The sequence below is a fragment of the Pinus tabuliformis genome, chromosome 5_2 (assembly GCF_031772625.1).
Source record: "Pinus tabuliformis cultivar Carrire ecotype Pingquan chromosome 5_2, CPIR1, whole genome shotgun sequence".
NCBI lineage: Eukaryota > Viridiplantae > Streptophyta > Pinopsida > Pinales > Pinaceae > Pinus > Pinus tabuliformis.
The window spans coordinates 281,574,560-281,646,648 of record NC_142306.1 but is presented as its reverse complement, the minus strand read 5'-3'; positions in this window follow the sequence as shown (position 1 = coordinate 281,646,648).

The following is a 72,089-nucleotide window of genomic DNA, read 5'->3' as shown; positions in this document are numbered from 1 at the left end:
GGTGCAAGTGGGACCTAAATGATGGAATTTTAGTTGTATGAATATTTTTCTCAGTGGATGCAGTGTTTGGATGTTTACTGCAGGCAGTGACTATTCATTATAGGCTTCAAAATCAGGATTTTGAGCATCAACATTGTTGGGTTCATTTCATGGACATTGTAGTTGATTTTTATGAATAGTTTTATGAATGAAGATATGGATCATTGTAATATATTTCGTTTAATCATTCAATGACAATCTAATAAGAAGAATAATTTGAAAGGGTTTTCGCCATAGTGGGTTTTTCCCTGGTCTCTAACCAATCTTGGTGTCTCTATGTGTGAATTCTTCTCTTATAATGTTCCTTTATGTTCTGATGCATTGATGATTAAGATATTTTTATTTCTATATAATTTCATTTTCTTCTAAATAATTATCTAAAACTAGATAATGTTATAATTTTATGGGTTGAATGTAATGTGTTAATGAAGAAATGCAATTATCAAAGCAAAGAACAATATATCCCTAAGAAAAATTAACATGGTATTAGAGTTGAGCTGAAGAAAAATCACGTATATCACCCTTATTATGACACCATTGTAGGATGCAAGAAAGGATGGGGGAGACCTAAAATAATTCTAGGGTTTTAAGGAAACCATAGGCAATTTGGTTATTTGGGTTTGATGGCTATTATGAGGTTAGGGTTTGAGAGAAAACCTGGTTTATGGAAAATATTTGAGATATGCAATCTAGAAACACTAGCATGGTCAAAGTGAACATGTTCAAGCACTTCTATCAAATTTCATGAAACCCTAGATGGGATAGTCTCTATTAGGCCTGGTTGCTAAAAGAGTTGGTTGAAATATTGAAGGAAACATTGTTATATGGACAATGGATAGTGATGGCTCTTGAAGGATGGTTCAAGTGGGAGAGGATCATCTCTCATTGAAGATAAGTACTTTTAGATTTATGATGCTTCTTTATGTCTTTACTTTTTCCTAGAATTATGGATTTGATTATTTTTTTTATTATTAGTTATGCTTCCTACATATATATTTTATTATTTGGATGTCTCTAAATTATTGATGAGATATGATAATTGGATCCTCCTTTAGGATCACGTCTAGTTCAAGAAGAGGCATTTGATGAAAATGTGACAAAGTGCTACAAGCTTCCTATGTAAAATAAGGTGAAGATGTATTTGAATACTACAAGGTATGCATGATATATTGTTTCAAAGTTATGTTTCAGTTAAAATATTTATGGCAAGATAAGTCCTAAGGTATGATGAGAATGTCTCCTTCTCAAATGGCTTATGAATGCATACAAAAGTGATTTGGATTCATGTTTCTATGATGAAATTATGCACTTCGTAGTATGAAATTATTTTATCCTTTAGACTTGATGAACTTATTGACTCTATGAATTTACTTAATATTGATCATTGATATATTGGTATACTTGATGTTTGCCTAAATCCTATCATTTTGGATATCTTGATCGCATGAAGAAGGCTAGCACCTTGATTCTAATAAATGGTAAATTGCTACCATTGATATTGTTTGTGAAAAGCATGATGATAGAAGTATGATAATGAGATTGATATTGACCATGGTTATGATTTTATGTTCTTAGTAATCATGGCATACGGTAAATTTAATTCCATAACTTGACAGATTGAGTTACGTGACAAAGAAGTAATGTTGTGATCATGATTCTTGAAGTTTACTTCTATTATCCATTTGGCACTAACCCTTGATGACATATTGATATCATGATGAATTAACCGATGATAACATGATATAACCATGATGAATATGTGTTACAATCTAGCTTTATGATCTAACAAATTTGTTGTTGCATGGTAGTATTATAGATAAGTTGGCCACTTGAATAAATATCACTGGAGTGGCTTCCCATTTAGAGGGAGAATCTATCCATAATACCCTTACTCATATTATCATTGGAATTATATGTATATTATATACTGTTGAAATAATATTTATGGAAATGAATAGAAAAAAATCTGACATCAAGTTGATCTACAACAAAGTTATGGTTTGAGAAGAGAAAATTTTCCATTAATTTAAGCCTCAGTCGCACAGAAGCAAGCCTACAGGTGTGACTGTAGCATCTCAATCACATGGAAGTAAGGTCAATCGTGCAATTGTAGTCTCCCAAACACACAGAAGAAGGCCTATGGATGTGGTTATGTATGTAGGAGACAAAAATTAAGTTTTGTGGATGAAATCAGATGTTGACTTGAAGGGTGTCAGTCCTACAAACATGAAGCAAAAAACTAAATGTTCTATGAGAAGGTAAGTTTGAATGTTTACTATAATATAAATGTGTATACTAAACTTATGTTTTCAGGTGACTGGGATATGCATATAGTATGCCATTATGATTTAACCATTGAAGTTTGTGCTGCAGGAGTTTAACTATATTTGGCTAACTGATATAGATAAATAATGTTTGGAGTTTTCATATGATAATAAATTAGAGCTTTGAATTGATGATTGAGATATTTTTTGGGCTATAGATCTCACTATGATAGAAAAATTGGCATTTGACCTAATGACTAATGATTTTATTTGATGCCTCATTATTTTCCTTGATAATAACGCTATATGGGCATAGTGACTATCAGTGACTAATATTAGTATTCAATAATGGTTTTGTATTGGCATCCTTGTCCTTATCATAATGGTTGAAGTATTAAAAGTTGTGATTCGGTGTGAACTAATCTCACTATAAATGGATGGGACCTATTCTTAGTATATGCATTTGCATCTAGTGACTTATATTATGATCATGAGGATGACTTGGTGAAGATCGATTTGATAAGTAAATGACAATTTTTTGGCATGATAATAGATCAAGTCATGAATTGATGAAAGCTCTACCTATCACGTGGTCTAAAGAATCTGATACTATGGTATTGATGATTTCGATATTAGTTCTGATCTAGCATCTAAATTGCGATAGGTTGACTTAGTTGATTTGATTGTACAATATTGATTTTTGTAAGACTAGACATATTGGTTTGGTAAAGTGTTATGTTTATAGAGAGCATTGTATGAAGCAAGCTCCTAGATCTTGATGTGTCTGCATTGACATTTCCAAACCTCTACTTCAGAAGTATTCCAAGGTATGATTTTAATTTTGGTTTTGGTATTATATGATAACGGTATACTATTGACAGGTAATGAGCCTCTAATGATCTAAGTAAGAGGGGGATGGATTTTGAAGCTTCAAATAATGAATCATGAAATGATGAATCAATTTATGAATTGTGGAAAAGAAAATTTGTATTGAGAATCTATTGAAGATGTGTTGGAAAGTGGAAATGCAAATCCTTGGAAAGTTCGATTGAATTTCAAGAAGTTGTGCATAGATATTGTTGAAATCAACTTGGCAACCGAAAGTTGATTGAAGCGTTGATGTTCTAATTGGACACCCATACATATAGATATATTTTGTACATAGAACCTTAGTCTATTCATGATTGAGCTTCTTCATACTCATATAGTTTCCACTGAGCACCTTTCAAGATATTTGCATGGAATGAACAATTTTTGGACTAAGACATTCTTCCTATGATATGTGACTGCATGGATGTACTGATGAGCATATATGGGTGTTACCTTAGCATGATATATTCCATGATATGAAAGCTCCATAGCTTTAAGCATGACCGAGGTTGAGTACGAGGTTGCTAGCATGACTAGCTATAAGGCAAGATGAAGAAGCCTTTCGGAGAGATGTTTGGAAAATTTATTGATATGGCATGGATACATTGCAATGAAAAAGAGTGGGATTCGATTGGAAAATAATCCCATATATAGTTGGGACTAAAATACCTTCATATATTTAGACAGTGCCGATGTATGAGACAAGCTTAGGCTTGTGGTTGGCACCTCCTTGAGAGGGAGGGTGACTATGGTATCATTTTTTTGATATATATATTTTTGTTCTAATACGATATTTGATTTAATGTATTGTATGGAAAAGAAACAACTTCTTTTGATATATTATGACTATTAGATATGAACATGACAATATGTTGCTTATCTACAAAGATCATCGTTGATTGAGAACACTAAACCAACTCTTCTCCCTTGTCTGAGATCCCAGGGTGGGGAATTGAGATAGAGGGATCCAGGGGTTGAGGTATCTCTAAAGAATAGGGTCATAGATGTTTCTCACCTATCTGCTACCCATAAGGTCCCCTATCTTAGTCTTGTAGAGTATACCCCAATTGGCATAGTACTCATAATTTGGCCTTATTGGGAATACTACTCCCCATCTAGACAATGGGTTGAAAATGTACTTGGGGGTGTACAAATCAAGATGATAATGATGTAGGTTTTCTACCACATGAATATGTAGGTTCATTATTGGGAAGATCAGTAGGCAATAGGATGGATTGAGTAGTAGCTCCCCTATATCAACTATTGCTCGATATGGGGTCGTAGATGTTTAGCTCCCCCCTAAGATTATGGGTTGAGATATGCTCCGCAATGTGGTTCTAGTTTGATATGTGATCCTCAATGTTGTTCTCTATGATGATGATGCAGGTCATAGATTTAGCACCCCACTAATGATTCCTAGGTGGTAGCATTAGGGTCCCCACTAGACAAAATTATGAGTGGTTGCAGTGGCTCACCAATGGATATCGGATGGTAAATTGAGCTCCCTTCCGATGTGATATTATTCTTCTTTTAGATTCAATAATATTCAAACTATGAGCAGGGATAATCAAGAGAAAATTAGGAACAGGAAAGAGATGAATTGAGATTATTAGTGAAAATACACGACGATGAGATACTTGAGATTGGATATGATTGGATGTTAGGATACACATGACATGATGTAGGTGATATTATCCCTAGTTAAGAGGGAGTGTTAAAATATGCAACTATAGTCAAATTCCACCTTAGATATATCATTTTATGGAGATAATTATTTCATTGAATTCCTTTTTCTGAGAGGAACAAAATCGACCTAAAGATCACTCAAATCAGATAAGGGAAAGTGTACTTATGAAGAAAATCCCACGTGTTCATATTTGATAAGGTCAACCCTAAAGCAAAGTGGACACCCTTAGAAGGCTATCAATACAAGTGACCTCTACTTCATTTGGACATCAACACGAGACACTCTTCTATCTTGTTTTCTAATTTTCACAGGTCTGAGGCTTGTCTATAGAGGAATAGGTTCGCTTGAAGATGAAATTATAGAGTCTGAAGCTCGCATTTATGTTTTAGGGTTGTGGGCCTTAATCGCAGGCATAGAAAAAAGAGATATCAACTGTAGTCTCTCGCTACCAGGCTCATCCATGAAACTGAAGAATTCTAGTCACACACACAGCACATCCTCCATGCGAATGACATCGAGGGTTTAAGAATCTCAATTGCACACTGCAGTCACTCGCTTGTAGACTCTAGAGAGCAACTAAAAACTTCCCAGTCACACACATGACTCCTCCTCTATGTAAAAGGGACATAAATGATGGAATTTCATTTTTTTGAATATTTTGCTCAGTGAATGCAATGTTCATCACTTGACCACGGACATGGACAATTCATTATAGGCTTCAGAATCAAGATTTTGAGTATAATCATTGTTGGGTTCATTTCATGGATGTTGTAGTTGATTTTGATGAATAATTATATGAATGAATATATGGATCATTGTAATTGTTATGAAACCAGCTCAAGAAAAGATAGAAAAGATAGATCAATGCCTTAGAATTCAGCCTCTTCGAGGGGGAAACCTCCTTTACATTACATAAATGAACAATTCTTGGATGATACAAATGACAAAACCTCCTTTCTATATATAGGAGTCTAAGGAGTCACAATATAATCCAGCCGACCTAACAATAATAATATAAAGCCACAAAAATAACAATAGAGGGATTCTATGGGGCACAGAAATAACAATATGGGGGTAATAGGGGCACAACAATATAAATAAGGGGTATAACTACAATAGTAATGGGGTAATCACTAGTATTATAGGGACCCAACATGCCCCTCTCCTTTAAAAAAGTGTTGTCCTCAACGCTTGAGTAGTTCTGGATACTTCTGCATAAAATTCTCATCCTCCCATGTGGAATCTTCAGTGGATAAGTTCTTCCACTTGATAAGATACTCTGAAATTGATCGATTTCGTAGCTGTCGAGTTCTTGTTTCTGTGACTGCTTCCGGTTCCAATATAATTTTTCCTTCCTCGTCAAGTCTGGCAATATTGTTTGAATTGGGAGCTTGTCACCTATAACCTTCTTTAAACATGAAACATGGAAAACTGGGTGCAATCGAGAAGCTGCAGGAAGCTCCAATTTGTATGCCATAGTACCAATCTTTTGCAACACCTTGTACGGACCATAATACTTTGGTGATAATTTATTATCCTTCTTAGCTTGCTTTAGGGACATTTTCTTATATGGTTGTAGCCGTAGGAATACCCAATCACCTACATCAAAACTTCTTTCACTGCGATGTTGATCTGCCTGTTGTTTCATTCTATTTTGTGCCAACACGAGGTTATCCTTTAAGAGTTGGAGGACTTGTTGTTGATGTTCGATGTGATGTTCCACTGCCTGAACCTTAGAATTTTCTCTTAAATATGATGTGATGGATGGTGGTTGATACCCATAAAGTGCCATAAATGGGGTCATTTTTGTTGCTGTATGGAAGGAAGTGTTATACCACCATTCAGCCAGAGGCAACCATTTGACCCATTGTGTCTGTTTATCAGATACAAAGCAACGAAGATATCCTTCCAAACATTTGTTTACTATCTCAGTTTGCCCATCAGATTGAGGATGATAAGATGAGCTATGAGCTAACTGAGTACCAAGACAAGAAAATAATTCTGTCCAAAAATTTCCAGTGAAAATGGGATCTCTGTCACTTACAATAATCTTTGGGTTTCCATGTAGCTTTTGAACTGTTTCCATAAATGCAGTAGAAACTGTACTGGCTTTAAATGGATGTGATAATGCACAAAAGTGTGCATACTTGGTAAGTCTGTCAACTACCACCATGATGACACTCTTTCCCTCAGACTTGGGTAAACCTGTGATAAAATCCATTGAAACCTCCTCCCAACGTTGGCTTGGAATGGATAAAGGTTGTAATAGACCCGGTGTCTTAATTGTTTCAACTTTATTTTGCTGGCAAACCAAACATTCCGCCACAAACTTTTGAATATCTGATTTAAGGCCATCCCAAAAAAATTCCTTCTTAACCCTGTGGTAAGTTTTTAAAAATCCTGAGTGCCCTCCTAAGGGAGAAGTGTGCAATTCCATAAGAATCTTTTGTTTTAGCTGGGAATTCTTACAGAGGTATAAGCGATCTTTGTACCATAACGAATCATTTTTCCAGCTAAATGTATCAGAAGTACTGGAATCTTGTTGTAGCTTTCGAATAAGTGCCCACACTTCTTCGTCATTCTTCCATTCCTCCCTTGCTTCGTTTATCCAATCTGGTTGGATAATAGAAATGGCACACAACAATGCTTCCACATCCTCATCCTTTCTTGAGAGTGCATCTGCCACCACATTTTGCTTCCCTTTTTTGTAGATGATTTCAAAGTCATAACCCAACATCTTTGTGACCCACTTTTGTTGCTCTTCAGAGGATAATCTTTGTTCTAAAAAGTATTTAAGGCTATCATGATCCGTTTTTACCTTGAAGTGTCTTCCCATTAGGTAGGGTCGCCATTTCTTAAGTGCATGGAGTATTGCCAACATTTCCTTCTCATAAATAGCTTTGCTTAAAAACTTTCCCTTGATTGGACGACTTTCAAAAGCAATGGGTCTTTCATCTTGCATTAGAACAGCACCAATTCCATTTCCTGAAGCATCACATTCCACAATAAAGGTTTTTGTGAAGTCCGGTGTAGCTAAGACCGGTGCTTGGCACATTGCCTCTTTAAGATGTTCAAAGGCCTTTGTTGCTTCCGGAGTCCATGAAAATGAATCTTTCTTCAATAATGTTGTTAGAGGTGCTGCTATTCTCCCATAATTCTTAACAAACTTGCGATAATACCCTGTCAACCCAAGAAATCCTCGCAGATGCTTTATGGATGTGGGGATTTTCCATTCCTTAATGGCTTTAATTTTGCTAGGGTCTACCTTAACTCCTTCATGAGATACAATATGACCCAAATATTCCACCTCCTGGACTCCAAAGAAACATTTGGATCTTTTTGCATATAATTGTTTCTCCTCCAATAGTTGTAGCACCCTGTCAACATGTTCAACATGATCCTTCCAAGACTTGTTGTAGATTAGTATATCATCAAAAAATACTAACACAAATTTTCTAAGGAATGGTTTGAAAATTGAATTCATCAAACCTTGAAATGTTGAAGGTGCATTGGTAAGGCCAAAAGGCATGACCAAAAATTCATAATGACCCTCATGAGTTCTAAATGCCGTTTTCGGAATGTCTTCAATCTTCATTCTGATTTGATGATATCCCGAACGAAGATCCAACTTGGTGAAGTAAATTGATCCATGCAATTCATCCAGTAATTCATCAATAACAGGAATGGGGAACTTATCTTTAATAGTGAGCTTGTTGAGCTCCCTATAATCCGGACACATGCGCCATGATCCATCCTTCTTGTGCACCAATACTACTGGAGCTGAGAAAGAACTTTGACTCGGTTGAATTATACCAGCCTCTAGCATTTCTGCAACCATACGTTCAATTTCACTTTTTTGGACATAGGGATATCTGTACGGCCTGATGTTTGGAGGAACACTTCCTGGAATCAGATGAATAGCATGATCATGATCACGCATAGGTGGGAGACCCTTGGGAGTCTCAAATACCTTGGAATGATTGTCCAGGACTTTTTGGAGATCTGGAGAAATAGATGATTCCAATGTGGAAACATCTAGCGAACATAATTGTGCAATTACACCTCTTTGCTCCTTTTTTAGAAGCTTTGTCATACCATTAGAGCTGATTATCTTTCCTGGTTTCCCTGCAATACCCCTTAATTCAACTTCCTTTCCTTCCGTAGAAAATTTGATGAAAAGTTCTTGAAAATTAAAAGCTATTGTACCCAAGGATTGTAGCCATTGGACTCCTAGTACAACATCAGCACCTCCCATTGGAATGGAAAGCATTGGGCTAGTCAATACATATTCTCCCATGGATAGCTTGATATTATGGCACTTTCCAGAGCAATTTATTGTTCCTCCATTTGCAATCATCACTTGACACTCTGGTGCTGGATATAGGAAGCAATTCAATTCTTTTGCTACCCTACAATGAATAAAATTGTGGGTGCTTCCTGAATCAATCAACACTATTACCTTTTTCTTCTTGATTTGTCCTTCTATCTTGATGGTTTGAGGAGTGGTAATTCCCGCCAATGCATTACAAGATATGGTCGGATTTATTTTTTCTTCATCTAGGCTTTGTTCCTGAAGTATATCTTCTTCTTTTGACCTTTCTTGCTCCTTTTCTTCTTCCTCTTCACAATCTATGTAGAATAATTTCTTCTCAGCACACTTATGACCTTTTGTGTATTTGCTATCACAACTGTAACAAAGCCCTTTTGCTCTTTTTTCTTCCAATTGTTGTGGTGTCAACCTTATAGGTTGTGGAAGACTAGGGGCAACAACACTTCCGTCTTTATAGTTGTGAGTGGTATGCTTCCTGGTTGCCATAATTTTGCTTTCCATTTTTCTTGCTAACCTGAATGCCTTCTCTAATGAATCAGGTTCCCAAAGGCGAACATCATGTTGGATATTATCCTTTAAAGACCCTATGAACACATCAATCCTATGCTCCTCTGGAATATCTTTTACCCTTATGTTCAATTTTTGGAACTCCTCAATGTGCTCCATTATTGAACCCTTTTGTTTGAGACTTATCAATTGGCTAAAAAAAGTGTTGCTTTTTGTATCTTCATAATGTGCTATCAATTCTTCCGTAAAAATTGCCCAAGTGATAAATTGTTTACGAGAGCAAAGCCATTGATACCATACAAACTGATTTGGTTCCAAATAAACAGTTGCCATACGTACCTTTTGTGCGTTTTGCACATTATTGAGATCGAAGAATTGCTCCATCTGTAATATCCATGTGGCGGGATCCTTGCCATCAAACTTCCTCATATCGATTTTTGGAATATGGTGATTCTTCGATCCAACATTAGCGTCTATGGAATCATGATTAACATTTCTTTTGTTCTCATCATGAGTTTCCTTTACTACCTTTTCACCATTAGTGACCCTTTCTTGTAGCAACTTCTTCAATTCTTCCATGTCTGTCTTCATATCTATCTTCAAATCTTCCATGTCTCTCTTCAAATCTATCTTCGAATCATCCATATTAGCTTCCATTCCCTTTATCTTAGATTCCATTCCATTTATCTTAGATTCCACGCCATTTATCTTAGATTCCATGCCACTTATCTTAGCTTCTGTTAGCTTTTGTGAGCGTGACATTTGTTGCACTTGTTCTTGTAATTTTGATATATCATGTAGCATTTCTTCCTCTTCTTCATGGGTCATGCTAGAGCTTTCAGGTTCCTTACTAGGTGTTTGCATTTTCTTTCCTCGGGGCATCAGTTACCGATAATAATGCTTTACTATGCCCTTTGAATTACGTTAAACCAAGCTTACACAAAAATTTTAAAAAAACTACACACCTTTTTTCACTTTATAGAAGCCTGATATTGAATCTGATGTATCTCTGCAATTTCGGATCATCCAATTCTAACATTGACATCTGTAGTAGCCTTCTGTGTCCTCTTTCCAATGCCACAAGTCTGAGCCAAATTGGATTCTCCAAGGAAGAGTTATGTGAAATCTCCCACAGTGACTTGTTTTTAGACTGGTTCAGTAGAGCGAACTTGTACGACATGCCACGAGTCACTGTTTCAACCTTTGAATCTGAAACACACACAAAAAAAACTGCAGTCCGTCCTCTTTCTGTACCTTCTTACGAAATTTCAATCCGATCCCCAAAGAGAAAGTTATGACGATTTTCCCTAGGTCACCTGTTTTGAATGTAATTCAGGAGTCTGCAAAAATGCCAACTTCCTCAGATCATATCTCCACAAATATCGCGCGAAAAGCTCTGAAATTTGGAACCAAGGTTCAGCACGATTTCTTCTCAAATGGGTTTTTTTTTGCGATTTCTGAAACGTCACAGAAAAAAAGTTATAGCGAAAATTCCACGATGACCTGTTTGGAGCAGCGAAACCCTAGAATCCAAAGCTCTGATACCAAATGTTATGAAACCAGCTCAAGAAAAGATAGAAAAGATAGATCAACGCCTTAGAATTCAGCCTCTTCGAGGGGGAAACCTCCCTTACATTACATAAATGAACAATTCTTAGATGATACAAATGACAAAACCTCCTTTCTATATATAGGAGTCTAGGGAGTCACAATATAATCGAGCCGACCTAACAATAATAATATAAAGCCACAAAAATAACAATAGGGGGATTCTATGGGGCACAGAAATAACAATATGGGGGTAATAGGGGCACAACAATACAAATAAGGGGTATAACTACAATAGTAATGGGGTAATCACTAGTATTATAGGAACCCAACAGTAATCCTTTTTTCTAAATCATTCAATGAAAATCTAATATGAAGAATAATTTTAAAAGATTTTCCCCATAGTGGGTTTTTCCCTAGTCTCCCACCAATCCTGGTGTCTCTATGTGTGAATATTTTTCTTCTATTGTTCCTTTATGTTCTACTACGTTGATGATGATGATATTGTTCTTTCTATATAATTTCATATGTTGTTGGATAATCATGTAAATCATAATAATTTTATGACTGTATGGGGTGAATGTAATGTGTTAATGAAGAAATGCAATTATCAAAGCAAAAAATAATATAGCCCTAACAAAAATTAACAATTCCAATAATATATATCTAAAATTTTCATCTCTTTCAACTCTGACATTACTAAATTTAATAGCTTTATGTCCAAAGACATGACACTTATAGAAATGACCATAAAACAATTTTGGGTATCCCCTATTTGAGAATTGGAAAGAATTGAGTTGATTGCAGGCATCTTTGTCATTTTGTAGACTGATCTACATCTCTCTAGAGTGAGTTAATCATGAAGTTTGCATCATTGTTCCAGTGTTGAGTGATCCTCTGGCTGAAATGTTTCTTATCTTTATTAATTCTTCCTTGAAGCAATTTTCCATAGCTATGGGGTTTTTCAAATCATGTGGACCTAAAGATTGTCTTTTCAATAGAAGGCTTTTTGGGTTCTATGTAACCAAAACATATTTTTTTCTCTAGAGACCTTTGATTGCTCAGAATATGGTTTAGTTTTTCTATCCCTTCAACAAACCTTATGTCCATATCATTCTCCTTCTTTCAACTCTCAATATTTTTTCTCAAGGAGATGATTTCTGCCTATAAACTATGATAATTCCCTTCTCATTTCAGAATAAAATCATTTATAACTCCTTCCTTCTTTTTGTATTCCTCTAACTTGAATTTTAGGGACAACATATCGCCTTTACATGTTTCTAAGATCGTCTCCTCCTTTTTCGTGATCAACTCCTACTTTAGGAGTCTCTTGTAGTTTTTCACATGCCTTTTGTTTTTCTTCTAATTGAAGAGATAGGATGTATTTGATTTTAATGGTTTCTTCAAGATTTTATCTTTGATAAGAAAACACCTCATTATTTGATTTGTACATACCTTCTTCTAGTCACATTAATTTTTCTATTAGTTGTTTGTTCTTCCTCCTAGCCTTCTTCAACTCATCAATAACACTGATGAGTTCTCCTTCTAGATCCAATAGTCCTAAGCCTCTTTCTTCATCGGATTTTGAGACATTTTTTCATTTGGAGTCAGCTTAAAGTTCCATAAGAAAGCATTCATTGAGCTCACTTTTTGAAGAGTCCTCGCTCTCAAATTATGTTGTAGAATTGTCCTCTTTGGAGTAGAGTCCCTTATTCTTGAAGGAGTTTTTAATTTGATATTTCTAAGCTTCATCTTTGGAATTTTTATATTTTTTCCTCTTCTAAATTTTCATTTTAGGGGAAGTTCGATGCAAAATCTCCAACTCTTTCACAGTCAAAACATTTGAAGGGAAAATTGCCTTTACACTTTCTTGAACCTCGCTTTAGTTTTTTGGAAAAATGAGCCAGCTCCTGATCAGATTCATAGATGGAACATTCTTTGCGATCCTTGTTCTCCTTGCCCTTCTTAGATATACTAAAATTTTCCGCCTTTGGTTCAACCTTCTCTTTTCCTTCCCTCATCTCATTGGCTATGAGAGTAATGAGCATCTAGTCCATTATGATATTTTTAAAGTCTATCATTTCCTTGATGGTTGAGATCTTGGCACTGAATATCATTGGAATATATCTTAAAACCTTCTAAACAATTACTTCTTCTTTGATATCTTCAATAAGTCTTCTAATCATATTGGTTTCTTCATCAAATATGAGGAAATGCTCTGCTATACTTTCTTCTTCACTCATTCTTAAGCTCTCAAACTTCATTTTGAAGGTTTAAATTTTGGCTTGCTTAACTTTCTCATCTCCTTCATGACTTTGATTAATCTTATCCCACACTTCCTTGGATGTGTTATAGTTCATAACACTTACAAGTTTAGATTGATTAATACCAAAGAGAATTGAATTCTTAGCCTTTGCATTATTTCCATACACCTTTTTACCTTGTGTATCTGTAGGAGGGATTGTTGGTACAACTTAATCCACTAACACAGAGCTCCAAACATCTACCCCTAGTACATGTGATAGGCTTCCATCCTAACTTTCTAAAAGGCATATTTTGTCCCATCAAAGACTGGTATTTTTCATGAGTGAGAATCCTGGCTCTCTTGTCTAGACATCGCAACAAAACAAGTTTTGATGTAGGTGGCTAAGTATTCCTACGGATACGACCATATAAAAAATTTCCCTCAAGAAAGCTATGATGGATAATAAAGTATCACCAAAGTATTATGGTCTGTACAATGTGTTGCAAAAGATTGGTACTATGGAATACAAATTGGAGCTTCATGCAGCTTCCCGAGTGCACCCAGTTCTCCATGTTTCATGCTTAAATAAGGTTATAGGTGACAAACTCCCAGTTCAAACAATATTGTCAAAACTTTATGAGGAAGAAAAAATCATATTGGAACCTGAAGCGGTCATAGAAAAAAGAACTCGATAGCTACGAAATCGATCAATTTCGGAGTGTCTCATCAAGTGGAAGAACTTACCCACTGAATATTCCACATGGAAGGGTGAGAATATTATACATAAGCATCCAGAACTACTCAAGAATTGAGGACAACAATTTTTTGAAGAAGAGGGGAATGTTAGGTCCCTATAATACTAGTGATTCCCCCACTACTATTGTCATTGTATCCCTTATTGTTATTGTGGTGCCCCTATTGTCCCCATATTGTTATTATTGTGCCCCATAGAAGCCCACTATTGTTATTGTTTTGCCCTTATTTTATTATTGTTATGTCGACATTGATTATATTGTGACCCCTTAGACTCCTATATATAGAAATGAGTTTTTGTCATTTTATCATCCAATAATTGTTCATTTGTGTAATGTAAAGGAGGTTTCCCCCTCAAAGAGGCTGATTTTGAAGTCGTTGATCTATATTTTCTTCTATTTTGTGAGCTGGTTACATAACACTACCCCTAGAGTCTTTTTCCATATGCATATCATGTTTTTGTTTTTGTTGTTTGTTTTTTTTTTATCCAAAAGAAATAAGGACTTATATTTACACCTCCCTAGCAACGACGCCAAAATGTTTGTCAATCTAACTATGTTAAATTGATCACATAAATTATCAGCAGGAGTTGATAAACTTATGAAGTACAAGTGCACAATATATGCTAGAATCCTTTTTATTAAGTTGGATTTATTAATTGATTGAGTTATTGGAAATGTGTTTTAAGTTTTGTAGTCCTATTTCAAAATGAAATTAACATTGCTATCTAATAAAAACAAAATGATTGTGAATTTTAAAGCTATATTTCTTACTTGAAAAATGAAACCATAAAGAACTCACACTTTCAAAGAAATAAACTGAAACTTGCAAAATGAAAACTATATTAACTCACACTTGCTGAATGAAAACTAAATTGACTCTAACTTTCTGAATGGAAACTATATTAACTCACTCTTGCTTCAAAATTGAAAGTTCAAGAAAGTAACTGTGAAAGAACCACTTTTCTTATAAAATTAAACTAAGAAAACTTTTGAATATAAATGCTCTGAAAATAAAGCTAAAAGAAATCTATGTACCCAAATTTATAAAGCTGAAGTTGAATTTTTGTTTGATGAAATTCCAAAGAAATCACAAGGAACCCACTGGTATTTTTATGAGTCGAATCCACTGTATAAACTATAAAAGAGAATTGTAAAACTACCATAAGAAGATCAAAATTATAAATGGCTAGGATTAATATTTCTATTTGATGATCCAAAAACAACTAACAAATAAATTCTCTACTGCTTTTCTAATCAAAAGAAATATCATTGCTACTATCCAATCTAAAATCAAACTAAGAATTATGAAATGAACATATGCGAAAATACTACATCAAATAATAATAGAAAGGAAAATCTAAAAGTTAAAAACCCTCACTGTTTGTAGGGGCCCTTCATAAATAAGTAGTCTCAAGCTTCAACAAACAGTTAACTGTGCATCAAGTCTTCGAAGGTGCTTCCATTATATAAAAACGCAAATTTCAAAATGATTACAATCACAAAATATTCATTCATGTTGTCCGCTGTTTTGTCCTACCTTATAGTATTTATAAAACCCATTTAATAAATTCTTGAGGCTTTCATGCCTACTTTCGGCTAACACAGTTCTAATTCAACTGTTAAACTGATAAATAGATAACGATTCACTCACGGTTTTCTATTCGGTAAAGAAAATCGTGAAGAATTTTCATCTTAGACTCTCACTAACTTGCTCCATCTACATGTTGACTTTTTTCCTTTTACCACGTGATTCAGGCTTTCTTCTAACAATTTGGTGCAAATGAATAGTTGGAGATCATTGAGGGGATCAACATCTTTCTACCCATATCTCTCTTTCCTTGAATGGTGCCCCGACCCATGTTCAACAATGGAGTTGGCTGCAGAAATGGTTGTTAGCTGCAAAATTGCACGAATCTAGTAGCCAATGAAAAATTTAACTTAATAATAAGGAACATTTTCAAAATATGAAAAATATGATAATTAGTACCTTACCTATGTCAAAAACCTATAATTTGTTGCATATCAAGTCAAAAGTAATGGTCAAGGAGAAGGAAAATGAGTGAAGAAGAGTGTCAAGATGAAGCATTCATGCAGCTCTACATTCCCCCACATGGAGGTCATTCCATGTCCTCATGCAAAAATGAAAAAATTAGTGCCCTTGTCAACTACTGCATCACCTTTGAAACTCCAGCTAGCAAATCTAAATTTGTCTTTCTCACCATTTTCCTTGCCACTTCCATCCTTGGCTTCTTCATCAGAATTTTGTATTTCAGATTTGTCACTTTTCTTTTAAGGACCTTATTCTTTTGTTTCAACTCCTTATTTTTCTTATACCACAGGCCCAAATGTAAGAGAGAATTTTAGTTTTGGTTTCTGAGGATTTCATTCTACATCTTCAAGGCTTCATGTTCCTTTTGTATGTGTCTATTTAGCATCTTGAGCTCAAATATTTCTTGTTTTAAAATATTTATGACTGGAGGTTCTTGTGGGATACTAGACTGATCTTCCTTTTCATGCACTATTGAACCAAATGTGTTTTCTGTAACTTTATTTTCTAGAGATTCGATATAATCGTATATCTCTTGTTGTACCAGATCTATCTTTGTTGTTCCTTGGCCTGGGCTTTGAATGGGTGAAATGACAATAGGTGAGGGAGTCTTCTGCTTCTCTGTTTCCTCATATTCCATGAATTTTAGAGATGGTTCCTATAGTGCTTGATTAAGCCTAAATTTTTTTCTAACATTTGATGGAGGAGGGTTTTTTTATTTGAATTATTTTCTTCTCTTTGACCTCCTCTATCTCCTTGGATGTTTTTTATTCTTCTTTGTTGACTTTCTTTCTTCTAACAGTTTTCTTTTTGATGATTCCTAATTTTTTTGCAATAGGAATTTCACCCTCTGATTGTTACTGGGACTGTTGTTGAGGAAACTTTTGAATGGGACTTTCAAATACTCTTTTTTCTCCCTCTTTTTCCCTTACTACTAGTAGCATGTTTTTCTTATTCATCCTTAAAATGGTTTTTATGTAAGAAGTTTTCCCAATCATCTCCTAAACCCTTAAGGTGTAATTCAATAAGAATTTTGATAAGGCCATGATGATACATTTTAGTTTCTATAAAGAATCTTTTTATGTACATTTATTAACATTTTTCTTAAGCTATTCAACAAAAAGCATGGGATATTGATCTCATTTCCTTCTAAAAAATGCATCATTGGGCGAATGTGATAAAAGAATATGCAGCCAAACCTTCCTTCACAAGAGATAAATTTTTGAATAACTAGTAACAAATTTCTCCATTTACTTCGAAGTGCAGTGCTCGAGATTCCTTTCTTAAAAATGGATATGTCCATACCTAGATTCTTTAAGAAACTTCTTCATTCTTCATTTTATATGCCTCTATTTTTAAACCATTGTTCTCCTCCTCTGCATAGGCTGGTAGCTTCAGTAACAAGGGACTTTTTCACTGTGGATTTGATATCTCCAATATCAACTTTTACTCCATCAAAAGATTTTGCGAAGGATTTGGTCACAACATCTCTTTCACTTGTGGGTAACCTTCCATTAACTTTCATCAATTTGGCTCATACCTCACAATGATCCCCATGATCAGAAATTTTTACCTCTAACTTGCTTCTTGACAGAAAATGGATCAGGGTTTCAGAATGAGGGGCTTGGGCAAGGGTATAAACTAAAATGAGGACGAGAGAGGAATGAGTGAAATGATTGTTCTATAGTATTTAGTGAATGTGAATTGACGATTTCGGTGATCTCTTCAATGAATTCAAATTTGACTTGGGAGTGTTCTGAAATAATTGGATGAATTTGGTGCTGTTATGGTGATATGACCAAAATATCTTTCAACCTTATGTAATGATGGTTTTAACTGGCGATACAATCATCATAAAATTCATATACTTAATGTTTTTATCCTTATTACTAAATTAAATGTTTGCATACCTTTGCATACCCTTTGATATTTTTGCTCCTTTCTTCATTGTCTTCAGGTGCTTCCAAGAATGAATTGATCACTGCTTCAATTGGTCCAATTGGTGGTTCCTGTCGAACATCAACTGCAAATGGGTTTAGAACATGTATAAGGAAAATTTAAGGTGTCAAAAATTGATTTTCACTTTAGATTTTCTGTATAGACATGCCAACCATTGTTGGCTTTCAAGTTTATACATTTATTATTATTATTATTTTATTTGTATTTTTTTATTTCTTTTAAGAAAGAAAAAGACTTTTAGAGATCAAGTTGGTGAAGAAGGAAAATCCTGCTTCACCAACTTTAAATCATTATTATCTTGCAAATATTTGATAAATTCTTCTTTTGTCAATGGCTTATGATAAATTCTCAGTCGATGACCATTCACAAGAAAAGTGGTCCATTTTTCATGAATAGTTATGATTCTAACTACACCATTATCAAAGACGGTTTCAATCTCATAGGGCCCAAGCCAATGAGTTTGAAATTTCCCTTGGAAATATTTGAACTTTGAATCAAACAGTAATGCCCAATCTCCTAACTAGAACTTTCTCTCTTTGATATATTTGTGATGCCATCTAGATCTTTGTTGTTGAACTAGATTGGTTCTTTGGATTGCATCTTGTCTTATCTCATCAAGTTCATTTAGTTACTCTATTATTTTTGTTTGTGCCTCTGAAATATCAAGACCCAATTTGACTATTGTCTTGAAATTTTTGACTTGAAACTCAATAGGAAACATGAATTTCTTCCCATAAACAAGCTCATAAGGAGTATGCCCTGTAGTATTTCTCCATGTGGTATAGTATGCCCATAAAGCTTCTGGAAGCTTTTTTGCCCAGTCTCTTTTATCCAGATGCATAGTTTTGGTGAGAATTTCCTCAATGACTTTATTAGTGGACTCCACTTATCCATTTACTTGTGTATGGTATGGAGTGGACTTCCGATGTTTGATTTTTTACTCCTCCATTATCTTCTATACTGACTTGGATGTGAATTGAGTACCTTGATCTATTACAATTTCTCTTGGGATACAAAAATGAGTAAAGATATCCTCAAAAAGAAATGAAAATACAACATTTTCAGTAGAGAAAGGAAGTGCTTTAGCTTCTACCCCTTTTATAACATAATCAATGCTTTAGCTTCTACCCATGTTATGCTAAAAAATCCTTCTCTGTGACAATATAATTTAACTATGCAACAGCCAAATTTTTATTGGTGTAATAAATCGCATATGGAGTTAAGTCTTTTTTTCCTAATAGAACTCCGAAAGCTGTGTTTGAAGCATCAGTTGAAATGTGAAAAGGTAATTTCCAATTTCATCCTCTAAGAATGGGTGCTTCAGATATTTTCTCTTTTAATGTCTGAAAGGCCTTTTGGCAATTAGAATTCTAATTGAATTCATTGTCTTTTGTGAGCAGTTTGAAAAGTTGAGATGCAATTTTTGTAAAGTTTTCTATGAATCTTCTATAATAACCAGTGAAACCAAGAAAAATTCTAACATCTCGTTGACAAATTGGAATTGATAACTTAGAAATAAATTCTACTTTACATATGTCCACTCCAATTCCATCTCATAAAATGTGGTGTCCTAAAACAATCCCTTCATTAAACATCATAAAACATTTTTCATGACTTAATGAGAATTTTTTCTCTTTACATCTAATGAGAATTTTTTCCAAATTTTTAAGAACTTCAAAATAATTTCCATAAATTGTAAAATTGTCCATATACACTTCCACACAATCATGAATTAGATTAGAAAAAATGCCTAATACTGCTCTTTGGAATGTTGCATGTGCATTACATAATCAAAAAGGAAGTAATTGGTAAGAATAAGTTCCCCATAGGCAGGTAAAGGTAGTTTTATCTTGGTCTTTTGGAGCTACATGGATTTGATTATACCCACTAAAACCATATAAGAATGAAAAATCTTTATTTCGTGCCAATGTATCTAAAACCTGATCTATTAAAGGAAGTGGAAAGTGATACTTTAAAGTGGATTTATTCAATTCCCTATTTTCAATGCATAATATCCATTTTCCATTCTTCTTAGGAACAATTACTAAGGGTGAAACCCACTGACTATCTGATATTGGATAGATGAAATTGACATTCAACAGTTTTTGTAGTTCTTCCTTAACAATTTCCCTTAGATTTGAATTCATTCTTCTTTGAGGTCGTTGAATTGGTTTGGTATTTTATTCAATGGAGATATGATGTATACAAGTATTAGGATAAATTCACTTCATGTCAGTATATTCCCATGCATAAGAAGAGGAATGTTCTTGTAACATCTTTATTAATTCTTTCTTTTGAAATTCTTCCAAATTATTGTTGATATTAAAAGTTTTTCCTTGAAATATTACATTGTAGAATTGCCAAATTTTTCAATAGAATGCAAGGATAGTTGACAGGATGATAAATATTCAATACTACATTGTTCTTGAAAGCTTTGACTAGATTCACAATATGATGGAGATTCATTATTTTCCATTAAATCCAAAATTTGATCTTCCTCATCTATTTGTGAAGTAGCAAAGATTGGTCTTATATCAATTTCATCATCTATCCATTCTTCATTTTCAAACTCTATTGTTGTTTTTGCAGGTGGATACAATGTAAATTTCTTTGTTGAGCTCCCATAAAAAATGAACATATCACTAGATCTACAATTTATAAAGGCGCCAGTTGTCGCTAGCCACCATCTTCCTAGAATCAATGGATGTCCTCCTGAGTTATTCTTGGGTGTTAAAATCATAAAATTGACATGGTATTCCCAAGAATCTAAGGATACATATATATCCTCTAATACACCATCAAGTTTGATTACTAATCTATCTCCCAATTATAACAATGTAGGTGTATATTGAAGATTAGAAAGTTTTAATTGATTCATAGTTTGTTTACTCATGATGTTTATAGCTTCTCCTAGATCAATCAATGTATTTGGGATCTCTACACCATTGATAAGTGCTTTCACAATGGGACTTCCTGGATCAATATATTTATGAATTGTTGTCTTACCCATCATGATCTTTGCCATTTTTCCAACTTGTTGGATTCTTTTGATTTCTTTTCTTTTTATTCTTGGTGTTTTTATGCTCGATTCCCTAATTGTCTTTGTGAAAATTGGTATTTCGTTAATGGCTTGTAGCAAAGGAATCTTTATGCAAACATTCTTTAGTTCATCTAACATGCCATAATCAGGCAATAAAATATTTTTTCTACCCCTTCATCAATTTTTAATCTCTCTCGAGAAGGTGGTTTTGAAACAAATACTAAAGGTTGTTCCATAATAGGAGTTGAGTTATTTGAATGTGTTGGAGTAACTTGTTTTTGAGTTTTTTTATTTTTCATTACAAGACATTTCTTCTTCAGAGATATCTTATTTTTCACTTTCTTGAATAACAACTGATGGGGACTTACTTTCTAATATTATACTAGATATAAGTTGAATATTGTTTAGATCTAGTGGAGTTATCATGTAAGTTTGATAATTTTGTCCTTCCATATTGTAAAAAGGTTGTGAATTTTTATTATTTTTCGGATTTTGGAGTGGTTGGGTAGGCATTTGATTTGGTATTTTAGGAAATGGTAATGAAGGTTATGGATTCAAATTGTGAGGTTGAGTTTGTTGAAAGGGCTAAGGATAATATTGTGGAGGAAAAGTAGAATATGATTGTTGAAATTGTGGAAATTGAGGATATTGAGGGTACTTTCCATAGGGATTTTTCCATCCTTGTGACCAAGGTTGTGGCCAAGATTGCCAAGGAATTGGGGCAATCCAATTACTTTGTGATGATTGTGCAAATGGTTGAGTGTTAAAGCCTTGAGCTATATTTGGCTATGGATTTTGTTGAGGTCTTTTAGCAATAAAGTAAAGAGGATCTACCTGATTTGGTACTCCTTCTTCTTGATAGACATCTTTAAGACCTGGTATTGAGGGACATGTATCATGATTTTCCACACATATAACACAAGTTTCTACACTATTTAAATCAAGAGGAAATTCTCTCAAGGCATGTTTATTTCTGCACTTAGGGAAACAAATGGACAATGCAGCATTTTTAGCTCTCTGTTTTTTTTGTGTTTTAAGGGTGTCAATTTTTTCACTAAGACTTGCTAAAATATCTATTTTAAAATTATCAAGAAAATTTCCTAATTATACTCTACTTATTGTCCCAATTGCAGATTTATTAATCCTTGATAAAAGAGGGTCTCTTTGATTTTTTCCAGTTCTTTCTTTTCCTCTTGAAATATGTATGTACAACTCACAAATTTCTCCTAATGAAAACTGAGAAATGTCTCCCTTACCCATTATATTGAGAAGATAAATCCACTCATCTCTAATGGATTTCAATAAGAGAGCTTTCAAAGTTTCCTCATCTAGATTATTCATCATTTTTGTTTTAACATTATAAGCAAATATTTCAATGAAGTCTTCAAGATTTTCATCTTCTTTCTGTACCATATTAAAGACTTCATCCTTAATATTATAGGGCATGCAATAGTCCTTATATTTCTCTAAGAATGTAGTTTTCATTTGTTCCCATTTTCTTATGGAGTTTATTCCTAAACTCATAAACCATTTTAATGCTACATATTTAAAGGTTGCAGGGAATAATTTCAACTTTTGAGCATCATGAAGCTAATCACATGATCTACATAAGACTGCAAATTCAAAGAGAAATGTTTCAGGATCTTTAATCCTTAGTCCATGAAAGTTTGGAAGGATAGAGGGCGAGATATTTTTCATTTTCACAATTGTATCTTCATCGAGGATAGGAAATCCAAAGGGTTCTAGATTTATATCTTGTAATCTTCCTCTTCCTCTTCCTCCACCTCTTCCACCTCCTCTTCCACCTCCTCTTCCTCCTCCAATCCTAGGTTGTTCACCATTCAAATTATGTACCTCTCCTTCCCCTTTTCTAGCCATTGGAGATTCTTCAGAACTAATATAGGGTTTTGCTTCCAAGATTAAGTTTTCAACTTCCTCTAGTTCTTCTGGTTTTTTTATCAATGTTTTAAAATACGCTTCTTCTTCCTCTTCTTCAGTAGGAACCTGCAGCTCTTGAGCTAGAATTTGTTCTCCAGTTGAAGATAGGAAAATTACTCGTATTGTTTGGTATATGGGATCTTCTTCTATTATGGCTCATGTTGATCAAGTTGGTGAATCTATAGGTTGGATTTTGAATCTTAATACCTCAGGGATTTTGTATTTTCCTACTATGGATGGAATTCTAGCTTGTGTGGGTGGTGTGCGAGTACGAGGTCGTGGTGGGGTAAGTGATGTTGTTGGAATTAAACTCTTTCCTCTACCTACAAATCTACCTATTAGGTCGCTATAATACTAGTGATTCCCACATTACTATTGTCATTATAGCCCTATTGTTATTGTTGTGCCCCTATTGTCCCCATATTGTTATTATTGTGCCCCAAAGAAGCCAACTATTATTATTTTTGTTCCTTTATATTATTATTGTTATGTTGGCTTTGATGATATTGTGACCACTTAGACTCCTATATATAGAAAGGAGGTTTTTTCATTTACATCATCCAGGAATTGCTCATTTGTGTAATATAAAGGAGGTTTCCCCCTCGGAGAGGCTGTTTTTGAAGTCGTTGATCTATCTTTTCTTCTATTTTGTGTGCTGGTTACATAACATTTGGTATCAAAAGCTTTGGATTCTAGGGTTTTACTACTCCAAACAAGCCGTCGTGTAATTTCGCTATAACGTTTTTTCTACAACGTTGTAGAAGCTGAAACTAAAACCCATTTTAGTCGAAATCGTGATGAACCATGGATCCGAATTTCAGATATTTTTTCGAAATATTTTCAAAGATAGGATCCAAATAAGTTAGGGTCTTTGCAGGCTCCCGAATTATATCCCAAACATGTGACCTAGGGAAAAGAGTCATAACATTTTATCTGAGCATCAAATTGTAATTTCATAAAATGCTACAGAAATATGACGACATGTATTTTTCTATGTATCAGTTTCAGGTCCTAAGATTGAAATAGTGACACGTGGAACTACGTACAAATTCGCTCTACTAGACCATTCTATTATCAAGTCATCGTGGGAGATTTGGCATAACTCTTCCTTGGAGAATCCAATCTTGATCAGACTTGCATGGTTGGGAAGAGGACTCAGATGGATACTGTGGGACATAATTTTAGATCTTGGAGATCCGAAATTATAGAGATACAATATATTCAATATCGAGTTCCTACAAAGTGAAAAAAGATGTGTATTTTTTTTTTTAATTTTACATAAGTTGGTTTAAAAAATTAGTTTGAAGGAATTGAAAGGGCATAGTGAAGCATTGTTACCATTAATTGATTCCTTGAATAAAGAAAATGGAAACACCTATTAAGAAACCTAATATATCTAGCATGACTCATGAAGAAGATGAAGAAATGCAACATGACATATCAAAATTATGAGACCAAGTGCAACAAAATTCACTCTCACAAAAAGTAAGAGAAGCTAAGATGGATAGTTTAAGAAAGGCATGGAAGCTAAGATGGATGATTTGAAGAAAGGCATGGAATCTAAGATGGATGGTTTAAATAAAGGCGTGGAAGCTAAGATGGATGGTATAGAAGAAAAACTTAAAGGAAACATGGAAGATTTGAAGACATATTTGACAAATTTTCCACAAGAAATGCTTACTAATGGTGAAAGGATAGTAAAGGAAACTCATGATGAGAACAAAAGAAATTTTAATCATGATTTCATATAATCTAATGTTGGATTGAAGACCCACCATGTTCGAAAGATCGATATGAGGAAGTTTGATGGCAAGGATCCGTGACATGGATACTATAGATGGAGCAATATTTCAATCTCCATAATGTAAAAAGCACACAAAAAGATGCATTGCAAACTTTATATTTGGAAACAAATTAGTTTGTATGGTATCTATGGCATTTATCTCATAAACAAATTGTCACTTGGGCAATTTTTATGGAAGAAATGATAACACATTATGAGGATACAAAAAGAAACACCCTTTTTATCCAATTGATAAATCTCAAACAAAACGGTTCAATGATGGAGCACATTGAGGACTTCCAAAAATTGAATATAAGGGTAAAATATATTCCATAGGAACATAGGATTGATGTCTTCATAGGGACTTTAAAGGATAACATCCAACATGAGGTTCGCCTTTCAAAACCTGATTCATTGGAGAAGGCATTCAGGTTGGTAAGAAAAAGGGAAAGCAAAATTATGGCAACAAGGAAGCCTACCACTCACAACTATAAAGATGCAAGTGTTTTTGCCCCTAACCTTCCACAACCTACAAGGTTGAAACAACAAAAATTGGAAGAAAAAAGAGAAAAAGAGCTTTATTACAATTGTGATAGAAAATACAGTAAAGGTGATAAGTGTGCTAAGAACAAATTATTTTACATAGATTGTGAAGAGGAGGAAGAAAAGGAACAAGAAATGTCAAAAGAAGAGGATATACACCAGGAAAAAACACTATAGAAAGAGGAAATGAATCCAACCATATCTTGTAATGCATTGGCTAGAATTACCACTCCTCGAACTATTAAGATAGAAGGACATATCAAGAAGAAAAAGGTAATAGTGTTGATTGATTTGGGTAGTACCCATAATTTTATTCATTGTAAGATAGCCAAGGAATTGAATTTCTTCCTATATCCAACACTAGAGTGTCAAGTGATGGTTGAAAGTGGAGGAACATAAATTTCTCTAGAAAGTGCCATAATATCAAGCTATCCATGGGAGAATATGTATTTAATAGCACAATGATTTCCATTCCAATGGGTGGTGTTGATGCTGTACTGGGAGTCCAATGGTTACAATCCTTGGGTATAATAGCTTTTAATTTTCAAGAAATTTTCATGAATTTTTTTTTAGAAGGAAAGGAAGTTGAATTAAGGGGTATTGCAGGGAAACCAAGAAAGATAATCATCTCTAACAGAATGAAAAATATTTTAAGAAAATAAAAACGAGGCATAATTGAACAATTATGTTCGCTAGAGGTTCCCACATCGAAATCATATATTTCTCTAGATCTCCAAAAAGTATTGGACAATCATTCCAAGGTATTTGAGACTCCCAAAGGCCTCCAACCTATTCGTGATCATGATCATGCTATTCATTTGATTCCAAGTAGTGTTCCTCCAAACATCAGGCCTTATAGATATCCCTATGCCCAAAAGAGTGAAATTGAACGTATGGTTGCAAAAATCCTAGAGGTTGCTATAATTCAACTTAGTCATAGTTCTTTCTCTGCTCTACTAGTATTGGTGCACAAGAAGGATGGGTTGTGACACGTGCGTCTGGATTATAGGGATCTCAACATGCTCACTATTAAAGATAAATTTCCCATTCCTCTCATTGATGAATTATTGGATGAATTACATGGATCAATTTACTTCACCAAGTTGGATCTTCGTTCAGGATATCATCAAATCAGAATGAAGACTGAAGACATTCCAAAAACAACATTTAGAACTCATGAGGGTCGTTATGAATTTTTGGTAATGCCTTTTGGCCTTACCAATGCACCTTCTACATTTCAAGGTTTCATGAATTCCATTTTCAAACCCTTAGAAAATTTGTGTTAGTATTTTTTGATGATATACTAATCTACATCAAGTCTTGGAAGGATCATGTTCAACATTTTGATAGGGTGATCAAGCTATTGGAGGAGAAACAATTATATGCAAAAAGCTCCAAATGTTTCTTTGGACTACAAGAGGTGGAATATCTGGGTCATATTGTATCTCATGAAGGTTTGGAGGTAGACCCTAGCAAAACTAAAGCCATTAAGGAATGAAAAATCGCCACGTCCATAAAGAATCTGCGAGTATTTCTCAGGTTGACTGGGTATTGTCGCATGTTTGTTAAGGATTATGGGCGAATAGCAGTATCTCTAACAACATTATTGAAGAAAGATGAATTTTCATGGAATCCAGAAGCAACGAAGTCCTTTAAACATCTTAAAGAGGCAATGTTCCAAGCACTGGTCTTAGCTACGCTGGACCTCACAAAAACATTTGTTATGGAATGTGATGCCTCATGAAATGGAATTGGTGTTGTTTTAATGCATGAATTTATTTCGAAAGTCGTCCAATCAAAGTAAATTATTTACACAGAGCTATTTATGAGAAGGAAATGTTGGCAATACTACATGCACTTAATAAATGGCGACCCTACCTAATGGGAAGACACTTCAAGGTAAAAATGGATCATGATAGTCTTAAATACTTTTTAGAAAAAATATTATCTTTAGAAGAACAACAAAAGTGTGTCACAAAGATGTTGAGTTATGACTTTGAAATCATCTACAAAAAAGGGATGAAAAATGTTGTGGCAGATGCACTCTCAAGAAAGGATGAGGATGTGGAAGCATTGCTTTGTGCCATTTCTATTATCCAATCAGATTAGATAAATGAAGCATGGGAAGAATGGAATAATGGCGAAGAAGTGTGGGCACTCATTCAAAAGTTATCCCAGTACATATGATACATTTAGCTAGAAAAATGATTTTTTATGGTACAAAGATCATTTATACCTATGTAAGAATTCCCAACTCAAACAAAACATTCTTATGGAATTGCACACCTCTCCCTTAGGAGGGCACTCAGGATTTTTAAAAACTTACCACATTAAGAAATATTTTTTTTGGGATGGCCTTAAATCGGTTATTAAAAATTTTGTGGTGGAATGTTTGGTTTGCCAACAAAATAAAGTTGAAACAATTAAGACCCTATTTATATTACAACATTTATCCATTCCAAGCTAACATTGGGAGGATGTTTCAATGGATTTTATCACAGGTTTACCCAAGTCTGAAGGAAAGAGTGTCATCATCGTGGTAGTTGATAGACTTACCAAGTATGCTCACTTTTGTGCATTATCACATCAATTTAAAGCCAATATAGTTTCTACTGCATTTATGGAAACAATTCAAAAGCTACACGAAAACCCAAAGATTATTGTAGGCTACAAAGGTCCCATTTTCACTGGAAATTTTTGGACATAATTATTTTCTTGTCTTAGTACTCATTTAGCTCATAGCTCATCTTATCATCCTTAATATGATGGGCACACTGAGATAGTAAACAAATGTTTCGAAGGATATCGTCGCTGCTTTGTATCTGATAAGCAGACACAATGAGTGAAATGGTTTCCTCTAGCTAAATGGTGGTATAACACTTCCTTCCATATTGTAGCAAAAATGACCCCATATATGGAACTTTATGGATATCATCCACCATCCATCACATAATATTTAAGAGAAAATTATAAGGTTCAAGAAGTGGAAGATTGCATCGAGCATCAACAAAAATTTCTCCAACTCTTAAAGGATAACCTCAATTTGGCACATAATAGAATGAAAGAACAGGAAAATCAACATCGTAGTGAAAGGAGTTTTGATGTAGGTGACTAGGTATTCCTACGGATACAACCATATAAACAAATATCCCTCAAGCAAGCTAAGAAGGATGATAAATTATCACCAAAGTATTATGGTGCATACAAGGTGTTGCAAAATATTGGTACTATGGCATATAAATTGGAGCTTCCTGCAGCTTCCTGAGTGCACCAAGTTTTCTATGTTTCATGCTTAAAGAAGGTTATAGGTGACAAACTCCCAATTCAAAAAATATTTCCAAAAATTGACAAGGAAGGAAAAATCATATTGGAACCTCAAGGAGCCACAAAAACAAAAACTCGACAATTACAAAATCGATCAATTTCAGAGTATGTCATCAAGTGGAAGAGCTTACCTACTAAATATTCCACATGGGAGGGTGAAAATTTTATACAGAAGCTTCTAGAACTACTCAAGCATTGAGGAAAACACTTTTTTGAAGGAGAGGGGAATGTTAGCTCCCTATAATACTAGTCATTCCCCCATTACTATTGTCATTGTAGCCCTTACTGTTATTGTTGTGCCCCTATTGTCCCCATATTATTATTAGTGTGCCACATAGAACCCCACTATTGTTATTGATGTGCCCTTATAATATTATTGTTATGTCGACTTTGATTAGATTGTGACCCCTTAGACTCATATATGTAGAAAGGAGGTTTTGTCATTTGTATCATCCAAGAATGGTTCATTTGTGTAATGTAAAGGAGGTTTCCCCTTTTGAAGAGGTTGATTTTGAAGTCGTTGATCTATATTTTCTTCTATTTTGTGAGTTGGTTGCATAAAACTAACCCTAGATTCTCTTTCCATATGCATATCAGGTTTTTGTTTTTTTTTTTGTTGTTGTTTTTTTTTAAATCCAAAAGAAATAAGGACCTCTATTTACACATGCCCAATAATGGCGCCAAAATGTTTGTCAATTTAATTGTCTTAAATTGATTACATAAATTATTGACCAGAGTTTGTAAAATTATGAAGTGAAAGTGCACAATATATGCTACAATCCATTTTACTAAGTTGGATTTATTAATTGATTGGGTTATTGGAAATGTGTTTTTCGGTTTTGTAGTCCTATTTCAAAATGAAATTAAAATTGCTATCTAATGAAAATAAAATGATTGTTAATTTTAAAGCTATATTTCTTACTTGAAAAATGAAACCATAAAGAACTCACACTTTCAAAGAAATAAACTGACACTTGCAAAATGAAAACTATATTAACTCACACTTGTTGAATGAAAACTAAATTAACTCTTACATGCTGATTGGAAACTATATTAACTCACTCTTGCTTCAAAATTGAAAGTTCAAGAAAGTAACTACAAACAAACCACTCTTCTTCTAAAATTAAACTAAGAAAACTTTTGAATATAAATGCTCTGAACATAAAGCTAAAAGAAATCTATATACCCAAATTTATAAAGAGAAACATATTATGCTATGAAGTTGATTTTTTTTTATGAAATTCCAAAGAAATCACAAGGAAACCACTCGTATTTTGTTGAGTCGAATCAACTGCATAAATTATAAATGAGAACTGTAAAACTAGCATTAGAATATCAAAATTATACATGGATAGGATTAGTATTTCTATTTGATGATCCAAAAACAACTAATAAAGAACTTCACTACTTCTTTTATAATCAAAATAAATATCACTGCTGCTATCCAATCTAAAATCAGACTAAGAATTATGAAATGAACATATGTGAAAATACTACAACAAATAATAATAGAAAGGAAAATATGCAAGTTAAAAAACTTCATTATTTGCAAGGGCCCTCCACAAATAGGCTGCCTCAAGCTTCAACAAGTAGTTAGCTACGCATCTAGTCTTCAAAGGCACTTCCATTAAATAAAAACACAGGTTTCAAAATGATTACAATCACAAAATATTCATTCACGTCATCCGTTGTTTTGTCCCTCCTTATGGTATTTATAAAATCCATTTAATAGATGTTTGAGGTTTTCATGCCTACTTTTGGCTAACAAAGTTCTAATTCAACTATCCAGCTGCGAAATAGATAATGATTCACTCACGATTTGCTATTCGGTAAAGCAAATCATGAGGCATTTTCATCTAAGACTTTCGCTCACTTCCGGTTCAAATCCCCCGTGGGTGCTTAGGTAGTATTATATAGAAAAAAAAAACTTTCGCTCACTTGCTTCATCTACGTGTTGACTTTTTCCTTTGACCACGTGATTCGGGCTTTCTTCTAACGATTTGGTGTAGATGAATAGGAGGAGATCATTAAGGGGATCAACCTCTTTCTGCCCATATCTCTCTTTCCTTGAATGGTGCCTCGGACCATGTCCAACAATGGAGTTGGTTGCAGAAATGGTTGTTAGCTACAAAATTGCACGAATCTAGTAGCCAATGCAAAATTTAATTTAATAATAAGGAAGATTTTTGAAATATTAAAAATAGGATAATTAGGACCTTACCTATATCAAAAACTTGTAATTTGATGCCTATCAAGTCAAAAATAATGGTCCAAGAGAAGGAAAATGAGTGAATAAGAGTGTCAAGATGAAGCATTCATGAGGCTCTACACTTGCGAAGAGGCACTGAACTCTTACCAATGCAAACCACCACCTCCTTTAGCCAACTATTCTACCGTTCATACAATTTTCAGACTGATAAAATAGAGACCTATTACTATTACACATAAATATAAAGACTTGGTCAGTTCTTCCACACAAAACTTCCTCTCTACTCTAAGGTCCTACTGTACACTTCACTGCTCCATCTTCTCTAGTCTTAGCCTTCAATTTATCAATATGATTATCAGTTCCTAGCCACCATATCCCTAATATTCACTCACACTCACCTGTATAAATATTCACTCTTCACTCGGCATACACAACTACTTTCCTCCTATTCTCTCAATAGTATTCACAAAACACTTTGCACAACATCGTCTTGCAATTTGTTCCTCTGTTGCATAAGATAAAATGCTGTCTTTGTCAGCTCATTACTCTTCTAGAGGATGTACTTCCAACTAGGCTTCCCATTCTGTTGTTATATATCAATACTTTACCATTGTAGCTGCATTTGTTTTCAGAATGGACACCTGATTATTCATCATACTGAGAATTAAATCTTAGTCAAATTAAACATTACAATAATTCTCTCCGTGCATATTAATTTCCCTTCTATACACGAGATGTTCTTTGACATGGAACTTTGAACTATGGTAAAATATTCATTTCATATTGGGTCATTTTTCTCATTTAATTCTTTCAGGAGTGCAAGCAATTCAGGTATGGTGAACTCCAATAAAGTCAGGCACCATTAGTTTACCTTTGTAATTTGTGGTCCTTGTGTCCTTGATTTAGAGCTCTCAGCAATTGCCTCTGACTTCAATAGCCCAACTTCCCATTCAAATAACTGTTGACTCATTTGATGTTGCATCAACCATGACTATGGCACAATTGCCACATATGGAACACCTACTGAATATAATATAGACCATTTTTCGATCTGGTCATGTCCATAAGTGCTATACATATAACCGTAAGCTTATAGTGCTTTGCATATAGCCCAAAGTGCTTATGTGTGCAGTTCTTTTTCATTGAATATTTCATGACCGAAACAGAGTAATTAAACACGTGAAATTGTTGTAAAATGTCTCTTGGGAGCCTCTCTCACTATATCCCGAAGTGCTTAATCACTAGCACGCCTTTGAATCCCTATGTAGTAATCCTTACAGGCTTATGTGATTTTTGGGTTCACCTAACGCATGCATCAACCAATCAATATCCCATCAAGTTGACTTGTCATAGCCACTACGATGCTTTCATGTCATAGGCTTGTTCTCTCAACCAAAATTCCCTATGCTCTTTTCATTTACTCTGAGATCAAGCCTTAAGGATGATGTGTCCTAGTGGGAACCACCACTACGCATATGGAATAATCAATGACCAGTCAGGATGATGTGTCCTAGTGGGAACCACCACTACGCATATGGACTAATCAATGCCAGCCGGGATGATTTGTACTCCATGTGAGCTTGATGCCTATTCAATCAATAGCATCTGCCTTTGATTTCTATTAAATCCTTTCAAGGTCAAGTGACAAGGATGGCATGTCCTATGGGTCCATTCGTTGAAGCAACCAGCCAACCAAATGCCAACTAGTATGAGTTGTCCACCATGTTAGGCCATGCCTATTCCTCCTGCAATTCCCTCCTATGTTCCATTTAAACCTCCTAGGATAAAGCCTCATGGACGATGTCATGCTTATGTCATTATCCCCATGTGGAACCTCTTGAGTGGTAACAAATGTCTCTCAAATTCAACCCATTAGGCCACCCAAAAATGTGAAATGTGATTTCCACATGTCACCATACTTCACGTCATGTTGACATCGCTTTCCACTTGGACTTCTAGAGAAGAGAGAGAAAAGGGTTTTGGGACTCATGTTTTCAATGAATTCCTTTGTTAAATTTCTAAGGGTCCAAGCAAATTATTTAACAGTTCAGTGCTCTTCCACATTAGCCTGATGCTTCCAAACCAGGCCTTAACCTTATTTGCATGCTATGAAACTTCTGAGGTACACCTGTCATGATGACATCATTCCTAACTTACTTCACACCTCTTGTCCCCTTTGTACGCACATTTTGAACCATTTAGGCCACTCTCCGCCAAGATGAGCTGTACAATGGGTCCACTGCCAACCAACCAAAATTGTCTTTGTTGTTACTCTAAACACCGCATTTTACCTTCACTTTTTTAGCACCTCCACTTAAGAACTCCATCATGTTTGGAAAAACCCCCCAACTAAATTTCCACTTTGACCCCATTCCAAATTTAACTCTACACTTTCACCTTTTGGGGCACCTAACTTTGACTAGTAGTAACTTGTTATCGACGAGGCCATCCTTGGACTTCAGCATATCATTGGAAAGTTATTTCTGAGCACAATCAAACTATGACATTTCTAGGAGAATCTGAGTTGATTTTCTAAGTTGGAAATATACTCAACGCCTGGGACTCCCATGAACTTGACACACCATGCATCTTCCTTCCATTCTCATTTCAAATCATTGCCAACACTATGCTCAACAAAAAAAATGTAATTGGACATTCACAAAAGGAACACAACATTTCATCATTAACCTAACAAAAATAATAAATATAAACTAATAATATTTCAATGTAGATGTGAAAATATAAATTATATTTTGAAAATAAATAAGGAAATATAAACTATTGAAAATTAATTGATAAAAATTCATATATTATCAACTTAAATAAATCATAATGTTTAATCATCTATCTAAAATAAAATGAAATATTATAATAAACTATTAAGTTAAAAAGTAATACAATTGCATACCTTGTCTTTAGTTAACTTAGAATATTCAATCCTCATTTTCTTTAATTTGTCATTCTAAATTAATAAATTTCTTGTGAAGTGCACACAATCAATAAATGAAGTTTTGTAGAACACCATATTTACATAATTAAGTTGGCAACAATTGTGAATCACCTCACTAGGATCAACTAATGGATCCAATAATCAAGTTTTATTTTCTCTATACTTTTGTTTCACCTCCACATATAGACTATATTTAGAATTTGTTGAAATCTCTTTTTTCTATTGAATGATGTGTTGACTATCAACTATCCAATAGTTGATGTCTTTGTCATTTATATCTGTCTCATTTACAATTTTGATAGGGTTGACTTATGGATCGGACTCATTGATATCAAATGGAATCAAAAGAGCACCAAGCAATGATTCTTGGAATTTCTCTAAGAATCATTTCATTAATACTTGAACATTTACATCATCATATAATGTCAATTTAAAAAATTTAGGATATTTTATACGGCTTCCAACATCCACCTTTCTACTGAAGGGGATTGAAAATAAAAAGTAATGCTTAAAGGCTTCATGAATTTCATCACATTGATTTTCAAGATTTCATGTCTCATTTTTAACTTTCTTAGATTTTTGAAATTATGTAGTATGTTTAAAACCACCTTTCGTAATCCTCTTTTATAAGTCACTTAAGTATATTTTCCTCAAAGAAAGTAATTCAACATTGGGTTTATTATCTAGAATATTTTTAAGGAATTCACGGATTTTATATAAATAAAGAGGCACATATTATGTTTTCTTTTGTCTTGTTGTTGATGGTGTTGGACCCACCAACATGTCAAGGGATCTCCCTGATAAGACGTCCCAACTAGACCTCAAACTGTTTGGTGTAGGAGTCCCAACAGTGGGTCATACAGTATTGCCTTGACCATGGTTGCGTGCAAAGGTAATTAGGATTTCCTTGTTGGTAGCAACGGTGTAACATGCGCATCAAGCCAATGGAGGTACATGAATGGTTCAAACACAAGGAGGGTGGGGTGAGTGCACCCCTTGGAAACCTGTGGAAACACATGGATTGGAAAGGAACACATGAGAAAAGATGCATCACAAACTAGAAGGCAGGTGAACCAATAGTCTAGAGTGATGGTTAAACCAACAGCATATCTCAGTAGGATTCATACATGGATATATAGAAAGAGTCTATACATACATGCGTAAGAAAACAACTACATATATCATTAGAGTGACCATGGTAACTAAAATACAATAGCAACATATGCATGAAACATGTTGGATCTGTTATATTAAGAAGTGAAAGTTCCAACCATGACCAACCATTATTCCCGATAACGAAATGTTACAGTCACTGCCACTTTCTCCTCCAAAGAGATGTACTAGCTCTGCACTATGGAGCAGTCAAGGCTCGTTACAATACACTCCAAGATTTCTCTAAGATACTCCTATGGGAAGCTTGGCTGCCAAAAAGCCCTTACAATGAGTTATGATGTTCTACAAATAGAAAAGGGTGGGGTTACCCTTGACATTCCCCTTTGTGTTTGTTCACCTACCCTCATGACTCTTCAACTACTCTATGACTATTACATTCAACTATCGATACTTGCACTTTCACTTTACAAGATATTACATACAATCTACAAATGTACCCATGTGATAAAAAATAGGCTTCAACAAGTCGTGCAAGACATCATGAAGACTCAAGAAACTGTGGGAAGACAAACTCTTTGACATCCTCGCGATGGTCGATGGTGGTGAACTGATGCCAAGATTGGTAGTCCATGATGGTGTCTATGTACTCTGTGGTAACATATTTCTGGAAATGAACTCTTGCCTCTGTTGCATCTGGTTACATTGATTTGGATCCTCCATCCAACTCATCTAATAGCATGCACATCATCATCTCGAGTGCGATTGGACCAACGACATAATGATGCATAGTGTCTACATTGATCACCAACTCTGCGATGGTGGCTATGCACATCAACTCATCAAAGTGCATGTCCAACTCCAGTTGGACTTGATTCTTTGTATTTGCCTTGGTGAGTGTCCCAATGGATGGGATCGCATGTGCGCACACAACAACATCCATGCTTCTGAACACCCATTCACGTGAAACCTACAAACTAGTGATGAGCTGCGGAAGTTCCTCATAGTTTCAGATCTGACTCCGGATGTGTGCCTTCAACTCTACCACCTTGGGATTCATCAACTTGGGCAAGTGTAACTGGGCTCCCTTGTATCTCATTGTCCATGTTTTCATGAGGTCGATGACATTGTGCAAATTTGACAAGATGCATGCTGTCCTAGCACAGTGCTACTGCCAACTGTTGAGATGGACAACTGACTTATGCACGATGACAAATTTGGAATACAACATTCAAATGATTGTCTAGAGAGATGATACTTCATCCAGTATTGGTCTCTTCAACTCTACTTTGGCAGATGTTGTAACCTGCTCTCCTCCCTACTTGGTTGTTTATAACTCCTGAGCCATTCACTTGTTCTCTGCTATCAAGAAGAGAACACTCGAGATGGTGGCTTCGACATATGCTCTAGTAGCATTAGCCGATGTTGTTGGATGCTTGTGCACATTAGATATGATCACTCGTTCTTCAAACCGCGCAGGAGATGCGTGGACACCCAAATTAGTCACTTTGCACAATTGCACAACCCTATTTCGTGACTCATCGAATGATATGTTGCGCATATCTTCTTCTAAATTATCTTTAAGGATCTCATTATCTCCTCGATCGCTTAGGACTTGCTCTACTTCGGGGTCTGGTGAAGCTGGTGGGTTGACCTCTTGTTCATAAGGCATGAGGTCAATATTATGTTCCGACTTTGGTTGCTCCATCCTCGTATCTATCTGCTCAAGTATTTGTTCAATCTATTGGTCAAAGTCTTGCTCCTGAAATTTATCACCCTGTCTGCTTTGTTCCAGCTACTAGAATGAGTCTACAACCTATATGGGCTTAGTTCCATCAATCTGTGCATGTTGCACCTCCTGTTGTGTCTGTCCCTATTGTGCTTCCTTCTGCCGTCTGCACAACTCCTGTTCTTCCCAGACTTGCTGCTTGGAATCTTGCAACTCCTTCAGTGTTTCCTCCATCCTCTATTTCACTCTATGCCTTTCCGCATTCCTCTTGTCGCTCTATCACATTTTCATGTCTATCTCCAAAGTTGATTTCTCTGCAAGTGGGTCTACTTTGAACTTGCAGTTTTGTTCTGCCTCTACGTTGTCAACAACCTTTCCCTTGCCTTTGTCATGCATAGGTACATTACCCTCTACTGCTGATAATGATGGTGCTCTCCTAGAAGTGGCTTCACGTTGTTTCGCTAACCATTCCACAGTTATGCTGACTGGTTCATTGAGCCTCGAGAAGCTATGGCAGTGTCTTCATTCATCTTCCTCAGCCCAATGACACACCTCGTGGATCCAAGTAAATTTCACTCTCGCACATTGGTCCTTTACAAAGAAATGCAGGTCATACGAATTAAAACTTCTCATGGCAAAAGTAAATCTTTTGAACTCTTCTGTCTTGGCATCAGCATGCTTAAGATTATGTATCTTGTACAACCCGATCCACGAAGGAAGAGAGGGATATGGTGCCTTCCTCTTCTGATGCATTCTAGCTGAAAGTCCTATCGAGATGTGGTATGACACTTCTTCCATGACGAGCTTGTCTATTGCAAACTTCAGTAAAACATGTAAAGGCTTCTCCACGTTGTACATCTGTATGAAGGTGCCAAGAGGTGAGGCATACCAATCTGCTATGGCAATTAATTCCTCCATTTCTTCCTGTGATATGCAAGGTGGATCCCGCTCAAATATCATCCTATACCCCGGGGTGACAAAATGGTCTAAAACCTGTGTGACGACTCCACGAAAGATGCATTCAGAAAAATATTTGTAGAAGTGTGTACAGATGTTTCTGTTGATGTCCATGCCCAACCCAAGCCTAGGAATTACTCCCAGGCACAAATTGCATCCATAATGTACGTAGACATGTATATCTCTGCTTGCTAACCTTTGGGTAGCTGTCAGGCTCCTATTACCTATTCCTTTACCATGTGAGCCAACTTGTCAGACCAGTTGCATGGTCTGCTTTCATTGGCCACTTGGTCCAATGTGATCACCTAACTCTACGGGAAGGTCTTTTTGTTGTCTTGGCCGTATAAGAAACATGCGAAGATGACCAAATACTGATATGGCTTCCATAGTATCTTCATCTTGTAAACTTGGTTGGGTTTCATCCTAAAATTGGTTGGCTCTTTTACCCGACTCTTCAAGATATCTCTCGAGTTTGCAGTGTTGTTGGGTCTGCTGAAGTGTGTTTCCATTATTATCACCGATTGTGGCAAGAGGTACATCTGTTGAAGGTCCTTCACCCTAAAGGTAGAAATATTTGTTCCATTGACATTGCTTAACACCATCGTCTCAGGATTAGTGTGTGAGACAATCCAATGTATCATGTTCGTGCATGGAAACGCAGGATACCTACAGGTAATCCGGTACAAGCGAGACTTGTGAATATTCACAGAGACCCTGTGATCTTCCAGATCTTCCTTAAATGTGTTTGATAATATATCATTGATGTCCTACCATTTCAACTTGATGTCTTTGTCTATGAGCAGCTTGGTGTCTTTGTAAATTGGTAAACTCATAGACACTTGTTCAACTGCATCTCCAATTGCACTTCTGATGGTGTCCTTTGACCCTGCTCTCTTGGAGGCCATGGAGGAACACCTCCTATACCTGGAGACATGGTAACATTCATTGAAAGAAATCTGTCAGTTGAAAACCAAAGCAAACTCGATGACTAACATGTAACATACCCGGGAGACTAATGGCAAGGATTGCATAATTTTCACCGGGAGTTTAGGAGACTGACTACCAGAACTACACAAAACATATTCAATAATGTAAGGAGGTTTTCTGGTTGTTAGAATTATGTAATGTGAAATCTAGGTTGACCTGCTGGGGGTTGAGATTGCGCAATGTGCAATTTCAGTCTGCAAGGCATGCAAGCCAGGGACTTCATTTGTAATTTTCTGGGTCACTAGAGCACTGCCTCTCATAATTGTGCAGAGTAGGCCTGGAGGATAGTGTCTAGCCAGTTTTGTGCATTTTCTGGGAAGAAGGCAAAGCCTTCCCTCTCAGAAATGTGCAATACTATTCAAGCAAGGCAAGGCTCAGGCCAAGGTTGCTCAGACCCACCGACAGGTGACTGAAAACATATGAAGCTTTAAATGCATGGCAAAACTGAATGTAATCAATAGTAAATGATCATGTATGAAAACTATGAATGTAAGATTTAGAAAACGAGAAAATATTCATGCATGTCAAATAGGTTGCTGCAACGGCGACCGTTGGTGCAAAAATAATGTCATGCATGCGACAACAGTGAGATGCAAATGAAAACTGAAACAGTTCTTTAACATGCTAACATGCATGAAAATGATAGAAAATGTTCATTGAAATCAAGCAGACAACACTTACACAAGCCAAAACATAAAAAGAGACAGAAATATTGAACAAGACGTGTAAAGCGGACTTACCCAGAAAAAACGAGCTGAACGTGCCGACGACTCCTAGATGTAATGTGGGACGTCAGAGATCCAAGATTGATATCCAGAATGAGCTCTATAGCATTAAATAAATAAGTTTGAGGCTCATGATGCACATGCCATAAATCTAGGAAAAAGAGACACTCGGAGGGCAGTTTCTAAAATGATCTTTGCATGTAACCTCCAGCTGCTAAAAATAGATCCCTGAAATCTAGGGATGTTTTTTTTTGCATGTTTCTTTTTTCTATTTTGGGAAAAGAATCCCATGCATGCAAATCAAGTTTGTTGGGTCCCAGGGGAACCAATCAGGCTGAAGGTACATGCATCGGTTTGTGAGCCTCGAATGAAAATTTTCATAGTTTTTGGGTTGAGCCAGGCTAATTGTCCCTGAGGGATTGTGAAATTTCTAGGGTCAGCAGGTGACTGTCTCCCAGAATTTCGCAATTTCTAGGCTGAGGCCCAGTGCTGAGCCAGGTTGCGTAGCTTTCTTTGGGAAGCATGTTTGAATCTTCTAGACAATTCTGGAGCCCAAAAGATTTGCGCAATTTTCTGGAGGGCAGGCTGGTTCCCCTCTAGAATTGTGCAATTTTATGGGCGAGCTACTTAGCCAACAAACAACTTAAGTCTAGGATTTCAACTTGTTAAGGGAGTGAAGCAAACTGATATGCATAGGATGGTCATCCACTGAATATCCGCTGAAACCTATGTACTTGACAGTGCAAGACATGCTACTAAGTATGGTTGGTAAGGAAGCTACAAAACAAAGCTAAGGAAAAATTTTGGAGGGTGGTTGTAGCGGCTACAACACTTGGTGACACACTGGTAGAGATCTAGCTCTCTACATGGACCTTTTTCATGAAAACCAAGTCTAACACCTCTAGAAGTATTGTTTAGCTCTCTGTTCGTCTTAGTTTGCACACTTTCTTTATTGTAAGATGTAGCATCTGCCATGTCCTTGGTTGGTTAGCACACATTCCAAGCTAATCCAACACAATTTTTTTTATTGGGGATGAGGGGTATATTTGTGCACAAGGCTTATGGTTGTCAGAGTTTAAGCTTGATCTCTAGTGTTGCTCCTGTGCCAACAGGCTTGGACAGTACCCCGATGGAGTCACGCAGGAACACACGCATCACTCTGCTGCCAACGAGCTTGGTCAGTACCCCAACAGAGTTACTTGCATCACCTCTTTGTGCAGGAAGCCTTTCTCTTCTTTCGCCTTACTCATTTTTTGAATTTTTTCATATTTTCATATTTTATTTTTCATTTTTGGTAACTGTGCATAACACTTATTCATTTCAAAGGCAAAAGAGGGATCCTGACTTATTGAGATAAGAAGAGGTTATTCCTTTAGAGAAGTAGTATGTATATACCTCTAATGTGCTTGCTAAGGTTTTCCCCCTTACCTTACTCTACTTGATTGAGCTGACAAGGATTAACCCAAAAACGACCGACTAGAGTAGGTGATACTAGTTAGAGTGCAAGCGTTGTGTTTTCACCAAGGTTCACTTCGAACATAACATATTTTCCATTGATGTATCATGGACTGAAGACAACAAGTTCTTCATATAGAGGTAGGACGACAGATAACCAAGTATTGATAATTGTACAAGTCCCCTCCTACTTTACCCAACTTGTTTCAAGAGTCGCACGCGGTTTCATGTGAAACTAACCTATGAATGTAAACAAGCAATCAAACTTGAAAACAAAGAAAAATAAGAAGTAAATGTGTAAGCAGTGCGAGTAAAAACACAAGAAAAAAGGAAAATGGACAAAGGAAGAAGCAAACATGCATGCAATCAAACAAACCAAAAGAAAACACTACTCCTACTCATAACCTAACAGTACATGGGTCTGCTCATGTGAGGTGACACTTCCAATGTCACTGTCATGCGGAAAGAGTCGATATTGCGGACAAAACCGACCTCCCTAGAAGCTAAGGCTTTCTAGTGACAAACAAGACAAATAAACACTACCTTTGTCTAAACATGCATTTAGAATACAAGTAATCAGGTGATTATAACATACCTTTAGTCCAACGCTTTGTAGTAGTCTAGCCTCGCCGACCCGGATGAGCTCCTCCTTCTCTTCGAAACCTGCATTCACTAACAAGCCAAAAGATTAAATAGCACCTGATAAACTTATAAAATAACACATATCCATCATACAGACCAAGGAGTATATGAAACAAATCCTGACTAACAATCTGTTGAGAAAAATGAGTTCATTTGTATTAAGTGGAAACAAAAGAAACCATTACAACCTGAGTCTTGGTGTTGTGCAAGTCCCTCCTAGGGTCCAGCAAGAGTTTTCCTTTACTTTGATCAGCTCACCCACTTCCAAATAAGGCTAGGAAAGGATGGGAATCTCTCCTCTCAAGCTTTACAAGGGAGTCCTAATTCCAGCAGCATATACCCTTAGGAATGTTCAGCTTTCAACCTCCCCTCCCTCTGGCCCAATGCCTGTATTTATAGTGCTCTAGAGGAAGTTATTCAGGTCCACCATCAATGGGATAAGCCCCTCTTTGGATGGGATAGCTCCCCTCTTGATGGGATAAGTTCCTCTTTCATAGGGATACATGAACCATCTGGAGGTGCTCCATACACATCAAACAAGCTTCTAGAATGTTCTAGAAATGACCACAAGTAACTTTTTTGGAGTGAAACTTGCGCCTTTTGACCTTTACAGGAGTATGCACCCTCCCCTTTACAGACAGAGCGTACAAGTATGCAGGTATTGTGAACTTGGGGTGTGTACACGCAGGTAAAGCTAAGAGAAACTGTGTACCCAGAGATATATAGATTTTTAAAGACTTTCTCTCTTTCTTGGAGTTTGACATGGAGAGCAGAGGTATGAGACTTGCCAAGGAGGATAGTATGACAGTTGATGGAGCCATACTAACTACAAATAGTCATGGTGACAAATTTTAGTGTAACAGATTGCCCCCTAAAGTGCGAAGCCTGTAGTAGATAAGGGTTTCATATCATCTAGGAAGGGTGAAGTACTTTATCATTTCAAGGATTATCTTGTGGAGAGCCTAGTTGGAACCTGCAAGTATTCAACACAAAATACATATATACGATCATATCATCGCTGAGGTAGGCATTCCCATACTCAGATTAAAAACTTTAACTAACAAACTATCTACTGCTCTGATACAGGAATGATTTCGCAGTACATCATAATCATAGACTCTTGTAGACACAATATGGACGCAGCCATCTGTTTATGATTAGTCTACTGTATAATGAATACAAAACTCCTCGCAGCCTGGATGGTGGAAACTAGATCCAGGGTCTTCATTTCTACTTCCCGAACAGGTACGATTCTATCCATGCGAATAAATGAGTTGATGTCGAACATGGTAGAAACCACTTGATTACCAGTCAATGATGTAAACTCTTAACAAGCGTGAGAGAGACCACCAGTGATGTCAATGGTTCTCAAAGTACCCAGTACAATCCATGAGATGTGAATGAATGAGTTGATGTCGAACATTTCACGGAATCCTTCGATCGAAAGTCAATGATGTAAACCGTCGTCAAAGGCGAGAAACCTGCCATTGATGCATGCAGATTTCAAGGTACTGACGATTTCTAGGTCATATTTCTAGATAATGTGTTGATGTCGATAGAAAGTGACCCGTTGCAGGCAAGCCCACAACACGAAATCATAGATCAAGTTGAAGAAATGTAGTTGTAAGGACTGACTCAGGGATGGTCAAGATGGATGACGGGTATTTTGCAGATGAATGGTTTATTTGCAGAGACCTCTTGAACACATAACGACACAACAGATGGCTTGGTGACATTTGACCCAAAGTTAATACCCGGCTGAAGACTTTCAATGTGGTTTGATCAACTGTGAGGCAAAGGATTTCCCAACCCAGGTGAATGCAAAAGTGTCGTGTTCAAGAGTGGTGATAAGGCTTATTTTGGGACAAAGGATAACAAATAGGCTCATTTTTCTCTCTTTTCCCCCACCATTTCTGGCAAGTACCTCTTTATTTTTTACAAGCTTGAGGAGGATAAAATATGCTTGATTATAAGCTCATCCTTCGGATGAGTCCAACTTAGTTTTGATTCGAACCCTAAGAAGGAGTGGTCTGTTCCTATTTGTAATCGAACAGGTCCTTTACTGTGAAATTTTAACGAGTCCAGTATACGAGAAACTCGGCGTTTTTCAATTTTAGAGAGTCTGAAAAAACTTAAGAAGACTCCAGGGTTGAACTTTTTCGTAAATTTGTGTCTCCCAAGCCCGAAAAAGTATAAAATAATACTTGAGAGAACCGCTTGATCTTGCGACCAAGGAGTACTTTCATGATTAGTGCCTTTGACCTAAAAAGTAAAAAGCGATCAAGGACACGTCGTTTTATTTCCGGTATCGAATTTGAAACGACAAAAATACGGTGATCTTTTCCTGTTTTTACGGTCAGAAAAGGGCTATAAGGGGACCATCTTTTAATTCCGTTTTAACGAGTGTAAAAGAAACGCTCGGCAATCTTTTCATTTTTTAGGAGTCAGAAAAGGGCTTAAAAGATGACTCTGATATTTTTGTTTGTGAAAAAATGACATTTTCCCTGAAAATCCTTTTATCCTGCGCAAAAACCAACACATTACTCATACCTGTTTAAAGATAGATAAAAATACTTGAAAAATACCTTTTCATGGTGGTAAATAAACAAATTTGACATTCATTTACTCAAAACACCTATAAAAAGGGCTTTTACCATTTCATTTTTACCATTTTACTGTTGAGGAGAGAAAAAGGGCTTTTGGCAAGAAACTTCCCGTGGACATTGCGGAGAATCTGACCGTCGAAACCGAACGCCGTCTCATCAGGTATTCTACAACATCCTCCCTTGCATTTCCATCCATTTAGAATTTGTTTTTAAGCTTTAGTTTTATTTTTTGGAGGCCTTGGGCGTTTCAAAGTCCGCTTTTCGGGGTACGCAGGTGCCCCATGGGTGACCTGCGTACCTCGACATTTTCTCAATTGGGAAAATGCCGGGCGTATGCAGCTTTCCTTAAGAGAAACTGCGTACATACGCCCTGTCTCTAAAGGCGGGCTGCATACACCACGGAGTGGATTTTTAAACTCCAATTTCTCCAAAATCAACCAAAAACTTTTAAATTTATGGACTCTAATAGATGTTTTATGGTCTGTAGATTGCCCACCATGCTTGATTGGCGCGAGAGAGAGCACGAAGATGTTGATTTCGCCGCGATTAATCATCAACCTTCCATTGATGCTTTGAAGGCATGCGGTCTTTACAAATACTGGGCCATACCTGGCATGAGGGCCCAGGTGTGCTTTCTAGAGTGGCTGGTCGAAAGGTGGAATGTTCAGGATCAGTGCTTCTACATTGGAGGGCACCAGCTCGAGATAGAGCCCTCTGATATGTACTTTCTTACTGGTTTGCCCAAGAGGGGCGAACAATTGACTCTATCCGGGACTATGCCGGGTGGCCAGTCCATTGCTAGTCTCCGACTGGAGTGGTGTAATAACCAAAACCAGGATAAGGGGATAGAAATCAAAAAGATATCTCGACCTGAACTTATGGCAATTGCCTTTACAGTTACCAGACTTTGCGGGGCTGCTGCTTTGCACATTGCCACTGGATCCCAGATGCGGATGGCGATTGATTGCTATCAGGGCACCATTTTCAACTGGTGCGATGCTGTGTTGGCCAACTTAAAGGGCCAACTGACTAGGACCAAAAACGGACAACTGAAGACTTTTGGTTATGGGCCCTTAGTTGTGAGTTTTGCCCTAGAGAGGGTTCCGATGCTGATCCCACAACAGCTTACTGTTGAGGTTAGGCCTCCCCGAGAGCCTAAGTTGATGCGATGGGTTGCGGTAATGGCCCGTCATCCTGACGAGGGCACGGAGGTTGTCCGATTTAGACCGGAGTATTTTCACTGGTTAAAGAACCATGTCTTCTCGATTCAGGATTTTCCGTATGCCGGAGTTGATTTTCGCGGAGATCCGGACATGATTCTTCCACCGGGAGAACAGTGGGACGACACAGGTACTTCATTTTCCACAAGTTTTTTTTTTTTAAATTATTTACTTTTTTTTTTTTTTTTTTTATATCGTCTCAAAACTGACAGTGACAATTTTCAAAATACAGATGTAGGCCCACAACATCTGGCCAATCTCCGGCCTTTCGAGAGGAGAGTACCAGTTGCACCGACACCGGCCCCACATGACGCGGCCGCAGAGACCTTAGCTGAGTTGGAACAAGACCTAGAGCGTCTCACGGCAGACATACCAGAGACGACTATAGATGATATCCATATCAGACTTCAGCGCTATGTGGTCGCAATCCCAGGACCTTTTAGGAGGTTCTTGTGTAGGGTAGCGCGTGCAGTGGTGTCGTATAGAGAGCACCACCAGTGACTGGCTGGTCACTTTTGTAGACACATGTGACATTTTGGTTTTTTGTACTTATCATTTTTGCCGATCATAAGGTGTTTTTCAACCTATGATCGAAGACGATGTATTTTTGACACACTCCTATCTATATATATCATTATTACCGGCTTATCTTGTTAAAAATGTATGATGAAATGTTTTTAAATTTACATGTATGATTATCGCAAATGTCTGTCTAACATTCGAGAAGCAATTGCATCTGCTAATGTATTTAAAGACCTTGGAATATGCTGATATTAAATGTAATCAAATTCACGTTCCAAGAGGCGCACTCTCAAAAATAACCTTAATAACACTGGATTTCTAATGGCATAAACTCTATTAAGCTGTAATACAACGAGTTCAGAATCTAACCTCACTATCAAACTCCGAATCCCAAACGAAATAGATTTAGACAATAATTCAATCACTGCACTATATTCTGCAATGTTGTTTGTTGTTTGACTGAGGCTCACCCCATGCATAGAAACTAACTCGTCAGAGGGCGAATAGATAACCCAAGCTACGGAAGAGATATTCCGTGTACTACAACAAGCACCATCAGTGAATCCAATGTACGTTTGGAGAGGCGTCGACATCTGCAATATCAAGAGTAAAACCAAGATAAGCCAGAATAACGACGAAAAACACACTCTCTAAGCTAAGCACACTGTCTATACTAACAAACACACCAGCTAGAAAGAAAAATCTAACCTAACTAAATCTCCATACCCATCATTTAAGCATAATACCTCTAAAGGTAAAGTCCATTTCTGGGTTTACCCAAAGAGTCTCCATTAAAATCTACCATCTCATAAGCCCCTTTTGCTAGCTTTTGCTTGACATGTAGGGCTCATGCCACATAGGAACGAATTTTCCAGCACCTAATTTATCGTTAGCTTGATCATATAATAGCACTAGATCTCCTTCCGAAAAATTTCGAGGCGTCACGTTGCGATCATACTGAGCTTTCATCCGTTTTGCGTGAGTCTCGATTGCCAATGCAGCGTCACGTCGAGTCTCATCTAATTGAGCTAAGTATAATAGACGCTTCTCCTCTTCGGAAGTAGCTGGAAGTAATTCGACAGCCATTTGAAGTGACGGGATTTCGCATTCAATGGGCAACACTGCTTCCAAACCATAAACTAGTTGGAAAGGAGTGAACCCTGTTGATGTTTTCACTAAGGTTCGGTACGCCCAAAGCGCGGAAAATAACATGTTGTGCCAATTCGACCGATGAATACCAATGATTCCTTGGATCATGATAACTAAAACTTTGTTGATGGACTCAACCAGGCCATTAGCTTGTGGATAATAAGGAGTTGAGCTATCATGACGCAAACCAAGCTGCCCTGTAAGTTCTGTCATCATAACGTTTCAAAAATGGCGCCCATGGTCAGTGATTATCGCTTGTGGGACACCAAACCTAGCAATAATGTGATTGAATACGAAAATTGCAGCTGTCTTGCCGTCTGCCTCGAATGCAGGAATCGCCTCGGCCCACTTAGTAAAATAATCAACCGCAAGGATGATATACGCATGCCCCCCGGCCGAGTGAGGGTTACATGTAATAAAATCGATACCCCATTTAGCAAAAGGACCAACGGCAATTATAGGGTGGAGAGGAGCAGGTGGTGTGCGCATCTTGCGATCAAACACTTGACAGTTGTGGCATTTCCGGACCGCAATAATACAGTCTTTAAACAAGGACAGCCAGAAGTAGCCAGCGCGCAATATCTTTTGGGTTGTGGCATACCCAGACATATGACCGCCACACGCTCCAGAGTGACAGTCATTCAAAACCCTTTCAGCTTCCTCGTGAGTTAAGCAATGGCGAAAAACCAAGTCCGCCCCACGGTGATAAAGAGTATCTCCAATAATTTTGTACTGTTGGGACTGGAATCGAATTTTCTGACGTTCCAACTTTGAAACTTCGGGCCGAAAGGATTGGGTTTGGAGATAGACAATTATATCCTCATACCACGGATCTAAAGTGCTGATGAGAAATAAATATTCGTCCCCAATGGGTTCCTCTACCACAGTTTCCGTGTCAGCACGCGGGAAATCACACATCAACTCCGCAAAAACTAAAGATTTCTTAGACTTAGACTTTTCAAATTCCAAGTCGAACTCTTGCAGGATAACGATCCATTTAGAGTACTTGCCCCCTAGCAATTGTTTAGTCAAAATGTAGATCATAGGGTTGCAATCCGAAATAACTGTAGTTTTACGGAGAAGAATGTAGTGACGAAAACGTTGGACAGCTTGAACGGCTGCGAAGGCCAATTTCTCCACATGTGAGTATTTGAGCTCAGTGGGATTTAACGTGCGACTAAGGTAATAGATCACATGTTCCATTCCGAATTCGTCTTCCTGGACTAAGACCATTCCAATGGTGGAATGAGCGGCGGTGAGGTACAAAAAGTAATCCTGGTTGTAGTTGGGAGGATGCAGCAACAGTGCATGGGTCAACGCGTGCTTGAGCGCATCAAAAGATTCCTGAGCTATCTCATCCCAAGAGAATTGAGCATTTTGTTTTAACAACCTGGTAAAACCTTTGGTAATCTCGGCGTAGTTCGGAATGAATCGGCATAAAAAGTTTGCTTTCCCCTGCAAACTTTGGAGTTGGCGAAGACTCGAAGGAGGAGGCAATTTGATGATAGCTTCTACCTTCGAGGGATCGACGCGGATGCCGGCTTTTTAAACTACAAATCCCAGCAATCGTCCCATTTCTATACAAAAGACACATTTGTGTGGGTTCAACCGTATACGATAATGCCGACACCTCATAAAAATTGCTCGTAAATGGACAAGGTGATCAGCTCGATGTAAGGAGTGAGCAGGCAAATCATCGAGATACGGTTGCACAATGTGCTTGATATCATGAAACGCATAAGGCATCGCCCTTTGAAAAGTGGCTCCGGCATTCTTAAGCCCAAAAGGTAATTTGCAATAAGCAAATGTGCCCCATGGACAAATGAAAGTCGTTTTTGGTTGATCGGCAGGTAGAATATTGATTTGGTTGTAACCGGAAAAACCGTCCATAAAGGAAAATATTTCACTGCCGGCACAATCATCAATTATTTGATCGATATAGGGTGTCGGATAGTTGTCCTAGGGACAAGCACGATTGATATCCGTATAGTCGATACATATTCTTATTGTTCCTTTTTTTTTGTTAACCAGAACAATATTTGATACCCAATCCGTTAATGGGATCGGATAAATGAAACCTGCTTTCAACAGATTCTCAACTTCTGCTTTAATCGCATCCGCTTTTTGTGGGTGAATCTGACGCAAACGTTGCCGGACGGGTTTAGCATCCGGGTAAGTCTTGATCTCATGGACAACAATAGCGGGATTAATTCCTGGCATTTCCTCGTAAGACCAGGCAAACACGTCGCAGAATTCTTGAAATAGGGCCTTGTATGTTTGAATTTCGTCATCTGAACACGAGGCACCTATATGAATGTGCTCAACAATTCCGGACTTGACTGAAATGTCAATGGGAATAGTACGAGAAATGTTTCCCAAATTCAGCTCTGAATCAGGATGTTTCATTGGACTCTGAGCTTCTTTGACATATTCAGCTGTAAAGATTGATGAGAAATCGTTTTCAAAACGATCATTCTCAGGTAAAAACGAATATCTATGATGAAGATCTTCCCATGGTAAATCGTCTACGCACAGGACTTCACAAAGTTGTTCGTCAGATGACACAACTTTAGGAAACGTTATTAACTCTGAGGTTAACGCGAAAAGGGATTCCTCACGGACCACATTCATTTGGTCGATTTTGGTTGAACTTGGGTCGGAAAAAGACTGCACGGCTTCATAGGCTATTTCATATGGACTCAAAGGCATTGCGTCACCGAATGAGTCTATCTCAGATTCAGAAGGAACGATCCAAGGATCGTCGTAAATAATGGTGTCTGAAGTAATCATATGAATAGATGCAAATGAAGACACGGCGTTGGTAGGAGGAAAAGGAAAAGTTCCCAGTAAACCGGCATCTTTGACTAATCCTACGCCAACATCCTTATAAGGGATAGTCATTTTACCGACATGCTGGATACTCTCTGAAGAGGCTGGGTCGGATGAAAAGTAAGCCAGCTGGTCTATGGTTACAATCTTGCCATTATGTGGAAACTTTATTACTCTGAAGACCGATGAAATGACCGCTGTCATAGCGTAAGACCAACTTCGACCCAAAAGAAGGTTGTAGTCTAGAGGGGCATCAACCACCTCCACATCTAGACTAACGGTTTTTCCTTCAATTCCTATAGGCAAATCCTGTAGAATGCCAAACGGATGAAACCCACGGCCATCAAAGGCCTTAAGAATTGTCGGGGATTGATTTAGTGAAGGAGAACCAAGCGATCTCCAACACTGTATCGACATAATACACATGGAAGCTCCCTCATCAATTACAGTCCGATGAATAGGCCTGTTTTTGACTATCACTGGGATATGGAAAGCCATCTGATGAGGTAAACGCGGTGTACTATTTTCTAGATCAAATATTATTAGGTTTGGGTCCTGAACATCAACAGCTCCTATAGCCGACAAAATTAATTTTCGCTGTGCTGGGCATGATTGCAGCACTTCTGAAGCCGACATTGCTGAGGGTGAAACAGCTAAATCCTCAACAATGTTGTAATTCTGGGTCGCTCTCTCATGTGGATTGAAAGCAGACCTTCGAAGTACACCCTTGGCGGGTGGTTTGATTACTAAGTCAGGGTTAGGTTTCTCGATCTGTAGTGGATCAGAACTGGGAGCTGAGGTTGATGGATTTGAATGAGAAGATTCTGCTTCTTTTGATCCATCAACAGGACTCTTACTACCATAATCTTACGATCGAGTCACAATCCTTACATGTGACATCATCAATATGGGTTCTTCAGTGGCACCCGAGGAAGAAACTATCATCTTACTCTCCTGCTTTGGAAATGGATCTTTCAAAACAGTAGGAGTTGGGGAACCTTTGACGATTTTCACAACCTCGGCCCGATGAGGGCAATCTCTTGTAAAATGATCCTCTTCAAAAATAAGACAAGGATATCGAGGTTTGCGCTTTTCGTCATTGGTTTCTGACTTTTCTGTTTTCTCCTTTGGAGTCTTGTCTGCTTTACTCTTCTTCTTACCTTTCTTCTTCCCACCATTTTTGATTTAGCCGTAGATGACTCTACAGCATGAATATCAGCGGAAACTTCGGGAGAAGATTCTCCTGTCGGGGAATCTGGTAAGGTTATAATGGGCGAAGAATTATTTGAAGACTTCTTCTTACTTTTAGTATTTACCGTACCAATCATGCCATCAGCAGCATGAGATCCCGAAGGAGCAGCAGCGATTTGATTTGACTTTGGAAGATCTGGGATCTTTTCGTGTAACGTACCTGACTGAGTGTAAACTAAGTCAAGGTACTGCGCTTGAGCAATCACTTGCTCCTCAGTAACTACTCCGGCCTTAGCTACATCTTCAGTAATCTTCGGTAATAATGATTTAACAAACCATTCAGCTAAGATTTGGTCCGGGATAAAAACTTTCACTAATCGCCTTCGACGTCTCCACTCATGAATATGATGAGAAATATAGGTGGACGTCGATTGTTTTAATGAATTCAGTAACTCCGTGCCATTATCATATCTGACCAGCAACTGAAAATGAGTTAGGAACGAGGTAGCTAACTGACTAAAATTGTAAAAAGAGGCCCGTGGTAACTCAATGTACCACTTGGCCGCGAGACCAATGAGCGTACGCTGGAAAAGACGTAATCAGATCGAATCATCCGAGATGGAATTTGAAGCACACCAGAGTTGGTAAGTCATCACATGATTTGATGGATCCTCTCCAGACTTACCTTCGAACTTGGGTATGTCACTGGGAAACTTATTTGGCATTGGCGGCCAAAACGGAAGATAATTTATTGGATCGTTCGTTAGGCGCGACAAGTCCGGTAAATCCAAAGTTGCGATAAATGGTAATTGCCGATTAGGATCCCTAATACTCTGGGTCACAAGACCAGTCCCAGGAGGAGGATATCCAGGATAACTTGGAATAGGAATCGTATTTGGGATATTGTATCCTCCTGGAAAACCAGGATTAACCGAACCGTATTGGGGTTGCTGAGGTTGTTGATAAGTGTACCCAGGATACGGTTGATACTGGTAAACTGGCTGTTGGACAGCAGGCCCGTATTGGTACTGTCCCTGGTACGGTTGATAAACAAATTGTGGTTGACTAGTGACAACCGTACTTAAACCAGGTTGTCCTACAGGCATCTGAACCGTAGTTTGAATCGTAGATCCAGACAATGGTAAAGATGTCTGAGGAGTAGTTGCAGAGACAGTAGAAACCGGAGCTGTCGATACTCCAGAAGTAAGTGTGGTGGAAGGAACAGATGTTGCGGTAGTTGCAGCAGTCGTTTGAGATGGAGTACTAGGTGCAATGGGCGACTAAGTAACTACCGAAGGTACAGAAGTTTGAACATTAGACTGGACTGGTTGCTGGGGTGAACCAGCAACTAAGGGTTGTCCAGCTTGAGATGACAACTGTACGCTTGGCTACAATACCTGTTGAACTTGCGATGGATCCCACACTATGTTCATTCCCGGGTATTGACCCATGACAGGTTGAGGATATTGAGATACATAACCGGATTGAGGGTAGGATTGATAATTGAAAGGTACATTTCCCGTACCTTGAATGTAAGATTGACCTTGAGGCGGTTGATAACCTTGACTCGAGTACTGACCTTGAGGTAGATACCCTTGAGGTAAGTACTGATACTGGGGTTGACCTTGGGCTATAAATTGATACTGAGGTTGACCCTGGGGTACATATTGAGGCTGAGGTTGACCTTGAGGAATGTATTGTACTATGGGTACATACTGTCCTTGAGGTTGCCCCCCAGACGCAATTTGTGTACCTTGAGGTTGCCCCCCAGGTGTTAATTGAGGCTGCCCTCCAGGCGGTAATTGGCCACCTTGAGGTTGAGAACCGGGAAGTGAACCTGACATCATGTAAATGTCTCCTACACCCAACGGCTTATTACCATTGTTTCCAGCTAATAACCCATGTTCAATGGGTTGAGGAGATGCTCTCGCAAAAGTACCAGAAAGTGACTGATACCCGGAGGGAACAGAAGGACCTCCGTACAAGAAAGATTCAGGAGATTGAGTGAACATGGATGACTGACCAGACATATTTACAGGAGTATAAATACCTCCAGGTGGATAAGGAGTACGAGGTGGAGAAAAACTTAACCTTGAGTTGTCTAAATAATTGGTTAATGAAAGGTACCAAGTAGTACTTCTAGGAGGACTGTAAAAAATAGATTCATGCTCCCTTAGATCAATAGTAGGTTGATCTTCAAGGATAGAAACGCCAAATTCTTCTTCTGGAGCAAGTTCTTCAATACCTATTAAACCAGCAGGAAGATTTTCGGTGATGACTCTTTCTACCCTAGGTGAATCAGGAGCACTAGAAGTTGGAGTAACAGGTTCAGATATTTCAGGTTCTTTGCCTATATCACTAGTAGATGAAAAAACTACCAGCAAGCTCGGAAACTACAACAGCTTCGGGATTATAACCTGTTTCTAGACCTTGGTAATCTGGATGGACTACCAACGACGACTCTCCTTCTTCAGGTGAACCTACTTTACTGCCACTAGGAGTTACAAGGACTTTCAAACCTTCGTAATGACCCGGGACTTCTTCAGGAGGTTCGCCCCAAAGTCTACGGGACTTCCTCAACAAATCGGCCACGGTAACAATCTCAGGAGACTTGCCCCGAAGTCTACGGGACTGTCTCGGTAATTCAGCCACAGTTAAAAACTTTAAACTACTGCACACACAAACAAAGTAAAATCTCAAAACAAACCGCCTAAAGTCTCTAAAGAACCAAACAAATTCGAATCACACGCCTAAAGAATCTAGGGCATCAAACCATACACAAACAGTAGCCTTCCAGACCGAAAACACTAGTTGGAGATAAAACCCAACATTGCCAAATTCAGTACAGAAGTGGTGGGTGGAATAGTTACCCTGGCAACCTGCTTAATGAATAGACCGGCACAAGTTCCTCCACTTTAACCGTCTCGAGTGAAGTGAACCCCCCGGAAAATCCAAGTGAGTCTAGCCGACGTCTGCTCCAGGTATAGTGGGATCTTCCCTCCACCGTCACCTCGGTAGAATCCTAAAGATAATGGTCACTAAGGTTACCAACAACAACAAATATACCTGGGGGAATAGTCTATGACCCGATAGCACACAAGGGCAGAGTAACAAGCTCAATCCCCTTGCCGGCTCCTTGACAATAATCCAAGGTTTACCGACAAGTGACCCCAGGCTCCTCGACAATAATTCGAGGTTTACCGTTTGTAGTACGTGCGTATCTGGCATCTTTCCCAATGAAGGAGGATTGATCCCCTCACTGGTTCGGACACGGTCTCGTGCTTCTCCTTTAAGAGGAGCTTTCCCAGAGTACAAATGAAACAGTTGGATTTATCCTACCACAAGATGAGCTACTTGTTTGGTTTTACTGTCTTAGAGAGTTAATTACTCTCCTACTCCAAGACACTAGCCTGATCTATATTGGTGTTTCAGAGCCCTAGTAAATAAAAAGTTACTAAGTTGATTTTACTTTAAGCGTTAATTTTTATGGCTTTTCTTTAAGACAAAAGGTAGTGGAGATGAAACTGATGGTGTGTAGACTCGACTCAAATCCACTAAAAAAAATGCACTTAGGATGATTTATACTAATTTCCTTTTTCAATGAATTTCCTAGCTAAGAGAGTTGGAGAATGCAAAATTGATATAAAGACAACTTTCTTGGCAATGAAAATCAAAGAAACAAACTCTTTATATTTTCAAAACATACAACACATGACCACTAATTACTTCACGAAAATTCCTTTTCCTTTCAAAGACTCAAATGCTAACAAAGCAAACTTTCCTTCAAAAGATATTTTTTGTATTTTTTCCTAATTAACAAAGCATGTAAAACTTACTTTAACAGAAATCAAAGTTAAAAAATCTATGGCAATCAAATCAACTCAATTTCACACAAAAGCAAATCCAAGAGAAATGCACCTAAAAGTAAATCTAATGAGGCAAAAGCCTACCAAGTATGATTCCAGGATGTTTTACTCAGTCAAAATTTAACTAAGGACTAGTTAATGCAGAATCAAAAACCAGTCAAAAACAAAAATCAAAATCTTTTGTTCTTTTTCTTAAGAATAAAATTCAAAGTTCAATCAACAAACTTTTTCGAGATTCGCAAAGAGAAGACACAAAGGTAGGTTTCTCACAAGGGTGGATTCTATGAAAGGCCCGACTCCTAAGAAGACTGAACAAAACCAGGGAGATCCAAGGTTTTACAACTTATAAAACCAAAGTCACTACAGGACCAGTGCAAAAATCAAACCCTAGGGCAAAATCTCTATGAATTTCACTAAAACTCTTGACACTGATGAAACAATCTTAGGTGAAGATTTATGGCAGAAAACCAGTGGATCTGGGCAGAAAAAACAAATTAAAACAAAATCTAAAAAGCAAAAAAAGGAGAAAATTGAAATTTTCTCAATTTTGACAGGGTACGCAGGCAACCTATTTGCACAGGTGCGTGTACGCTCTGTGCACAAAGCTGCAGTGCGTACAGGTACGCACTGTGCTCAACTCAGAGGCTACGTACTTCTAGCAAAACTAAGAAAAAGTAAAATCTAATTTAACCCTAAGCTAGCCCACCCAAATACACAGTCAAACAACCAAAAACCAGAAAACAAACGACTTTTCTCAGACCAAAGTTTCACACAAAGGAAAAATCATTCACATCAATGGATTCCCCAGTGGAGTCGCCATTTTGTCATGTGGAAAGAGTCGATATTGCGGACAAAACCGACCTCCCTAGAAGCTAAGGCTTTCTAGTGACAAACAAGACAAATAAACACTACCTTTCTCTAAACATGCATTTAGAATACAAGTAATCAGGTGATTATAACATACCTTTAGTCCAACGCTTTGTAGTAGTCCAGCCTCGCTGACCCGGATGAGCTCCTCCTTCTCTTCGAAACCTGCATTCACTAACAAGCCAAAAGATTAAATAGCACCTGATAAACTTATAAAATAACACATATCCATCATACAGACCAAGGAGTATATGAAACAAATCCTGAATAACAATCTGTTGAGAAAAATGAGTTCATTTGTATTAAGTGGAAACAAAAGAAACCATTACAACCTGAGCCTTGGTGTTGTGCAGGTCCCTCCTAGGGTCCAGCAAGAGTTTTCCTTTACTTTGATCAGCTCACCCACTTCCAAATAAGGCTAGGAAAGGATGGGAATCTCTCCTCTCAAGCTTTACAAGGGAGTCCTAATTCCAGCAGCATCTACCCTTAGGAATGTTCAGCTTTCAACCTCCCCTCCCTCTGGCCCAATGCCTGTATTTATAGTGCTCTAGAGAAAGTTATTCAGGTCCACCATCAATGGGATAAGCCCCTCTTTGGATGGGATAGCTCCCCTCTTGATGGGATAAGTTCCTCTTTCATAGGGATACATGAACCATCTGGAGGCGCTCCATACACGTCAAACAAGCTTCTAGAATGCTCTAGAAATGACCACAAGTAACTTTTTTGGAGTGAAACTTGCGCCTTTTGACCTTTACAGGAGTACGCACCCTCCCCTTTACAGACAGAGCGTACAAGTATGCAGGTATTGTGATCTTGGGGTGCGTACACGCAGGTAAAGCTAAGAGAAACTGCGTACCCAGAGATATATAGATTTTTAAAGACTTTCTCTCTTTCTTGGAGTTTTACATGGAGAGCAGAGGTATGAGACTTGCCAAGGAGGATAGTATGACAGTTGATGGAGCCATACTAACTGAAAATAGTCATGGTGACAAATTTTAGTGTAACAGTCACCACTGGCGCATTGGTCAACCCATGTTGGTAAATGCATGGTTTGCGAACATCACAGCCGTGTGAACCAACAAACATAAAATATATAACAATGAAGACAAACACACTCCGAGTTTGAATGTGTCTACAAAAAATAGTGAGTGAAAGTGCGTGAGATGAAATCTGTGGAATTACCATGGTTTTGTGCGACACTACGTGCAGATGTTAAGTAGATGCATACTCTTGACAGTGAAATGCAAGAAAACGAGAGAAGCAAAGACAACTTGTGTCGCGCACATGTGCTTGCTGTGTAATATTCCTCCAATGTATGAGCGATGGGATCATGTAGTTTGAGTGGAGGAAGAAAAATCTATTGTGATATTGATCTTCAATGCATACAGATGAGTGATGAGGAGCTTTGGGTGTTTCAACAATTTTTTGATCGAAGGTGAAACCAACCCCAGGATAGTGAGGACCTGACATAACCATCAGATCGGGTTGAAGTGCCTCGACAATGTACGGGGTTTCGACTTTAATAAATCATCATAAACAGGCGGCTTTAAAAAATCAAATGCGATAGGATAATCATCGTGATAAAATATGGGGGTAAATAGATCACGACGACTACAATCAGTAAAATAAATGATTTCATCGACATCCTCATGATCTGATGAATCAAACAGAGGGGTAGATGAGAAGTAGAAAAATTCACCCTCTCCATTTCTAGAAAAGGTAGATGAAAAATTAAGTGGATTTTCAAAGAATGATTTGTCCTCTCCATTTTTAGATGATGAACTGACATCCGGGGTGTTCTGCGAATGATAAACAATGAGCACATCTGTAGACGGAGATACACATGGAAAATCAAGGATGGCATAATCACCAAAGATGTCAGGGAAAAATGGAGGAGGCACAAACAAAAGGGAATCATCCTTTGCTACGAGTTGATTTTTAGGCTCCCAGTCATACTATTTATGAATGATAGTGCTGGTTGGTTGCACGACACCAACTCCGTCGATAGCTTGATCCTCATTCACAACAGGTGTAGGGTCTAGAATGGAAGAACACAAGATAGTGCAACCCATAGGATCAGCGGAACACAAAGTTGGAGGTTGTGGTAAGACATGCATGTGACAACCCATCAGATTCGCAACCAAATATGCATGAAAATTGAGAGAAGTGATGTTGGGAGGATGTGACAGTTGACCATATGTGTGTGCATGTTCTCTAACATCACTCTACGATGGTGGAGCTGTTTGATGAGGGGACAGTGGATAGTCACTTGTAATAGCGACCGTGTCTGTCTATGATTGCGCAGCTTCATCACCAAAGTATGCTAAGTAGGTTTTGAACTTCAACTTCTCTTGGGATTGACAGATTTGCTAAGGAAATATTCAAATCTATCCATGAGATACTAGAATTTCATATGACATTTCAGAGCTTCAAACTGCAATACAGGGAAGTAGTCCCAAAAGTCCATAGGTGATTCTTGTAGAGTCTTCCATTGTTTTAACATTTTTTTGTCAATAGGCTCTGAATGAAAATGAGGGAAAGTAGCTTCAATGAGATCACAGAACTGGTTAAGTGAGTGCACACTACCAGGTGGCAGGCTACAATACCATCGTTGTGGGGATTCGTGAAGTGGGCGTGCAAGAAGCAGGTTTTCCTCTTCATCATTGAAGTCTTCTGCATCATCGATAAATGCATAGAAGTCTTGTAATTACTCAGGTGAGGCCACTTCAGCTTCACAATCATACGTGAATTCTAGGAAGAGATCAAAAAACTCCCTCATGATGTCAAGAGGTTTGGCATGTGAAAAAATTCATGGAGGGACAAGTTTTACAGTATCCATGACGGATGTGCGAAGATTCAAAACAGGATGAGAGGACACAACTTGTCATCTGGCCCTCCTTCTAGAGCCAAAAATGTTGACGATGTTGGGCCCGCCAACATGTCAGGGGATGTTCGTGGTAAGAAGTCCCAACTAGACCTCAAACCATTTAGTGTAGGAGTCCCAATATTGGGTCGTACAGAATCACCTTGACCGCGGTTGCATGTAGAGGTAAGTAGGATGTCGTTTTTGGTAGAAAGGGTGTGACATGCCATGCAAGCCAAGGAAGGTGCATGAATGGTTCTAACACATGGAAGGTGGGGTGAGTGCACCCCTTGGAAACCTGTGAAAACACGTGGTTTGGAAGGGAATACACGAACAAATATGCATCACAAAATGGAAGGAAGGTGAACCAATAGTCCAAAGTGATGGTTAAACCAAAAACACATCTCAATAAGATTCATACATATATAAAGAAAGAGTCTATACATACATGTGTAAGGAAACAACTACATATATCATTAGAGTAACCGAGATAACTGAAATACAATAACAAGATATGAATGAAACATGTTGGCTTTGTTATATTAAGAAGTGAAAGCTCCAATGATACAGTACAACCCTGACCAACCACTAATCTCAATAATAGAATGCTACAGTCACTATTGCCTACTCCTCCAAAGAGATGTACTAGCTCTACACTATGGAGAAGTCAAAGCTCACTACAATACACTCTGAGTTATCTCTAATGTACTCCCATCGGAAGCTTGACTACCCAAAAGCCCTTACAATGAATTATGAGGTTTTATTAATAGCAAAGGGTGGGGTGACCCCTAACATTCCCGTTTGTGACTGCTCACCGACCCTCAGGACTCTTCCACTACTCTATGACTGTTACATTCGACTATCGACACTTGGACTTTCACTTTAAAAGATGTTACATACAATCTGCACATATACCCATGTGAGACAAAATAGGCTTGAGAAAGCCATGCAAGACATCACTAAGACTCACATAAATGTGGGAATATCAATTCTTCGACATCCTCGCAATGGTCGATGGTGGTGAACTAATGCCCAGCTTAGTAATCTGTGATGGTGTCCATGTACTCTGTGGTGACATATTTTTGGAAATGAATGCTTGCCTCTCTTGCATTTGGGTACATTAATTTGGCTCCTCCATCCAACTCGTCTGATAACATGCACATCATCGTCTTGGGTGCAGCTGAACTAGCAACATACTAATGCATAGTGTGTGCACTGATTGCCAAGTCTGCATTGGTAGCTATGCACATCAATTCGTCAAATTACATGTCCAACTCTAGTTAGACTTGGTTCTTTGTCTTTTCCTTAGTGAGTATCCCAATGGATGGGATCACATGCACACTCACAAAAACATCCATGCTTCTGAACACCCATGCATGTGAAGCCTACAAAGTGGTGATGAGCTGCGGGAGTTCCTCATAGTTCTGGATCTGACTCTGGATGCCTGCCTTCAACTCTACCGCCTTGAGATTCATCAACTTGGGAAAGTATAATGGGGCTCCCTTATATCTCATTGTATATGTTTGCATGCGGTAGACGACAGTTTGAAAATCTAACAAGATGCATGCTCTCCTAGCATACCATTCTTGCCAACCATTGAGATGGATGACTAAATTATGCACAGTGACAAATCTGGAAGACACCATTTGCATGATTATCTTAAGAGATGATACTTCATTCAATATTTCTCTCTTCAACTCTGCTCTAGCTAATGTTGTAACCCGTTCTCCACCCTACTTGGTCATTTGTAACTCCTTAGCTATTTGCTCATTCTCTACTATAAATAAGCGAACACTAGAGCTGGTGGCTTCAGCATATGTCTGCTAGCATCAACCAATGCTATTGGATTCTTGCAAATTTCATATAAGATCACTCATTCTTCAAACCACTTAAGAGATGCGTGGACATTCGAGTAGTCACTTTGCGCAATTGCACAACTCTATGCTGTGACTCATCGAATGATATGTTGTGCATCTCTACTTCTGGATTGTCTTCAAGGATCTCAATATCTCCTTGATCACTCAGGACTTGCTCTACTTCTGAGTTTGGTGAAGCTAATGGGTTGACCTCTTAGCCGTAATACATGAGGTCAATATCATGTTCTAACTTTGGTTGTTCCATCTTTGTATCCATCTGCTCAAGTATCTGTTCAATCTCTTGAGCAAAGTCCTATTCCTATGATTGTGCACCCTATCTTCTTTATGCCCACTGCTTGGATGAGTCTACAACCTATATGGGCATAGTTTCATCAATATGTGTGTGTTGTGCCTCATGCTTTGTCTACCCCTATTGCACTTCCTTCTCCTTTCTATGCATCTCTTGTTCTTCCCAGAGTTTCTGCTTCAACTCTTGAAACTCCTTCACTATTTCCTCCATCCTCTATTTCTCTCCCTACCTTTGTGTGTTCCTCCTATCGCGCTATCATCTTTTCGCCTCTATCTCGAAAGATTCTTTCTCCACAAGTGGGTATTCTTTGAACTTGCAACTTTGTTCTACCTTTGCATTGTCAAAAACCTTTCTCTTGCCTTTGTCACACGTAGGTACGTTACCCTCTATTGTTGCTAATGATGGTGCTCTCCTAGAAGCTGCTTCACGTTGTTTAGCTAACAATTCCACAACTATGTTGACTGGTTCATTGATCTTGGAGAAGCTATGGAAATATCTCCTTGGGTCTTCCTTAGCCCAATGAAATGCCCCTTGGATCCAAGGAAAGTGCATTGTCGCACAATTGTCCTTTAAAAAGAAATGTGGGTCATACGGATTGAACCTTTTGGTGCCGAAAGTAAATATTTTGAAGTCTTTTGTTTCAACAACAACATGCTTGAGATTTTGTATCTCGTACAACCTGATCCGCAAAGGAAGAGTGGGCCAGGGTTTCTTCTTCTTCCTATGCAGTCTAGCTGATAGTCTTGTCGAGATATGGTACGACACTTCTTGCATGATGAGCTTGTCCATGGAAAACTTCGGTAAAACATGCAGAGGCTTCTCCACATCATACATTTGTATGAAGGTGCCAAGAGGTGAGGCATACCATTCCGCTATGTCGATCAATGCCTCCATTATTGCCTATGACATGTAAGGTGGATCCTACTCAAATATCATCTTGTACACTGGGGTGACAAAATGGTATGACAATTGTGTGATCTCCTTGCAGAAGATGCATTAGGAAAACAATCTACAATAAGTGTGTAGAGAAGTTTTCCCTGATGTCCATGCCCAACCCAAGCTTGGGAACAACTAATGGGCATAAATTGCATCCAAAATTTATGCAGAAATGTATATCTCTTCTTATTGACATTTGGGCAGCTTCTGGGCTCCTGTTACCTGTTCCTTCAATAGGTGAGTCAACATGTCGGACTAGTTTCATGGTCTTCCTTCACTAGCCAGTTGGTCTAACGCGATCACCCAACTCTGCGGGAAGGTCTCTGTGTTGTCTTGGCCATATAAGAGGCATGCGAATATGACCAAGTACTGATATACCTTCCACTATATCTTTGTCCTATAAACTTGGTTGGGTGTCATCCTGAACTTGGCTGGCTCTTTTACCCAGCTCTTCAAAATATCTCTAGAGTTTCTAGTGTTGCTGGGTCTGTTGAAGGGTGTTTCCATTATTATCATTGGTTATGGAAATTGATACATTTGATAAAAGTCCTTCTCCCTGAAAGAAGAAATCTCTATCTCGCTGACACTGCTTACCACCATTGTCTCAGGATTAGTGTGCAAGATGATCCAATATATCATGTTCACGCATGGAAATGCGAGATACCTTCAACACAATCCAGTACAAGCCAGACTTGTGTATGTTCACATAGACCCTGTGGTCTTCCATATCTTCCCCAAATGTTCCTGAGAATGTTTCATTGATGTCCTACCATTTCAACTTGATGTCTTTGTCTATGAGCAGCTTGGTGTCTTCATAAATTGACAAACTCATAGACACTTTCTCAACTACATCTCTAGTTGTGCTTTCGAGAGTGTCCTTTGACACTACTCTTGTGGAGGCCATGGATGAAAACCTGTTATACCTGGAGACATGGAGACATTCATGGAAAGCAATATGTTAGTTGAAAACCAAAGAAAACTTGAGGACTAACATGCAATATACCCAAGAGACTAATGGTAAGGATTGCACAATTTTCACCAGGAGGCCAGGAGACTGACTGCCGATAATGCACAAAACACACTCCATAATGTTAGGAAGATGAATGTCTACTGGAATTGTGTAATGTGCAATCCAAGCTTACCTACTGGGGGTTGAGATTGCGCAATGCACAATTTCAGTTTGCAAGGCACGCAGGCCCAGGGACTTCATTGTGCAATTTTCTGGGCCACCAAAGCACTGCCTCTCATTATTGTGCAGAGTAGACCTAGAGGATAGTGTCTAGCTAGTTTTGTGAATTTTCTGGGAGGAAGGTAGAGCCTTCCCTCTCAAAAATGCGCAATGTTATCCAGGAAACGCAAGGCCTGGGCCAAGGTTGCCCAGACCCATCGTTGGGCGACTGAAAACATATGAAGCTTCAAATTCATGGAGAAACTAAATGTAAGCATGAGTGAATGATCACACATGCAAAAAACGAATGCAATATTCAAAAAATGGGAAAACATGCATGCGTGTGAAACGGGCCACCACAATGGCGACCGTTGGTGAAAAAACAGTGTCATGCATGCGACAACAATGAGATGCAAATGAAAACTGAAATGGTGCTTGTACATGCTAAAATTCATGCAAGCAACAACAAGAATTCATTGGAATCAAGAAGAAAACACCCACACAAGCCAAAACCCAAAAAGTGACAGAAATGTTGCGAAAGACATGTAAAGCGGACTTACCCAGAAAAATATGAGTTGAACATGCCGACAACTCCTAGGTGTGATATGGGATGTCAGAGCTCCAAGATTGATGTGAAGAATGAGCTCTGCAATGTCGAATAAATAAGTTTGAAGCTCATGACGTGCATGGCACAAGTCTAGGAAGAAGGGACACTCAGAGGGCAGTTTCTAAAACGATCTTTGCATGTAACCTCCAGCTGCTAAAAATAGATCCCTAAAATCTATGGATGTTTTTTTTGCATGTTACTTCTTTCTATTTCAGGAAAAGTAGCCCATGGATGCAAATCAGGCTTGTTGGGTCCTGGAGGGAAGAGGTTAGCCTTAAGGCACATGAATCAATCTGCGAGCCTGGGATGAAAATTTGCACAGTTTCTGGGCTGAGTCATGCTGTATGTCCCTAAGGGATTGCACAATTTCTAGGGTTAGCAGGTGACTGTCTCCCAGAATTGTGCAATTTCTGGGCTGAGGCCAACTGTCAGGACAAATTGTGCAGTTTTCTGTCAGAGGCTTGTCTGACTCTTCTGCACAATCATGGAGCCCAACAGGCTGCCGAACATATTTGATCAATTTTCTAGAGGGAAGGCTAGTTCCGCTCCAAAATTGCACAATTTTCTGGGGGGGGCTACTCAGCCAGCAAATAACCTATGTTCGGGATGGAAACTTGTGAAGGGAGTGAAGCAAATTGACATGCGCAGGCTGACAAGCCACTGAAAAACAGTTGAAGCCTATGTACCTAATAGTGTAAGACATGCTACTAAGGATGGTTAGTAGGAAGGCTCCAAAACAAAGCTAAGGCAAAATATTAGAGGGTGTTTGTAGCCACTACAACACTTGCACAATGTTATCTTAGAATGATAGTGCTACATTTTAAAAGATATATACAACTATTTAAAATATATGTATCAAATCCCTCAAAGTTATCCAACTTAAACCTCGATTTCTTTAATGTATTTATTGATTCAATACTTGAAGCTTCACTCACATCTGGTCTAAATTGTGTATGCTTAACTAAACAATAAACTAACATTTCTTTAGTTCCTTTAATCACCTCCACTTGAAAGTTGATGTCACCATCATTGTCAGTATAGTGATTAATAATTATTCCTAGTATATGCAGTTCTTTTCCATCCATGGATCCAAATATATAGATATCAAGAAACATATTCATGAGAGTTTCTATTTGAACATATTAGTCTTCCACAAACACATATTTATTGGATGTATTTCATTTTTTAATGATTTCAAAATTAGAAATAGAAGGTGTTGCTCACACTGCAATTTGAGTTGATTGAATTCTCTGTTTTCTAGACAACGATTGTAACATTTTGCTTTCTTTAGGGTCAAGAAATTATACAAACAATAATGAAATATTATTAGCATAAATCAAAACAAAATTTTAATTTTAAATATTTTCATTTAACATTCTATTAAAATTTGACAAGATAACCTAATATGGCAATTTCTAAGGGATTATTAATAAAATATAAAATCACCATACCAGTTGGGGGTTGGGGGAGGGGGGGGTGGGAGTGGGATGGGCGGGGGAATTTTTTGTGCATCACCTATTCTTAATTTTTTCTTCAATGGTTTATTTGGGTTTTTAGATACCCCAGATTCCTCAATTTTTGAAAAAAAAATGTAGAAAACATGAAACATAAAATATTATAAAACAACCTTATAATACACTATTTTCATTTACATGCGTATTAAGCATAATGAAGAACATGTGTTATGCAAGCTTATTACCTATTATTACACCAGCATTGATCACCTAGCCAAAATTGTTAGGGAAATGAAAATAGACCATGATAGAAAGGGTTTTCCACATTAAAATGGGGTTTTAACGTGGAAAATCCATAATATTTTGTTTTTCCTTGCATTTTTCATATGTGACCAATTTTACTATGATACAACAACTCACATGATGATATGTCAAAATTCATCCAATCTTAATTTACATACTAGAACATTGTCTAAGTATTTGTAAATGAGTATAAACAAGGTTTGAAGAAGTCATACCAACTACACAAGACATGTATTATGTCATACTTTAATTCATTGTTTTCCTTGATGCTTTGTTTGGAACCTCACTTGCACCATAGGTCTTAGCATATGAAAACATTTTCAAAAAATTTAATGATAATTTCAAATCAATTTTAAAAAATACAAGTTAAAACATGGTATCAAGTTATCTTCTATAACATCTCATAACATAGATATGTAGAAGAAAAAGAAAGTTTAAATTATATGCAAACCTACTAGAAGAAAAATAATAGCTCAAACTTCATGAATCACATTCATTTATTAACATAATGTCTAACCATTTGTAACAAAGCATAAACTAATTTTGAAATTGCTATATCATTAAAGGAAGATTTTGGTAGTGAGTTTCATGGACTTCCTTTTTATTTTGATAGTTCCATTGAATTTTCACTGCCATCATAGTCCATGTTTGCTAAAAATAAAAGTAATAAAATATTACCATAATTTGAATTATTGAAGAAAATATTAACTTATAAACATTATCATTGTTGGAATCATTGTATTTGAAACAAACTGAATAAGAGCAATTACAAGTGTAGAACTCCTAATAATAGTTACTCATGACGACCATTAAAAAAAGTGGACCCCCAAATAATTTATCACGTCTATGTCTTTAGGCAAGCTAGCACTAGCTAAATTTCATTCAAGAATAAGCGCAAGCACATTACCAAATGACAACATTGCATTATGGATAAAATAAGAACAAGTGTGGAGACCATGAAAACATCACATCTAAACACAATTTATCTTTAATAGTCGTGGATTTTCTTAACTTTCTTTAGAGAGCTTAAAATGGAAAACAAAAACTAATAAAACCAATTATGGTAATCATTAGATTTTCATCTAGCACAAACACAAGTACATAACAACATTGCAGAGTGAGAAATCTTGTGCATGGTATATTTATGTCTAGCACAAATAGAACCCTATTGACAACAACAATATTTTATACCAAAGGAAATAAATCTCACGTTATATTTTCTTCTATGAAAAAACACAAGCACATTTCTAATAACAACATTACCAACGAAAAAATTCCAAGGAACACTAGATTTCCTTCTAGCACAAACAAAAGTACAATGGCAATAGAAACATCACAAGGTGAAGGAAATCTAACACATGCTAGATTTCATTCTATCAAAAACATAAGCATGTTCCTAGAAACAACATTGCAATGCAAAAAAATTCTAACATGTACTAGATTTCTCCATCACAAAACTAATCACAATATGAGGAGAAATATATCTAATGAATGATGGATTTCCTTATATATGAAAGACAAACATGTTTCCTATAATGATATTTCAGGGAAAAATAAATCTAGTGGGTGCTAGTTTTCGTTCCATCACAACCACAAGTACATTGCAAGGAGAAAGAAATCTATCATATGCTAGATCTACTTCTAGCATAGATATAAGCATGTTACCCAAAAAAACATTAGTGGCCAAAATAAATCTAACACATGTTATATTTCCTTCTCTCAAAAACATACGAACGTTGCTAATAACTATTGAAATTTCTACAATATGTATAGTAAAAAGCTATTTTATGCTAGATAATTTCTTCCTAATGATCTCCAACTAGTGTTTATTCCACCGTTATCATTGAGAATTACACTTTAGAACATATCAATAGCAAATGTAGTGGAAATAATAAATATTTTAGGAATACAACCATGCACAATAGAGACAACAAATTTTATCCTGAGAAACCCAACCTTGAGAGAAAACCCAACAACTTTTCTTTGGAGAATTTATTCTTCAACAAGGTTTAAAAAATTACCAATTTTTTTTAGAAATATGTGCCCATAATCAAAGTCAAATACTAGTTAAAGCATGGTCAAATCTTCAGCAAGTCAATTTTGGTCAAATAGTCATCCTGTGATCAAATTCAACCTTGCATTCAAAGTTCGATGATGTGGCATGCATCAACCTTACAATTAGATCTTGTGGTCAATAATGTGGCTTGTGATCAACCCTTGTGGTCAGCTCATATAGTCAATATTATACATTTATGCATCAAAATCTATTGTCAAGTATCTTAGTCAAAGCCCATTCAACTTAGTCAGACATATATATAACTTAGTCAACTACTCCTCCACACGTGTGGCTAAGAGAGAGAGAAAATGATAACTTCCAAAACTGATGTTTCTTTCTTAGACTTGCTTTCTTTGATGGTGTTGAAATGAGGCATCATAATCTATATTTATACAAGTCAAATGGGGTTAAGTAATCCAAGGGATACATCCCTTCATGAGATAGGTAGACTTGTCTTCCTAGGTTGGCTTAATGTTCCAAAAATCAAATTTATAATTTAATCTCTCTTAAGTTCTCATTAGAGGAAATTTCAGCCTAAAAGTGCCCATGAAATTTAAAAAGAGGTACATGTAAATATTTTGGAGGGAAAAATAAAAAACCTACTTTTTTAATCGTATTTTTTGCTTGTTTCGTTATACGTTTACTCAAATTTCATGTTTAGACACTCATTGGATGTGGAATTAAATTTTTCATCCAATGAGTACCCATTATGCATACTTTTGGGAAGACCCACATCGATAAAAATTGAAGACACATTAAAAAAATGTGTTCACATGTTTTTTTAATGTATCTTTAATTTTAATTGATGTGGGTCTTCTCAAAAGTATGCATAATGGGTGCTAGCTGTATGAAAAAATTAACTTTTCATCCAACGAGTATCTACACTCGAAATTTGAGTAAACCTATAAGGAGATAAGCCAAAAATAAGATTAAAAAACCAATTTTCTTCTTTTCCCTCCAAAATTCATAACTCTTATTTTATTATTTTCCTATTATTTTATTATTTTTCCTTAGGAGGCCACTTTTAGGCTGAAATTTCCTCTAATTCTAGGGTGACTTAGACATCTAGGAATACCTCTTATACACAAAAAATCAACACTCCCTCTTAGCGAGGGAGTTATTCTTCTTGGATACAAATAAACTTTTCCTTAGCTGATTTTTCTCCTTCACAAGAAATTTTCAAGAGCTTGCTATGTTGATGTAATGTGTTTTAACATGCACATCTATAGAGAACTCAACCTGGAGTAGGGGATTTGACTCCTCTCATGCATGTCTAAGAATAAATAATGGACTTTTTCTTGACCATGCTGATTTGGCTAGGAGTAAATGGCCCAACCAAAGTCTTTTATGGATTATCAAGTGAATTACATCAATCTCCTCTTGTCAAATTAACATGATCTAGCCAAAGTACTCCATGGCCTCTTTGGAGAAGATTTGTCCAATCGTACAAATTCACTGGGTTGTTCAGTCTTGGTCAAATAATTATGAACCAACCAAAGTCCTACATAACTATTTAAGTGAATGTATCCATTTAATTTGGTTACATCATCATGACCAATCCAAAGTCCTCGATGGATTATTAGGAGATGGTCAAACTGATCCTGCAAAGACATAAAAATGCTCTGTCAATGAGGAATATATTCTACATCACATCAAGCTTGTCTTCAAAGTATACAAATTTTACTCTAGATAGAGGTTTGGTGAGAATGTCTACAATCTTCTTATTTATGTATATGTATTGGAGCTTCATTTCTCCTCTTTGCACCATGTCTCGAATGAAGTGACTTGATCAAATAGTTTGACAAGAAGCTTTTTATGCCACCAGTGCTTCCTGACTTCAAACAGTGGTTGTGACATACACTATCTATGCTTTTGAGAGTGTGTAAGAAGTCTTCTTCCTACTAAAATTCAATATCATAGTTGATCCCAGCACCCTGACGGGCATTTTTTGTCCATTGCACCCCTAGCCCAATCTGTAAAAATCCCTGGTGAAATTCCATGTAAATAAAAGTTAATAAAGGAAATTAATAAGCACAGTTATGGGACACTTACTCCAAGATGAATGTTTGGGAAAAGATCGTAGTTTGGGTGTTCATTTGGTTTTTTATGGCTAAGGAAAATGGAAAAGGAAATGGAAAAGGATTTGGAAAGGCATGGGGCATTAATAAACATTTTATTTATGAAAATAATGGAAATTGGGAGAAAAGGAAGGTGAAAAGTCATAGGTTGCATGTGAGGAGGAAAATTAAGGAAAATAATGGAAAATTGAAGAAACTAGAGGCCTCATTAATAAAAATTCTTCTAAGGATCAGTCGGTACCTTTTTTCAATTTAGTTTTGGATTTCTCTCTCAATTCTATATGTCTCACACTCATGGACACTTAGAGTTTTCTTTGAGCACTTTGACATTGGATCAAGAAAATCAAATAAGGAAAGAGGAAGCAAAAATCAAGCAAGAAAGAGTAGGATCTAGCAGCTATAGAGGGATTATTTCACATATTGATTTGAATGTGTGATTTTCTTACTCCTTTTGGCAGGCATGGTTATGCATGTGTGTTCTTAGTTCTCCTATTTCCATTGGCATGAGTTTTTCCACATGTTATAGTGTTCTTTAGCCTTTCCTCTCCATTTTTGGATATCCATGCTGTGATGGGTTCTCATGTTTTTGGTTGAGATGGATTTATGGGTGGATTCGAAAATAAGTGAGATGGTATCTGAAAGAAAGAACATGTGGCCTAGTGATCTCCGAATGAGACTATGGATTACGGTAAATCCTTGGCCTAGTAACCCGTGAACCAGACAGTGGTTTGTGGTAAAAACGTATTTTGTTTTATCTCAATGGGCCCAAGAATCCTCAACTAGTGAATGGTGAGATATACGTTAAATCATAGAGGTGGGTGCCCTCAATTAGGCCTAGGAATCCTTGTCTGGTGAATGGAAAGATATAAGGTAAATCTTGGAGGGTGGAGTCTCAACTAGGGCCTAGTAATTTAGTGGGGATTGTGGTAAATACTAGAGACTAGGAGACATGCAAATTCCTCATAGCATAGGTGGAGACATTCAATGGCATCCATGCTTGTTTAGGGCCTAGTTATTTGGTGGGGATTGTGGTAAAGCCTGGTTGTATTAATGAGGGTGAGGTAGTTTAGCCTCAGGAAGCCCTAGTTGATTTCTGGTTATGAGTCCTACAATCATGCTTGGAATATGGCACAGGGGTGATTGGCTGAAAGAAATATTTGGTTCAACCAATCTATCGTTGGGTGGTTTGTTGACGTCCCATACCTGGTTGGCTTATGAATTCATTAATAAGAGCTCTTTTCCTTGGTATTTCATGTGTAAATGTAATTTTTTTAATTTTATGGCTATGTATCCTTATTATTTCTGTTGTTTATATGATATTTATGAGTATGTTTTATGACAATGATGCTGTATGGACCTAATCATGTTTTGATTTTTAAATGAATGAAAAATGGATATATTACCTAATAGATATAATGTAGATAATGGGATAAGGAATCAATTCTTCTTAGAGATTCTCAGATAAGTATGAGACCCCTATGCTCGGATCTATTGTTGTGACCTGTAGAATGCATATTTGTGACATGTTTGATGAAATGCCTATCATGGATAGTATGGGTCTAGTTAGGTATTTTTTCAAGCATTTGCATTAGTATCATTTTTTCAATGCTACTTTTCATTTATGGAGGTTTCATGAAGTTCTGGGCAGTGGCCTGAGACCTAGCCCTCGAAAAGTGGCACACAATTAGAGGTTGTTGGCTCGTAACTAGCTGAAAAAATCCCCAGTTACTTGCATGCCCTTATTGTGCAAGTAACTGGAGGGTCCCAGTCACATGTACACCCTTGTCATGAGAGTGATTGAGGCTCTAGGTCAGTAAAATGTCAAGTTACCTTATGGGTTAGTCACTTGGAAGGGTTGGTTAGCTCCTGAAGGTTCTATAACATGTGTAGAAGGTCCAATTGGTTATGTTTTGTTGGTTCTACTTTCTTAACCATACATGGGGAGTTGGATCGGATCATAGTAGCCTCTCGTCACATGTTTACCCTAGTGGAATGGTTAATTTGGGTAAATGTGGGAGGAGGATATTACAGTGTTGTATCAAATCATGGTTCACCCTGTTATCAAAAAAATCCACCCTAATAGGCTGCTGATCAAGAAGACTTTGAGTAACTATTTCAAACCAAACTTTTGGCTGAGGCTTAGCCTCCTCAACCTGAGAGGGCTCTCTCACTAGATTAAAGATTTTACTTTGAAGATTAGATGGCTAACTCTATGGAAAATTCAAACAACAATGTATAAATGGTTGAAATACCAATTAACAAACTTCCATTGGGCTATGGAGTCAAAGTGTGTTTTAGTACAATGGCAAGATTAATTTCACATGGAAGTCAGGGCATAGAGGGTTTTAACATAAAATCAAAACAGAGATATAATATAGAGAACACAACCTACAAACACATGAGAGAAGTTAGAGCATCATCAAATGAATTCTAAGTAACATGTGTCTATACCACTGCAAGTAAGTATATGAAGGAAGCCATGAGGAAAATCAAACATTGAAACCATTTCTGAATCCTGAGTAGTGAAAGCAGCTATTTCTATTAACCTGAAAACATACACTCATA